At 40.7% G+C, this 72,089-nt stretch overlaps 1 protein-coding gene across 1 annotated transcript; it reads left to right on the top strand.

The window, feature by feature from the left end:
* The first annotated feature begins 21,487 nt into the window (after nucleotides 1-21,487).
* On the top strand, nucleotides 21,488-34,726 carry LOC122119604 (vomeronasal type-2 receptor 116-like). Its single transcript, XM_042693614.1, has 6 exons — nucleotides 21,488-21,690; nucleotides 26,738-27,026; nucleotides 27,407-28,216; nucleotides 30,387-30,614; nucleotides 31,605-31,728; nucleotides 33,807-34,726. The coding sequence occupies exons 1-6, from the start codon at nucleotides 21,488-21,490 to the stop codon at nucleotides 34,724-34,726; spliced, it is 2,574 nt and encodes an 857-aa protein (XP_042549548.1).
* Nucleotides 34,727-72,089: the final 37,363 nt, after the last annotated feature.

Genomic DNA, 72,089 nt, shown 5'->3' on the forward strand with positions numbered 1-72,089 from the left:
TACTCCACTCAGGGTGGAAACTGATGCAAATGGCATTTGGTTCTGCCTCAGCTACTTTCCAAAACCTCCTGAAAGATTCTAATGGAAGCTGTGGTGCTAGCACCAAACAGTGCCTCTAGATTATTCTGGATAATTGGTCCAATCATGACATGCCTGACAAAGGGTTCTAAGAAAAACTGTGACCCAATCTTCTGCCCTGCTCACTATAAGGTTGTATCCCACAGCTGCTGTCGTTCACGAGAATGGAGGAGGGAGGTTGTGGCAGTGTCTTCCTTCTCTGTCCTAAACCAGTTCTAGAGGCACAATCTAAAGGTTGGACCCAAGAGTAGAAACTATAAGCACATCCCCAGCACTGGTCTCAGTGTATGGGGATGGTGCTGAGATTTAACTTTAATTCTCTCCCTCCCTGCAATGTCGGAGGGTTTCTGTCCATAATGAGCTACTAATGCTGTTAATGGGGAGGAAAATGGAGATGGCTTCTTCCCCTTTTTCTCACACATCCTTTCCTGTTGTTTGTTCTACTAGAGAAGTATCCTCCAGTCCACACTCCCTCACTCTCTTCTGTTCATTGTTGGGTGAGGCAATCTTTATGTTATAGCTTCCTTGGCTGCCATCTTGCTCTGCTTCTAGGAATCCCCTTGAATGATGAGATACTCTGAGTCAGCTTAGTGTGCCTCTACCACATCAAATGGATTTTGTACTTCTGTGATTTCTTTACTTTCCTCACAAGGCAAGATTCACTTCTTTGCAGAAGGATGCACCATTGGCAAATGTGTAGCAAGCGAGCACAGACACAAAGCAGACTGCTTTCCAATTTACTCCTAACACAGCAGGCCCTGCCTCTCTGTTCATACTGGCTGAACTCAGGTGACAATCTGCTCCCAATTGGAATTGAATTTCTTAAGATTTTTTCCATATGCACAGCTAATTTAAGGTACTAAATGATTTGGGATGTAAGCTGGGCCTGCTCCTATGTCACGGCACACAGCAGTGTTTTTCACTTATCCATATGGGGCAGAGAGGAAAAGCCAGCTGGCTCATTTCCCCCCCCCCCGCCTCTCTCTCTCTCTCTCTCTCTCTCTCTGTCTCTCTGCAATCTCAGAAGAAAAGTCATCTCATGTATGCTGATCAAAACCTGTTCAGGAACTCTCCCAATTCTAAGAACTTTTCTTAGACTCCAAATTAGAATGCCACCTGGTTGGATCTATACATATTACTGTGTGTAGAAATCAACATTTGATTCAACAAAGTCATGAGATTTGCAGTTAATCATTTGTAATACTTGTATACCTACCCAAATTTTGTGATTTCTGTGCAGGATCAACTTAAAGAAATACCAATTACTTCTCACCCTGGTGCTGGCTGTGGAGGAGATCAACAAGAATCCCCATCTGCTACCCAACATGACTCTGGGGTTTGAGATCTATACTGTGCATTACTCAGGTACTGATCTGTTAGAGGATCCACTCACCTGGCTGTCTGGGAAGAATAAAAACATCCCTAATTACACCTGCAGAAGAGACAGCAAAGCTATAGCGGCACTCACAGGAACCTCAAGCACATTTGTCCCAATAGGGACACTGCTGGACCTCTACAAACTTCCACAGGTGAGGCTGTATACATATATATGTATATATGTATACATATATATATGTATATATATACATATATACATATATATATGTATATATATACATATATATATATACATGTATATATGTATATATATACATATATATATACATATATATATGTATATGTATATATATACATATATATGTATACATATATATGTATATATGTATACATATATATACACATATATATGTATATATGTATACATATATATATACATATATATGTATATATGTATATATATACATATATATACATATATATATACACATGAATATATACATGAATGGATCAAGAAAATGTAATATATATTATAATAATATATATAATATACATTACATATTGTATAATATATATTATATTATACAATATGTAATATATATAATATACATAATATAACCTCAGTACATGACTGGATCAAGAAAATGTAATATATATTTATAATATTATATATAATATATAATATGCATATTATATACATTATATATAACATATATTATATATAATATTATATATTTTATAATTATATATTATATAATATGTATTATATAATATGTTATATATATTATATATTTTATATGATATATAAAAATATTTATATTATATATTTTATATAATATGAATTATGATATACATATAATATATATTATATATATTATTTTATACATATATATATTACATTTTCTTGAAACATTCATGTACTGAGGGGCATCCGGGTTGGATCTATACCTTGGCTATGGTAAATAATGCTGCAATAAATATTGTTGTGCTAGTAGCTTTAGTATGGTCTTCTTTGTGGTCTTTCAGGGGGCAAATACCCAAAAGTGGGATCGCTGCGTCATAGGGAAGCTCTATGTGGAGTCTTTTGAGGAACCTCCATACTACTTTCCAAGGTGGTTAAACAAGTTTACACTCCCACCAATAATGCAGTAGGGTCCCCTTCTGTCCACATCCCCTCCAAGATTTGTTGTTATTAGAATTCTTGATTATAGCCATTCTAACTGGGGTGAGGTGGAAACTTAATGTTGTTTTGATTTGCATTTTCTGGCTAGGGAGGTTGAGTATTTCTTCATGTGTCTATTAGCCATCCTTCTTTCCTCTTCCTAGAAGTTTCTCTGTAAGACTCTTGCCCACTTATTTATTGGGCCGTTGTTTCTTTGAGGATTTGTTGTTGGGGGATTTAATGTTTTAAGTTCAGGTATATTTTAGGTATGAGACCCTTGTCCATTGTATGGCTAGTGAAGATCTTTCTGTATTACTCTTTGAATAGCTTCCTCATGTTCATACAATTCCTGTAATTGTCTGACTGTTCTCAGCTTGCTCACACAATTCCTGTGTTTCTCTTTGACTGTTCTCAGCCTACTCAGGCAATTCCTGTCTTTCTCTTTGACAGTTCTCAGCCAGCTCAGGCAATTCCTGTATTTCTGTTTGACTGTTCTCAACCTGCTAACGCAGTTCCTGTACTAATCTTTGAGTAGCTTCCTCATGCTCACGAGATTCCTGTTAATCTTTGGTTTGCCTCCTCTTGTTCCTTATCATGCTCACACACTGAGTCCTTTGCAGGTTTTCAATCTTTTCATTCACCATGTTTACTAGTAGTGTTTGTAGAGCTTTTTGGAAAATCCTTTCTGGATTATTTATTAAATGTTCTGTCACCTCATTATCATGAGTGGGAGCTGAGATACCCAGACTTGCCATTCTTCTTATGTTTCTCTGGCTTGTTCTGCCTATTTGGTTTGAAACTAACTGCAATTTTGTGCTAGAACACTATTTTAAGGCAAGCATCAACCAGAGTCCTGTAGTTGCACAGTCAAAAAGCTGCAGATACAATCTAGTTCAACAGATACAATCTGTTCAACATCAAATAACTATGGGTAAATGGGCTAAGAACAGCACCGAAGGATTTGGCAGAAATTTATTAGATTTAGGGAGAAATATGAGGAAAAACAGGATTAGAGGGATGTGGAGAGGTAAAAGGAGAATGAATTTAACCAAATCCTAATCTCAGAGAGGGAAATGGATTGGACAGATCATAGGAGAAAGATTAAAAAAAGAAAAACTGGAAACACAAAAATTTAAATTTAAAAATTGAAACCCTTAAAATTATTTAAGTTTAAAGAAATGATATTTGAGAAGAAAAGGATAGGATAAAAGGAAGGGAGGGATAGAAAGGAAACATGAAAAACTAAAAAATAAAACTCTTAAAATTGCTTACTTGAAAATTATAGGGGTTAAAGAGATAATACAGCTGTTAAAGGAGTTAAGCCTAAGAGTTGTGAAATGAGTGATAAATTCCTGGATTAAGTATGTACACAATGAGCAACAAGGTCTAATAACTGATGACAGGTAAATAGTTGGGGTGAGCAGAACAGCAATTAAGTCACAGAAAAAAAGAAAGAAAGAGAGTTAAAAAAATAAAAAGAATTTTTAAAAAGACCAAAAGGTTAAAGGAGATTTTAAGAAAGCACACACACACACACACACACACACACACACACACACACACACAGACACACCTAAAATAAAAATTATGAGAAAAAACGATTAATAGAAAACATTATAAAAATAAAAATTAAAAAAATAGGTAGAAAAAAGAGTTCTTTGATTTTGGGGGATGGGGCGGGGAGGAATTGGAAGATCCTGTATCTTACATGTGTCCATAACCAGTCTCTTAGTAGAATCTGTGGTCTGCTTGTGGTGTTTTGTTTTCCTGTGGCTTGATCGGTTTCATAAGTCAGTTTGTTTGAGCAGGCAGAAAAATACTCTGCTTTATCCAAGATTTTGTGATCATCCTCCCAGGCTAGTTCAGAGGGAAGGAGATCTACTTTGAGTATCACAAAAGAGGGAGCTGGCTGTTTCCTCTAGTTTGGAGATGCTGTGATGAGGCTAGGTTCTGGGTAGGATTGAGGCCTTTCAGCAAACAGTTGCTTTTCCCTGAAGGGCTAGCTCCTGAGACACTCACAGAGCCCAGCCTGGAGCCATTCTCAGGGTTTATGTTTACTGAGTTTCAATTGTTTGTCTAAGCTGCTGTAGGGAGGGACAGCCTCTGGCTCTGTTTACCAGTGAAGAAAGTCACTCTTCTGGGGACAGAGCTGACTCTGCTTGGGCAGCATGACTTTCTCTTCGGTGGAGCTGAGTCTAGCAGGTCAAGTCAGTGTCCTGGGACCTGCTAATGGCTCCCATTGTTTCCTTCCAAGGCCTGTGTTGAAGCTAGCTACTCAGCAAGGCCTTTGTCAGTATCAAATATGGAGATCTCTGGTGGTGGGGGAGGGGTGGCCTTCCCTCTTCTGTTCTCTGAGGAGTGAGGATGTCAGGGTTCTCCTCAAGCCAGAGCCTTGGTTCCTGGGCGGTCTCTGGTCTGTGATCTGCAGGATGAAGATATCTGTTCCTTGTCACTTCTTACTGGTGTTGAGTAGAATCTGCTCACGCACCTCATCTGGAGCCTTTGTCCCCAAATCTCTCTGTTGGTATGTTAGCTACTGCCGCTGCCACCACCGCCACCGCTGTAGCCGCAGCCACAGATACAAGCAAGTGCTCAGATATGTCTCCTGGCCTGGATTTTGCCACTCTGGCCAAACTCTCTGTACTGTAATGGCACACTTGGTGTGATTCTCTAGCCAAGGACTGTTCACTGGAACACTAAAACTGTTTTCTATGTGAGAGCTTGTTTAGCCTCTAGCTTCCCTGCTGACATCTTCCTCTGAATCCTCAACATATTGTCTTTTAAAGGAGGAGTCAGGAGAAGATGGCAGATTAGAAGCACCAACACTTTTTTGGTTGGGTGGGAGGAATAGGTTGTATGTTTTAAACTCTGGGCTTTGGCACAGTCCCTGTGCTCTTCAGCTCAAGGTGAGGGCTCTAACGCTTGAACCTCAGAGCCAAATGTGGTTTTCTAGTGATTTATTGGAGATAAAAGTCTCACAAACTTTCCTTCCCTGGCTGGCTTTGAACTGCAAGCCTCAGATCTCAGCCTCCTGAGTAGCTAGGATTACAGGTGTGAGCCACCTTTATCCAGCTGCACCAACACTTTTGTCCCCATGAATGTGAAGAATCAGAATACACAGGAAAGAAAGTAGAGCTGTGGTTCAAGTGTTAGAAGTTATTGAGCAGAAAAATTCAGGGACAGACCCCCAGCCCACAGTTCAACCCCCAGAAACACCTCAAACACACACACACACACACACACACACACAAGAAAAACAGGAAATTCTATACTGTAGGGAAAAAAATAGAGGAAGAGCATTGGGAATCTCAACAAGAGCAAGGATAAGATCCACATGGTTATCTCAATAGATGCAGAAAAAGCATTTGACAAGATCCAACACCCATATATGATGAAGGCTCTGGAAAATCTAGGAATCCAGGGAACATTCCTCATTACAATAAAGGCTATATATGACAAACCAACATCCAGCATTATAATTAATGGTGAAAAACTAAATCCATTTTTCTTAATTCAGGAATGAGACAAAGATGTCCACTCTCCACTGCTCTTCAATTGAATATTAGAATGCCTAGCTACAGCAATCAGACAAGATGCAAACATACAAGGGATCCAAATAGGGAAAGATGAAGTAAAACTCTCCCTCTTTGGAGATGAAATTATCTTCTATTTAAAGAATCCCAAGGAGGGGGGGGAGAGAGATTTGGTAGAGGGGGGGAGGAGGAAAGGGGAAAGGATAGGAAGGGGAAACAAAGGAGGAGGCTACAATGCTTGATAAGAAATGTACTAATTATCTTGCCCATCTTTACAGTATTTTCACAATAAAAAAAAAGAATCTAACGACTCCAATCCCAATTTACTTGAGCTGACTTAAAACATTTGGCAAAGTAGAAGGGTATATAATTAACCCTCAAAAATCAATGGCTTTTCTGTATGCCAACAATCAGAAAAGCATGGCTGAAATCAGGAAAGCAACTCCATTTGTAATAGACCCACAAAAAATAAAATAACTAGGAATTCACCAAAGAAGTGAAGGATCTCTATGATGAAAACTTTAAAAATCTGAAAAAGGAAATCAAAACAGAACTTAGAATGTGGAAACACCTCCCGGGTTCCTGGATTGGAAGGATCAACATCTGAAAATGGCAATACTGGGGCTGAAGGGGGCTCAGTGGTAGAGCGCTTGCCTTGCATGCATGAGGCCCTGGGATCGATTCCTCAGCAACACATAAGAAAAGAAGAAAAAAGTCGGAAGTGGCGCTGTGGCTCAAGCGGTAGAGCGCTAGCCTTGAGCTGAAGAGCTGAGGGACAGCGCCCAGGCCCAGAATTCAGGCCACAAACCGGACCCTCCCCCCCAAAAAAAGAGAAAATGTCAATACTTCCCAAAGCTATCTACAAATTCAATGTGATACCTATAAATATTCCAACCTCATTCTTCAAAGAGATAGAAGAGGCAATCCAAACATTCATATGGAACAATGAAAGACCCCAAATAGCAAAAATGATCCTTAACAGAAAGAATTGTGCTGGGGGAATGTCAATACAAAATTTCAAACTCTACTACAAAGCCATAGTAATCAAAACAGCTTGGAACGTTCACAACAACAGACTTCAGGACCAATGGAATACAATTGAAAACCCAGAAATGAACCTACAGACATATAGCAATCTAATCTTCAATAAGAGAGCTAAAAAAATAGAAGGGAAGAAAGACAGCCTCTTCAGTAAATGGTGATGGCAAAATTGGTAAACTGCTCATAGAAACCCAAAGGTAAATCCTTATATGTCACCCTGCACCAGAATCAACTCCAAATGGATCAAAAACCTTGGAGTCAAAGCAGACACTCTGAAAATATTACAGGATGGAATAGGAGAAACCCTCGGTCTCCTTGGCTCAGGCCAAAATTTTCTGAATAGAGACCCGGAAACACAACAAATCAGAGAAAGGTTGGACAAATGGGATTGCATGAAATTGCAGAGCTTCTGCATGGCAAAGGATGGCAAAACTACCAAAATCAATAGAAAGCCCACTGATTGGGAGAGGATCTTCACTAGCCACACAACGGACAAAGGTCTCATATCTAAAGTATACCTGGAAATCAAAAAATTAAATCCCCCAACAACAAATCCTCAAAGAAACAACAGCCCAATAAATAAGTGGGCTAAAGACTTAAAGAGAAACTTCTCTGAAGAGGAAAGAAGTATGGCTAATAGACACATGAAGAAATGCTCAACCTCCCGAGCCATAAAAGAAATGCAAATCAAAACAACATTGAGATACCACCTCACCCCAGTTAGAATGGCTACAATCAAGAACTCTAATAACAACAGATGCTGGAGGGTATGTGGACAGAAGGGAACCTTACTGCATTGTTGGTGGGAGTGTAATCTTGTTCAACAACTTTGGAAAGTAGTATGGAGGTTCATCAGAAGACTCCACATAGAGCTCCCCTATGACCCAGCAATCCCACTTGTGGGCATTTACCCAAATGATCACAAACAATACCATATTAAAGTTAACAGTACAACTATGTTTAAGGCAGCATTATTTACCATAGCAAAGACATGGAACCAACCCACATGCCCCTCAGTTGATGAATGGATCAAGAAAATGTGGTATATATACACAATGGAATTCTATGCCTCAATCAGAAAGAATAACATTGCCCCATTTGTTAGGAAATAGAAAGACGTGGAAAAAATTATATTAATTGAATTAAGCCAGGCCCAAAGAAACATAGGTCCCATGTTTTCCATTATGTGCAATAACTAGTAAATGTCTGAGACAAGCAAAAAGGGCAGATAACTTTAAGTTAGGTGAAATGAACCCAAAGATAAGTATTCAAATATTTTTGCTTTCATGCAATTGTTTCTTACATATTTATAAGATTATTTCTTCATTGCTTTGTATGTCCTTCCCCCACGGTATAACCCCTGCTTTTACTGTATTTGATGTTGGTATAATTTGTGGAGAGTAAGGGAAAAAACAAATCATTTAAACAGGGATACAGGTGGAGCCATTGCAACAATGAGATGCACATGTTGCTATGTCAAAAAGGAACTTTACAACTTTAATGGGGAGGGAGGAGGGTTGGGTTGGGGACCTGGGAAAGATGGCAAGGGATGGGGAGGGGAAACGAAGTAGGAGGCTACAATGCTTGAAAAGAAATGTACTCATTATCTTGCCCAGGTAATTGTAAACCCTCCATACATTATTTTCACAATAAAAAAAGAAAAGAAAAAGAAAAACGAACTTTGCAACTTTGCCAATTGAGGGGTGGGGACGAATGGAAGTGGGACAAGGGAAGGGATGGGTAGGGGAAGCAAAGGAGGAGGCTACAATTCTTGATAAAAAATGGAGTCATTATCTTACCTATGTAATTGCAGCCCTTCTGTATGATATTTTCACCAAAAAGAAAGAAAAGAAAAAGAAAGGAAACCATTAAAATGAAAAAAAGAAAGAAATGAGTCATGTTGCTTAAGTTTTGGGGGAGCATTTTCTCAGGAAGATATATTTCCTGCCAGACAAATATTAATTCTTGGGGTAAGATATGCACCTCACAGGAAGGAATGCACCCTGATGTCTCTCTTTGAAGCAAAGATAGTGCTTCTGTATTTCTTTTTTTTAATTTTATTTTTGTGAACATACTGTACAGAGGGGTTACAATTACATGGGCAGGATAATGCGTACATTTCTTATCAAGCATTGCAGCCTCTTCCTTTGTTTACCCTTCACATCCCTTCCCAGCCTGTATGTTTCCTCAATTTCTCCTGCCTCATTTTCCCCTAAAATGACTTTCTTACCTTAATATTAAGGGAAGTGGATGGAATACCTTTAAGCATGAGGGTTTTTTGGTCATGTCTGGTAACCATTTGCCATGCCTCATTTTCCCTGGATTACCTTGCATTTTCCCCTGAAATGACTTTGTTCCCTGAATCATAAAAGATGTAGATGGGTAAAAATCTTCTGTATTAGCTACTAGCTTTTTTAATTACTGTCAATTATTTACCCTGCCACAGTTTTCCGAGGTTATCCTGCCTTACTCCCCTCAAATGACTTTGGTCCCTTAATATTAAAGGACATTGATTGGTGAAAACCTGTTTCTATCACTGCATTAGGCTGAGCAGGGACATTGACAGTTCAAGTCTTGTCCTATCTTATCAATGGGCGACATGGGAAGTTCTGTTGTTGAATTGTCAGTTGGGGACAACTTTAGGAGCATTCTTAACCAAAAACTGGAAAGGAAGTCAAACAAGAAATTCTGAAGCATAATAATCCTCAGAAGCTATATAAGGTGCAGTAGATCAATACACCCTCACCTATTAATGCCATAAATATAAATAACAAATTTCCCCACAAGTCATTCCAGAGAACCATTAAGCAAGGCATTTGTTAAAACTAAGAGCAGAGTCAGACTTAGTATCAATTTGAGTGCGTAGAACCAGAGGGTCTGGGGAGATATTTGAGTTGTGTGGAATATACACACAGCATTTAACCTTTACAGTTCTGCAGGTTCCTCCTTGGGCTGCAGGAATGATAGCTAAAGTCTTCCTGTTCTGCAGGAGAGTTTTTCCCATCCCATTGACTATAAGTATGAGAGTGCTATTTCCAGAAGAGAGAAGTCTTTGAGCTCAATTGCCCAAGAGTGGAAGTTAGTCACAAATAACCTCCCTTGTATAAAATTGGGCCCACTGTCAAAATGGGTTACTTTCCAATTCAGCCCAGGAAATAGTCATTAGAAAAGGTAACTTCTTATACATCCTAAGCATAATGAAGGAGCTTTAACAATTGTTCTGAGACTAAAGAATGCTATTTATAATTGAGTCAACAGAAATTTAAAATTGGAAACTTGATCACACCATTCAGGCAATGTGGTTAACTCTCCTTTTATTAATCTTGAAGAGGAATCTCAAGCCTTTTAGAGGCTTACAGGTAGAGAAGTCCTGTGAGACCTCGTGTCTACATGAATCTGAAACCTGAGATTGGGGATAAAGATATAAAATTTTTATTCTAGAAATGTGTATCCAAGAGGTAACAACAGACAATTTTACAGATGTGGGAATACTGAGAAGAACTGAACAGGGTCACTTCCATTTAGGTAAAAGTTGATCTGAAGAAATTTGAGCATAGAAGGGATTCAAGCCATTTTTGGGTGGGGATTCTTCTTAAAACTATTTATTTTATTGTAAAGATGCTGTACAGAGGGCTTACAGTGACATCAGTAAGGTAATGAGTACATTTCTAGTCCAACATTATTACCCCTCCTTTGTTTTTCTCCTACCATCCCTTCCCTCTCCCACCTCCCTCACTCCTCTCTCCCCCAAATACATAAAGTGCATTTCCAACATAGCGTCTTGTGAATATTATTGTTGCAATGGGTCATCCCGTGTCTTTCCTTCAGAATTTTCTTATTCCCATTTCCCCTCCCCAAATTTGATAAATGTATATACATGATTCAAGGTACTTAAATCAAATACAGTGACAACAGGGATATACCATAGGAGAAAGAACATATATAAGAAACAGAAAATCACATAGTACATTAAAAACAACAACAAAGGAAAACCTCATGTGTCTGTACCTTGGGGTTCATTTTGCTGAGCATCATTTTATATGGTCATATGTACATAACTTTTGAGCTTTTCAGATCATCTGATAAGATTAGCCTAGACATATACCAGAATTACAATTAAGGGAAACCATGGGACCTATATTCCTTTGGGTGTGGCATACTTTACTTAATCTGATTTTTTCCAAGTCTTTCCATTTTCTAGAAAATTGGGCAGTGTCATTCTTCCTGATGGAGGCATAAAATACCAATGTGTGTGTGTGTGTGTGTGTGTGTGTGTGTGTGTGTGTGTGTGTGTGTGTCACATTTTCTTGATCCATTAATCTACTGAGGGGCATCTGGATAGGTTCCATATCTTAGCTGTGGTGAATAATGCTTCTATAAGCATAGTTGTGCTGGTAGTCAAGCCATTTTCCTACAGCAGATCACTACAGCCTGCTTAGCACTCTGGTGTGCAAAAGCATTTCCCTGGTTGACTGGAGATCCTGAACTGTGGTGACCATTACACTGCATATCAGCTTTCTGTGAAGCTTCCCAGATATCTTTGAATGGGGACAAGATCTTAGATCCATGATTAATTGGGGTTTTACAATGCCAAGAAAGAATATTTAGAATGTATATGAATACTGCTTTACATCTGTGTGAACTCTATTAGAGCCAAATGGCCAGATGTCCTATTTTGGGCTTGTGAGAAGAGGCTTTTGATTAACTAACACTCCAGCCTTACCCTCTTTATCAGACCGGCTGAGTATATGTATCTGCTTCCATATCAAAAATTTACTTCCAATCATAGCCTTGAGCAGAGAGTAGAGGCTGCCCTTTGGATAATTTTAAGCTATCCCCAATTTCACAACCACAGCCTTAAAAACAAAATCTTACCTTACATAAAAATAATAGGTAATACATATAAATTCCTGCCCAGTTAGAAGGAAAGCAGATATGGGCATCAAATAGACATACTTTTCAACTATTTTCTTTTGACCTCCCACCTGTGCTTAGTTTTGCAAGGACAAGCACAAAGTGACTCCCTTTAGGATCTGACACCATCCCTCTTATGAATGCAGTTTCCACTGGCATCGGGATGATCACTCATCCCCAGGATCCCTCCAAGCCAGGACAGACTTTTTGTTCCAAGAGATTGTCTTTTTCCTCAGATAATGTCCTTACCGGTAATGGCGATAATGATGATTATGATGATATTATTGTTATTATCATTATCATTATTATAATTATTATTATTATTGTCGGTAGTGGGGCTTAAACTCTGGTCCTGGGCACTGTCCCTGTGCTCTTCAGCTCAAGGCAAGCACTTTACCACTTTACCCACAGCACCACATCCGGTTCTCTAGTGGTTTATTGGAGATTAGAGTCTCTTGGGCTTTTCTGCTCCAACTGACTTTGAACTGTGATCCTTAGATCGCAGTCTCCTGAGTACTTAGAATTAAAGGCATGAGCCACTGACACCCGGCTCTAATTGCTGTTTTTGCAAACTAGGATCTCAAACATTTCTTCATTTACTTCAGATACAGACCTAATCTTCATATATTTCATACACAGACCTACTTCAAGGTACTCAATGACTTGGTGAGGGAACTAGACAAGCTCTATGGCCCAGATATTAGTGCTTCTTATGTATCCACAAATGACAGAGAGGAAAAGTCAGCTCATTCCCTCTCTATCTCAGAATAGCAATCCAGTGTTCATTGATCAAATCCTGGTTCAGGAACTCTCCCAATTTTCATTATCTTCCTAACGATCCAAATTCTAATTCCATCCTCTTTGAAGACAGGCTCCAAACATATTACTGTGTGTACAGAAAACCATTCAATTCAACAAAGTATTGAGATTTCAACTTAATCCTTTGTAATACATGTTTACATACCTGAATCTCTGTGCAGGTTCAACTAAGGAAATGCCAATGAGTTCTGTCCCTGACTCTCGCAGTTGAGGAAATCAATACAATCCCCATCTGCTACCCAACATGACCCCAGGGTTTTGAGATCTATAATTCACATTATGTAGAAACTGATGTGTTAGAGAATCCATTGACCTCGCTGTCTGGGAAAAATCAAAACACCCCTAATTGCACCTGCAGGAGAGACAGCAAAGATTTAGCAGTACTCACAGGAAAATCAAGCACATCTGCCCAATCTTGACACTTCTGGACCTCTACAAACTTCCACAGGTGAGTATGGGAGGGGAGGGCAGATGTAAAGCTAAGTCCACCTTGAACCTGTCCTCAATAGGTTGAAGAAGTGGTGAAAAGAGGTGGTATTATGAGCCTCACATACTGAATGGCCTCAAATGAAAAAATCCCCACATTGGGTGGGCATCCACATTATCTTTGTTGGAAGAGATCAAAGGAGAGTCTATAAGAGAGCAAAGAATGAGCCCAGGCTCTGATCCTGATCTATACAATTCTACAAAAATCTTGGAGCATGAGAGATAATATTACAAGTGGGATAAGCAAGCCAGGCACTGGTGGTTCACGCCTGTAAACCTAGCTACTCAGGAGGCTGAGATCTGAGGATCGCGGCTCAAAGCCAGCCAGGGCAGGAAAGACCATGAGACTCCCCAAGAAACCACTAGAAAACTGGACATGGTGCTGTAGCTCAAGTGGTAGAGCGCTTGCCTTAAGCTTAAGAGCTGAGGGACAGTGCCCAGGCCCAGAGTTCAAGCCCCACAACTGACAAAAAAAGAAGTGGGATAAGCAAACTTTCACTACCACCACTGCAAGCGGTTGTTGGCTACTCATCAGGACTGTGACCCTGACAATGACCATCCTCTTCCAGCTATTGTGATTATTTTTCCCCCTTTAGTTAACCTATTGGTCTTTTGATCCCCTCCTGAATGACCATGGACAGTTCGGTGCTGTCAATCAGATAGTTGCCAAGGATTCAGCTCTAGCCCTGGCCATAGTCTCCTTGATGCTTCAATTTGGCTGGACCTGGGTGGGACTGCTCATAACCTCTCAGAATTGAGAGAGGAGATGGACAGGAATGGAGTCTGTCTTGCCTTTTAGAATATGATCCTGACAAACAGCTCATTAGATTTATCAACTGATCAACCAAGATATCGCCAGATCATGGAATCCTCAACCAATGTGATAATCATTTACGGAGAAATTGAATTGCTACTAAGCTTTATTCTTAAATTGGGGATTTTTTAAATACAGAGAAAGTCTGGGTGATGAACTCACCCTATGATGACATGACCCTTAGCAAAAGATACTTCCTGCTACACTCCTTCCATGCACCTCTCATCTTCTCTCACCACCATAAAGACATTTCTGGATTCACCAATTTTGTCCCAAGAGATAACGATTCCAAGGACTCAGGAGATATTTCTCTTCCTAGGTTATGGATTTGGGTTGTTCACTGCATACTGATTAAATTTGATTATAGAAAATTGGGGCAGTCTTCATCCAATGCCACTGTGGCTTGGTGCAGGGACACACTTTTGATATGGCTGTGTCACAAGAAAGTTATAATATCTACACCACCATGTATGCTGTGGCCCACGCCCTCCACGAGGTGCTTCTTCATCACATAGAAGAGCCACCAGCACACCATGAGCAACAAAGGACATTTCTGTCCTCACAAGTAATGACTTTTATGTTAGGTGATATGTTCCAGGCATAGTGACTTTCTAGAATCTTTCATAGCAGATGGAATTAGGTAGTCTGCCTCCTTTAGTGAAAATACAAGGTACACTTGCCCTGTCATGCTCTCCATGACGTGACTTGAAGAACACAGCATCTGTGATAAGGAAGTGCTATGTCTCCTGTCCTCATCCTCACTTTGTGTGATATAAGCTCTCAACTTTTCAATAGTATAAATCCAAAATATCACTCTGGAGGAAGATGGCTGAGGAGAAGCTGGAGGCTAAATAAGGTCTTTCATAGAAAGCAGTTTTAGTGTTCCAGTGAACAGTCCTAGGCTAGAGAATCATATCAAGTGTACCATCACAGTACAGAGAGTTTGGTCAGACAGGAAAAATCCAGGCAGCGTGGTCAAGAAGACAGATCTGAGCACTTGCCAGTAGTCACAGCGGGGTGGAAGTGGCAATGTTGGAGACAGTTACCCCGCCCACCATCTCAACAGAGACGATCCAGGACAAAGGCGCCAGACACGGTGTGTGAGCAGATTCTATTCACCAGCAGCAAGAACTGACAAGGAGCAGAAATTTTCTTCCTGCTATTCGCAGACCAGGGACAGCCCAGGAATGGAGTCTGGCATGAGTAGAAGCTAGATAACCTCAATCCTTCTCATAGAGCTGCAGTGGGAAGTTAGGTCCTCCCCAACCACTGGAGAATATCTCCATCTTTATTACTGACAAATGCCCTGCAAGAGTAGCTAGCTCCAACTCAGGCCTTGAAAGAAAACCATAGGAGCCATTCAACAGGTCACAGGAACCTGACCTGACTTGCCAGGTTCAGCTCTACTCAGAGAGAGGAAGCTCCACTTTGGGAGCAGTGACTTTCTTCACTGGGTAAACAGAGGCAGAGGTTGCCCCTCTCCACTGCAGCCTAGACAGCAGAAGGGGTAAACCACAAAGAATTGAAACTCAGTAAACATAAACCTTGAAAATGGCTCCAGGCTGGGCTCTATGTGTGTCTTAGGAGTTAGCTCCTCAGGGAAAAGCTACTGATTGCTGATAGGCCTCAACTCTACCCAGAACCTAGCCTCAGCACAGCAACTCCAACTTAGAGGAAACAGACATCTCCAGCTTTTCTGATACTCAAAGTAGAATTCCCTCCCACTGAACAAGACTGGAAGGAGGATTACAAAGTCCTGGGGGAGGCACACCTTCTTTCTGCTTGCTCTAACAAACTTAAGAAACCAATCAAGCCACAGGAAAACCAAACACCACAAGCAGACCAGAGACTCCACCAAGAGACTGGTTACAGACACAGGGGAAATAAAAGATCTCCCCCTCCACCAAAAAAAAAAAATTAAAGAACTCTTTTTTCTACTTAAATTGTTAATTTTTGAAAAAGTTTGTGTTTTACTATTTTTTTTCTTTCATAATTTTTATTTCAGGTGTGTGTGTGTGGAATCTCTTTTAACCATTTAGTCCTTTCTTCTTTCTTTTTTGAGTTATTAATTGCTCTTCTGCTGATCCCCAAATATATACCTGTCATCGATTCTTAGACCTTATCCCTCATTGTGTACATATTTAATCCAGGAATTTATTACTTAATTCACAACCTCTTAGGCTTAACTTCTCTAATACTAGTATTATTTCTTTATAATTATATAATTTTTAAGTATTCCATTTATAAAATTTTTTATTTTTTCATTTTTCCTTCTTATCTCTCTCCTTCTCTCATCCTATCCCTTTCTTCAGCAATAACATTTCTTCATTGTTCCATAATTTTAAGTAAGTCAGTTTTTAAATTTAAATTTTTGTTTTTCTTATTTCTTCTTTTTTTTATCTCTCTCCTTTCATTAAGTCCTATCCATTCCCTCTCTGAGATTAGGATTTGGTTAAATTCACTCTTTCCTTTTACCTCACCACATTCCTCTAATCCTATTTTTCCTCACAATTCTCTCTAAACCTATTTAGGTCTGGTCCTCTGAATCCTTCTTTGATGTCCTTAGCCCATTAATCCATTGTTGTTTGATGATGAATAGATTGTATCTGTTGAACTAGATTGTATCTGCAGCAATTTTAATGTGTAACTACAGAACTCTGGTTGATGCTTGCCTTAAAATAGTGTTCTAGCTCAAAATTGGTATTACTTTCTTACCAAATGGACAGAACAAGCTGGAGAAAGACAAAAAAAATGGCTAGTCTGGGTATCTCAACTCCCACTCATGATAATGAGGTGACAGAACATTTAATGAAAAATCCAGAAGAGAGTTCCCAAAAAGCTCTACAAACACTAACGGTAAACATGATGAATGAAAGGTATGAAAATGTGTAGAGGATTCAGTGTGACCATGATAGGAAGCAAGGTGAGGGCAACCAAAGATTAATATGGGAACTTCATGAGCATGATAAGGTTAACCAAACATTAATATAGGAATCTCATGAGCATGAGGAAGCTAATCAAAGATTACTACAGGAATTGCATGGCAGGCTGAGAACAACCAAAGAGAAAGACAGGAATTACATGAGCAGGCTCAGAACAGTCAAAGAAAAATACACGAATTGTATGAGCATGAAGAAGCTTATCAAAGAGTAAGACAGGAATTGTGTTAGCAGGATGGGAATAGACAAAGATCAATAGAGGTATACATGGAATCCATAAACCGACCGCTTGATGCACCAGGTGAGGCCTGCACCCTAGGTTGGTTGGCCTGGTAGGGGTAGATCTGGAAGCTCCCAGAGGCAGAAGCTGCACTCCTGCACTAACAGGTGGTGAATGGCTCATGGACCAACCAGACTGGGTACTGTGATCTGGAAGTCTCTGCATATGTTCCCAGGAGGATCTGGCAATGTACTGGTAGCTTCCACCAGCCAAAAGGATAGAAGGTAGAAATTTTCTAACTGGCTTTGAGACCATCCAAAGCTAAGAATATTGCCTTGAGTTTTATGGTTTTCTTATTTTTCTTCTCTTATTTTGCCACTTCTTGCCAATATTAACTCATCCAAACTCATATTTGCCTTTTTCCCCACCCCCCAGGATTCCTTTGATAAAACAATGGTGCAGTGTGTATTCAGATTTTCTACTTTCTTATAGATATGGGTCAGATAGATAACTCTGTATGCTCTACATACATATTTTTCCCATTGTGGTTTCTTTTAAAGGACAAAAAAAAGTAGAAATTACGTTTAAATTTTCATGGCTTTGGTTAGATATTTACTTCAATGAAGAACCTATGTTACTCGATTCTTTTTTTTTTTGTCAGTCATAAGGCTTGAACTCTGAGCCTAGGCTCTGTCCCTCAGTTCTTCAGCTTAAGGCAAGCAATCTACCACTTGAGCCACAGCACTCCTAGTTTTCTCAGTGCTTTAGTGGAGATAAGAGTCTCACGAAGTTTTTTGCCAGGGCTGGCTTTGAACCGTGATCCTCAAATCTCAACCTCCTGAGTAGCTAGGATTATGGGTTTGAGCCACTGGCTCTCAGCTATTGCTCAAATCTTTTATTATTATTATTATTGCTCAATTCTTTACACACCAAAAGGCCAATGTATGAGTGTTGTTAACTAAAAGTTGCTTTCCTTTAAATATTACCTGAAGAAAGTTACAAGTGTGATATGTAAAGTGATACAATCAGCTGCATTTTGAAAACACCAAGAGATGGTCTGAGATCCCTCAAGTTTGTTAAGTTTGGACTCCTCATGCAATGTCAGTCTACATGTGATTCTTCTGTTCTCCCTGCTTTAAAACCAAACGGGAAATATCAATTTACAACCAGTTTGTCTAAGGATTACTACTTTACATCTTTAAAAATGTCATTTTGAGATCAAATGTTTTCAAAGAGTTAATTAAACATGTAATTTTTAAAAATTCAGTAAGGAATCCAGGTGCCAGTGATCCACACCTGTAATCCTAGCTACTCAGAAGGTTGAGATCTGAGGATCAGGGTTCAAAGCCAGCCCAGGCATGAAACTCCGTAGGACTCTTATCTCCAATTAACCACCAGAAAACCAAAAGCAGTGCTGTGGCTCAAGGGATAGAGCATTCTCCTTGAGCTGAAAACTGAGGCACAGCACCTAGACCCAGAGTTCAAGTCCCATGACCAAGGGAAGTAGTAAATGAAAGTCTTGAGGAAGTGAATTGCTGAAACAAATTGGTGTCATTTGGATAAAAAATGATTTCAGAAGCAAAAACAGTCTTCAATTTTTTTTGTTGGGTTATGGGGCTTGAACTCTGGGCCTGGGCACTGTCCCCCAGCTCTTCAGCTCAAGGCTAGCACTCTACCACTTCAGTCACAGCACCATTTCCCGTCTTCAATTTTTATACCCACAAAATGTTCAAGTAAGTAGCAGATGAGTACATCTTGAGTTTCATAAAATAGAACTCATTATAAAATAATTAGCTATAAATAAGTTGATTGATTTTCCAGAAAATTAATAATAACAGACACTAATGTGGATATGGCCAAAAGAAATATTATAACACCATTGGTAATATAATATGACAAAAGATATAATTTTATATGCATATTACACACACAGGAATATTGGTGTTTGTTATGTCTATGTTTACATATGGTGAGTGTTTATCATGGCACTACTTAGAAGGTGAGTTGCAGAACCAGGCTCCATTCCAATCAACACATGAATGGAAAAAGTAAATTGAGTCACACAGACACAAGGAGTCTTGAGCATGCAATTATATGTTAGAGTCAGGAATATGGGAGGAAGTTGGAGAACATCGTGTTCAGTTAATCACTCTGGCAAATGCAGCAGTGGTATATACTGGACACCGTGTGAACAATGAAGCATACAACCTGTGGGTGGGACAGGGAGGGAAAAACTGGGTAACATTGTAAAAACAGAAATGTACTCAATACCGGATTTACATAATGGTAACTCCTCTGTACAACACATTTACAATATACACAGACAAACAGACATACAGAAAGAAAGCACTCAGATAGACAGAGGCAACACATTTCCCCAAGATTTCTTTTATTTTTGAAATGTAGGGGGAAGAAGGCATAGAGTACTAGAACAGACATCAATGACAATGAAGTAGAAATTGTTAGCTTCTCCAGCAAGGAAACCTGATACATGGATCAGGCAGAAAAGGCAAATTGCGCACCCTCAGGAGATGGAGGCCCATGGAGATGACAGAGGAAAAGGGGGAAAACAAGAAAATAAAAAGAGAGAGAAAGGGACTTGTGCTGAGCCAGGACCACAGCGGATGTGGAAGTGACCACAGAGTCTGGGGAACTTCTCACTGTGCTAGGGAAGTGTGACCAGGATGGTACAGGAAGTGACCTCCATGGATGAGGAAGTGACCTCAGATTGTGGGGTCCTTTGCTGACTCCCAGTCAGGTGATTGACAGGTGACTACTGGTTTCAGGCAAGTGAAGATGAAGTGGGGAGGGCCTGTTCTCTTGGGCAGACTGAACAAAAATAGTTAGAGTAATAGATAAGGAGAATGGGATAAAAGTTTGTCCTCTGAGCCAGCCACAGCTGGCTCATACCGATAATCCTGGGTCTAGAAGCAACAAAGATTTCTACCTCAGAACCCAAGTCAGGTTGGCCCCAGCACTGATGCTCTTGCAAGGTCTTGCTGGCTACCAACACCAAATAGCATTTGCATCCTTACTTTTCCAATTTACATTTGCCAAGACCTTCCTCATAAATATATGCCGCCAATTCACAGAACCAGCCACCATGGTGAAATCTGTGCAGAGCAGGAACCTATGTTGTGACCGTGGTTTCACTTCTAGTATGAGGAACTAATAGAGAAGACAGGTAGGGAGACATGGACAGAGCTGGCACCACGCAGCTGTCCAAGTGGGAACAAGAATTCCCGGGGCACTCAGGACATGATGGGGACACAGCAGAGCAAGACCCATTCATACACCCACAGCTACCAGGATCCTCAGTGTGTAGGCCTGCTATGTTCCCAGAAAGTCATAGATCATAGAACATCTCTGTCTAACCATGGACTGCCAATATATTGATAGGTGCAGTCTGATGGTCAACAACATGCAAGCACTGAAGTAGTTCAAGATTCAGAGTGCAAAGGTCTAATTGGATAAGTGCATTGACCTTGAAGTATTGATCTGTAATGGTAGAATTCCAGGACACTGTTGGTAACACCTGCAGCAGTAAATAAATATATTGAGCTCTTCTGGATTCTTATGCATGTGCAGTTGGTATAAAAACCTGAATGGGTCATTTCACCAAACTTCTGCGTCTCCCTTTTCCCTAGGTTGTGAGCCTGCCCATCCTCATCTTTGATAGTGCTCCAATAACTTTGACTGCGCCTTTGCTGGCCATGGCGTTCTATGATCATTTGAACTTCACATGGCATCCACTGCTGCCATCCATTCCCATCATCCCTAGTGACCCTTGATTGGTTGTGCTTTTTTTGCTTTCAACTTTTTGCTTTCACACAAGTTTGTGAACAACTCAACAAGAGAGGAATCCATCCCTGGAGTTTCATTATCTACAGTCTTGGATGAAATCATGGTCCTAAGAGTGTGGAGAGGAAGATGGTACACATGTTTTCTAACTTCTGTTTTGACCTTGAATCTGGGCCCCAGATGCAGAGCCAGAGGGCAGAACAGGCTCTGTATTCCTCTAGGACAGTGGAGGCCATCCAGGAAACAAGAAGCCACAAAAACTTAAGATCCATTTAGACACCCACCTGACGCTGCAGGCACAGTCTACATCCAGAATCACAGCTCCATGTCAAATCAGCAACAATGTTCCCTGTGGCTCTGACACTGCTTCTCCTCCAGCATCCTCTCCTGATCACTTTCTCTGAAGATGGCAGACACAATTGCACAGAGAAATCTGTGGCGTGCAGCAGGGGAGATATGGTCATTGCTGGGTTTTACCCCCTCTATTCTTGGGAATTGGTCGTTCAAGGCTGGAATGACCCTACCCTGCAGCAACAGAACATTCAGTAAGTAATTTCTTGGATTTTCTTAAATTTTGAATTTTCTCATTGTGTTACAGTCAGATGTGGGGGAAGTTTGCACACAATCATTGATGTGCTCTGCATCTTCTACACTGCCCTCACTACAACAGCTCTACTTCATTTCAGGTGTTCCCAATGAATATTTTCTTTCTTTGAAGGGTACAGAGGTTTCTGTCTGTCTTCACTCTCCTCCCCTTTCCAGAGATGTCCAGACCACCCCACCATCACTGTGACTCCTCCACTCATCACTGTTACTCAGGGTCACTGGGGTGACCAAGAGTCCATACAAAGACATTAAAGTGCAATGTCCCCATCCATAGGGCAAAGGCCAGGTAATCTTCAATCCATTCTGTTCTTTATACTTCTTAAAACAGGACCAGTGTTTGGACCTCCTTCAGGGCAATGTTTCTTAGGATAGACATGCAGTTTCTGCTTCTGGGGTTATTTCATGTCAGCAAAGCTTTGGAAATGGGGAGCTGTGGGAAGATCAGTAATAAGAGATGCATGACACATTTGATTTTTTCCCCTTAACTAATGCAAGTAAGCTTCTGTCCTGCTATCCATGTCTTGGCCTGTCTCCTATGTCATTCCCAGAAACTGTGTTTCCATTCCTTGTTCTCCAACATTTTTCCAAGCTTATTTATTTTTCCCTGCTCATAACTTCCTAAACTAGATTTGAATGTTTTTTTCATATATATTAACAGTAATGGGTCTTGATCTCAAGGCTTGGATGCTGTCCCTGTGCTATTCAGCTTAAGACAAGTGCTCGATTGCTTGCGGCACAGTGCCATTTCCAATTTTCTAGTGGTCTATTGTTGATAAGAGTCTCATGGACTCTTCTGCCCTGGCTGGCTTTGAACCCTGATCCTCAGATCTCAGCCCCCTGAGTAGACAGGATGACATGCATGAGCAAAGGTGCCTAGCTTTTTCATATGTTTTATACACACTTTCATTCATGCATTTGACCCAGGTGAGCTCACTACTTTCAGATCTATAGAATTCTCTGTGAACTAAGGAAATCATGGATGAATCTTCTCAGACAAGTTGTGTGAAAACACCCTGTATGGGGTTTGTTCAGGAGAGGAATACTTTATTCCATGAGAGATTTATGAGAGATACTGAAGCCAAATTAATGTGGTGAGGAAGTGAGTGAGAAAGATGTGGCTTATGTGTAAAGCCAGCATTAGAAACATACCCCATGGGAGGTGGCAGACATCAGAGCTATCCTCTTCTCTGTCCATTCTCTAATTGAGCTGTGTGTGTGCGTGTGTGTGTGTGTGTGTGTGTGTGTGTGTGTGTGTGTGTGTGTGCATGTTCACACACACTCTGGTACTCAGGCATCATCTCAAGTCCTGATGGCTGTCCCTTGGCATTTTTTCTGTCATGGCTGGCACTCTAACACTTGACCTACAGCTCTGCACCAGTTTCTGTGGAGTTGTTTGCACATAAAATGTGTCACAGACGTTCCTGCCCAAAGTGACTACAAAACATAATTCTCCTATATCATCTTCCTTAGTAGTTATAATTGCAGGCCTGAGCCACCAGTTCCCAATTCATATTTAGTATTACTGACATTCAAGATGTCAAGCCTCAGTTACATTGCACACAATGACATCAGCAAACATCCATGAGAGTAGAGATTCTCTCTATGAGAATTTCCCTAAAATGATTATATTGAATGCTAGGAAAACTCATCGTTCTGGAACATTCTTGATTCATATTGACATGTGATATCATCTGGCCTTTGAAATGTCTCCGAATTATACCAGTCTGACTGGTCTGGCTTTGTGCCTGTCTTTCCAGAAATTCCAGGCAGGCTTCACTGTTCCTGAGTCTGTAGTGACTTCCACAATGTCAACACTAGAGGGAGCTCAAGGCCTATGAGAAGTCAGCTGTGAGGCAATAAACCACTTCAGTACCAGAGAAAACCAAAGGCAATTTTAGTCACAAGTACTCTGTGGTTCTAAAAACCTCATGAGAACCCCAATGACTCATGGGTCCAAATATGCCTTCTCCTGGGTGCACAGGGGGACCATATGCCTCATCCACAGGGAATGGCCTTGTGCATGGATTCTGCCTAGTAATAGAAAGATCTGTGTGCTGGAACAGGCATTAGACACAGCTGTGGCCCCCGAACTCTATTACACCTGGAATACCAAACAGCAGGGTCGCCAAAGCAGATGAAGGTTAATGAAGTTTCCCTCTAAAAGTAGGGACTCTTCTCTTGGGATCCTGGACTCTGATCGCAGAAGAAGAAATTCTAGACAAGTCACAACAGGAAGAAAATGTGGCAGAGCTTTCCTGAGTAAGGAAGCAAACAAACAAGCAAGTAGACAAACAGGAAGCAGAAAGGCAAAGACACAATCTAACTGAGGAGAGACACACAGCTCTTGGGCTGCCAGGGGTATCCAGATGGTAAAGGCAGGACGTCTGACTTCAAAGTTACACAAACATAGGTTTGTCATCTTTGCTCTAATCACTCCTGGTGTTACACTTTCTGAGTTTCTGTATGTTTTGGCCACTCTTTCCAGATGATTATCCTTGAGGGAAGGAAGGTGTGCTGTTGTCTATATTTGGCATAGGATGTTGCATAAGTTTTGGGGGAGTGTTTAGGAGGGAAGGCATTTGCCCTACAAGACAACTGCTAATTCATATGATGAGAAATGCATCTCTCAGGAAGCAATGCAACCTGTTGCCTCTCTTTAAAGTAAAGATAGTTGCCCTGTGTTTCTAAATCACATGTTTCTGAGTTGCCTTCTCTAGGACTCATTTTTTCCTTAATTTATCCACATTCTTTTTGTGCTCAATGACTTTGGTCCCTTAATCTTAAGTTATGTAGATGGATGAATAGCTCTCTGTTTGCTGTGAGCTTCCCATACCTCATTTTTTGCTAATCTATTCTACTCCATTTCCCCTTAAATGACTTCATTCCCTTAGTAAAAAGGGAAGTAGATGGACAAACTTTAAGCTTGAGTTTTTTAATTCCTGGCATGCATTAACCAGTCCTCATTTTCTTTAGTCTATCCTGCTTGAGTACATCATCCTCAGTCTACTGATATCAAGACCAATAAAGTGCTGGGTGAGTACTAAGATTGACTCAGGTTGGATGTGGTAGAGGTGTGCTCATGAGCCAAGATGCCCACAACCATACACAATTAGTTATAGCTGATATAGAATTCAGATTGTCTGGTGGTAGATGACTTTCTCAGGTATTGAGGTGATAACAGAGTCTGCCAGAGGCTGTCCTGGCTATATGGTCATGGCACAGTTCTAGTGCTATTATCTAGCCCACACTAAGCTGTGGGGCAATATCACCATCTTACTTCCCTGTCTTACCTATTATAATTGGGATGGAAAACCATGCAATGCTACAGCACCATGGTAAGGTTTGTAAAGGAAGCCACGGGCCGGGCACGGGTGGCTGATGCCTAGAATTCTTGCTACTTAGGAGGCTGAGATCTGAGGACTTGGGTTCAACGCCAGCCCAGGCAGAAAAGTCTGTGAGACTTTTATCTCCAGTAAAATAAAAGATAGCCAAAAGTGGCACTGTGCCTCAAGTGCTAGAGAGCTAGTCTTAAGCTGAAAATTTTACGGTCAGATCCCAGGCATAGAGTTCAAGCCCCACAACCAACCACAAAAAAAAGTAAGCCACAGGACCATCTTGGTGAACAGCACCATCTACTCAGGCTATCTAGCATCACAAGGATAAGCAAGAAGACAGGTGTCAGCCTACTCCACCCATGGTGGAAACTGATGCAAATGGCATTTGGTTCTGCCTCAGCGACCTTCCAAAACCTCCTGAAAGATTCTAATGGAAGCTGTGGGGCTAGCACCAAACAGTGCCTCTAGTTTATTCTGGATAATTGGTCCAACAATGACATGCCTGACAAAGGGTTCTAAGAAAAACTCTGACCCAATCTTCTGCCCTGCTCACTATAAGGTTGTATCCCATACTTGCTGTCGTTCAAGAGATTGGAGGAGAGAGGTTGTGGCAGTGTCTTCCTTCTCTGTCCTAAACCAGTACCAGAGGCACATTCTAAAGGTCTGGACACAAGAGTAGAAACTATAAGCACATCCCCATCACTGGTCTCAGTGTATAGGGATGGTGCTGAGATTTAACTTTAATTCTCTCCCTCCCTGCAATGTTAGAGGATTTCTGTCCATAATGAGGTATAATGCTATTGATGGGGAGGAACATGGAGATGGCTTCTTCCCCCTTTTCTCACACATCCTTTTCTGTTGTTTGTTCTACTAGAGAAGTATCCTCCAGTCCACACTCCCTGACTCTCATCTGTTCTTTGTTGGGTGAGGCAATCTTCATGTTCTAGCTTCCTGGGCTGCCATATTGCTCTGCTTCAGAGGAATCCCCTTGAATGATGACATTCTCTGAGTCAGCTTAGTGTGCCTCTACCACATCAAATGAATTTTGTACTTCTGTGATTTCTTTACTTTCCTCACAAGGCAAGATTCACGTCTTTGCAGAAGGATGCACCATTGGCAAATGTGTGGCAAGCGAGCACAGACACAAAACAGCCTGCTTTCCTATTTACTCCTAACACAGCAGGCCCTGCCTCTCTGTTCATACTGGTTAAACTCAGGTGGACAATCTGCTCCCAATTGGAATTGTATTTCTTAAGAGTTTTTTCCAAATGCACAGCTAATTTAAGGTACTAAATGATTTGGGATGTGAGCTGGGCCTGCTACTATGTCACTACAGACAGTAGTGTTTTTCACTTATCCATATGGGGGAGAGAGGAGAAGTCAGCTTTCTCATTCCCCCCACTCTCTGTCTCCCTCTCTCTCTCTGCAATCTCAGAAGAATAGTCATCTCATGTATGCTGATCAAGGCCTGTTCAGGAACTCTCCCAATTCTAAGAACTTTTCTTAGACTCCAAATTAGAATGCCACCTGGTTGGATCTATACATATTACTGTGTGTAGAAATCAACATTTGATTCAACAAAGTCATGAGATTTGCAGTTAATCATTTGTAATACTTGTATCCCTACCCAAATTTTGTGATTTCTGTGCAGGATCAACTTAAAGAAATACCAATTGCTTCTCACCCTGGTGCTGGCTGTGGAGGAGATCAACAAGAATCCCCATCTGCTACCCAACATGACTCTGGGGTTTGAGATCTATACTGCACATTACTCAGGTACTGATCTGTTAGAGGATCCACTCACCTGGCTGTCTGGGAAGAATAAAAACATCCCTAATTACACCTGCAGAAGAGACAGCAAAGCTATAGCGGCACTCACAGGAACCTCAAGCACATTCTTCTCAATAGGGACACTGCTGGACCTCTACAAACTTCCACAGGTGAGGCTGGGAGGGGTGGCCAGATGTGAAGCCATATCCACAGTGACTCTGCCCTCAACAGGCTGAAGAGGAAGTGGTATCACAAACCCTTACAAATGCATAATCTCACAGGGAGAAACCTCCAAAAGTGGGTGGGACATACACATTTTCATTACTTCAAATAAAAGGAGGGGTGTTGAGAGGAAAGGATGACCCAAAACTCTGAGCCTTATCTGTACATGTCTACAAAGACTTCAGAACATGGGAGATGACTTTGCAAATGGGATAAGCAAACTTTTGTTCCCACCACTGTACTTCCAGTTGTTGTGTCTTTCACATCAGGACTGAGATTTGCCTATGACCATCCTCTTCCTGATGTTGTTTCCATTTGTTCCTTGTAGTTCACCTTTGGGACTTTTGATCCTCTCCTGAGTGACCATGGAAAGTTTGGTACTGTCTATCAGATGGCTGCCAAGGACTCAGGTCTAGCCCTGGCCATGGTCTCCTTGATGCTTCATTTTAGCTGGAACTGGGTGGGGCTATTCATCACCGAAGAAAACTATGGAATGTGGTTCCTCTCAGAATTGAGGGAAGAGATGGGCAAGAGAAGAGTCTGCTTTGCCTTTGAGTACATGGTACCTTACAGTGTCCTTTCAGATATATCAGCTGATCTATCCATGCAGCGCCAGCTAATGGACTTATCAACCAATGTGATTATCCTTTATGGGGACAGTAAATTTCTACTAGGCTTCATTCTTAAATTTAGGCACTTTTTAATTACAGGCAAAGTCTGGGTCCTGAACTCACCCTATGATGATGTGACTATTGCTAAAAGACATTTTCTGATTGACTCTTTCCATGCACCTCTTATCTTCTCTCACCATCATAGAAACACTGCTGGGTTCACCAATTTTATTCTGACAGAGACCTTCTCCAAGAACTCAGCAAATAACTCCCTTCCCAGGTCATGGATTCAGTCTGTTTATAGCCTACTGATCAAGTCTGACTGCAGAGACTTAGGGCACTGCTCATACAATGCCACACTGCATTGGTTGCTGAGGCACATTTTTGACATGACCATGTCAGATGAGAGTTACAACATCTACAATACTGTGTATGCTGTGGCCCATGCCCTCCACCAGATGTTTCTTCATTACATGGAAGAGCCAAGAGTGCACAATGGGCAACCCAGGACATTTCTCTCTTCACAGGTAATGGCTTTGCTTTTGGGTGCCCTACTCTAGGCATGCAGAACTTCTATATAAGCTTTCATAGCAGATGCAACTAGGTTGTCTGGCACCATTTTGGCAAATACAAGAGAGTCTGTTGTGCTCTCCATGAAGTGACAGTAGAGCTGTGACGACAATGTTCTTGAAGAACCCTGCATCCGTGACAAGGAACTGCTGTGTCTTCTGTCCCCATCCTCACTATGTTTGGAAAAAGCCGTCCCCTTTCCAATAGGATATATTCAAATTTTCCTTGTACCTTTTTAATAATAACAGATTAAGGGTGACTAGTTTTTTTTTATTGTGAAAATACTGTACAGAGGGGTTACAATTACATGGGCAAGATAATGAGTACATTTCTTACCAAGCATTGTAGTCTCCTCCTTTGTTTCCCCTTCCCATTCCTTCCAATTCTCCCCCCGAAATCAGTAACCAGTCTTCCCCCCACCCCAAACCAAAGCTGTGAAGTTCGTTTTTGACATACTGACTTCTACATCCCATTGTTGCAATTGGTCCACCTGTATCCCTATTTAAACGATTTATTTTTCCCCTTTCCCTCCACAATTTATACCCATATCAAATACAGTGAAAGCAGAGGTTATAATGTGGGGGAGGGACATACAAAGCAACAAAGAAATAAACTTATAAATGTGTTAGAATCAATCACATGAAATAAAAAACATTTGAATTCATATCTTAGGGTTCATTTCCCTAACATCACCTTATGTGACCTTTTCTGCTTGACTCAGACATATACTAGATATTGCAATAAGGGAAACAATGGGAACTATGTTTCTTTGGACCTGGCTTGCTTCACTTAATATAAGTTTTTTCCAAGCCTTTCCATTTCCTAACAAATTGGGCAATGTCATTTTTTCTGATGGAGGCATAGAGTTCCATTTTGTACATATAACACTTTTTCTTGATCCATTCATCTACTGAGGGGCATCTGGGTTGGTTCCACATCTTAGCTATAATAAATAATGCTGCTATAATCATAGTCATTCTAGTAGCTTTATTGTGGTCTTGTTTGTAAACATTTGGGTTAATGCCCAAAAGTGGGATTGCTGGATCATAGGGGAGCTCTATGTGGAGTCTTTTGACGAACCTCCATACTACTTTCCAAAATGGTTGAACATGTTCACACTTCCACCAACAATGCAGTAAGGTTCTCTTCTGTCCACATTCTCTCCAGCATCTGTTGTTATTAGAGTTCTTGATTTTAGCCATTCTAACTGGATTGAGGTGGTTATCACAATGTTGTTTTGATTTGCATTTCTTTTAGGGATAGGGAGGTTGAGCATTTCTTCATGTGTCTGTTGGCCATCCCTCTTTCCTCTTCAGAGAAGTTTCTCTTTAAGTCTTTATCCCAATTATTTATTGGGCAGTTGTTTCTTTGAGGATTTGTTGTTGGGGCATTTAATTTTTTGAGTTCCAAGTGTATTTTAGATATGAGACCCTTGTCTATTGTATGGCTAGTGAAGATCGCCTCTAAGAGTGACTAGTTCTTGAAAACCTAATATTGCCTAGACACAAGTGGCTCACACCTGTGGCTCACTCATGACTACAATTAATCACCAAAAAGCCAGAGGGGGAGCAGTGGCTCAATGGACAGACTGATTACTTTGAAAAGAAAAAAAATGTTTGAGTGCCTTAGCTGTGAGGTCACACCACAGGGCAGGCATACACACACACACACACACACACACACACACACACACACACACACACACACACAGAGTGAACTAAGTCTTGCTTAAGGTAATGTTTCATAGTTGTCAAAAATATTCCATGATTCTACTTAGTTTATTATTTACCTATATTTCAGACTGATTCTCTTATCAGAATCACAAAACAAGTGATTGGAATGCACTTTAGAGAGTCTGTTGGGGTCTATCATATGATAATTCATTATTTTGTTGGATGTGGCCAGAGTTTCATTCCCTTGAAATTGAGTTTCTGCATCCTATCCTGGATAGCCAAGTTTTAGAACTTGGTAACACTTTAGTCTGCTGTGGGCCTGCATTTGATACAGTTGGTTGGATTCCTGTGGGGTATGTGAATCAGGGGATGGGAATGAAGAGTAATCCATTGTTCTGGGGTTCTGTGATAACACTGGGAAGCACTTCACCATACTATTATGTGTCCCTTTTAGCTGCATCCCTTTTTGAAGAAGATGCAATTTACCAATCCTGTTGGAGACCAAGTGGTTTTGAAAGAGGAAAGGAAATTAGAAGGAGAGTATGACATTAAGAGCTTTTGGAATTTTCCAGAAGGTCTGGGACAAAAGGTGAAAGTTGGCAAGTTTTCTCCATCTAGGCCACATGGACAACAACTGGTTTTGTTTGAAAATCTGATAGAGTGGCCCGTAGGAATTACCAAGGTGAGTCAATTCTAATTTTGTTACTCTCTCTTTTTAAAAAAATGTATTGTTATTAGGAAGTAGTTGTAGAAGGAGCTTACAATTCCCTAAGTCAGGTTATGATCACAATGCTTGTAGGCAATGTCACCACATCCTTATTTCTCCCCCAGGGTCAGTCATTTCTAACCATAATGGCATGATCTATGTATAAATGAGCAGTAAGCTTATCCTGTTTTAAAGTTTGTTCAATAAAACTATGGCTCAGTGGTGTACATTTCAAAACTTTCTGTTTCTGGAAGTTTCATACTAACTGATTCATGGAGGGAACATGTGAACATATCATGACCAATATGTTGTTCTATGTTTGCATAATGAGTATCATAAATTAAATGACACCTGTGAATCATCATTCCAGCACTGTGACAAAATATCTGAGGGAATCAAATGAGAAGGCAGAAGGGCTTGCTTTGCTTCTGCCTGGAGATTTCAGACCATGGTTGGATAGATTGTTGCTTCTTAGTCTAGTGAGACAGGACGTAATGAAAGGAGCATCTGCCAGTAAAATTCACCCACTTCATGACAGCTAGGAAGCCAAGAGAGATGTGAATGGCCCTGGGTACATCAGCACTTCCACAGCAATTAGCCATGCTTTAGAGTGTGGGTTTGAAATTTCCCTGAGTGATTTTCCTCTCACGCTCTTATTCATCTGTAACCAGATCACCTGAATTCAAGAATAGGATGCAGAATTAACTCCCATTTCCTAATTTCCTAGAACTAACATCCAACACTTCAAGGCTCCATGACTTCCCGATAGTATGAGTGCTGGGTGTTGAGGCCCAACATATTCTTCAGCTCATGTCAGATGAAACTGTAAGAAGGTTCAGTAAATTCATTTGCTGTGTGCATATAAAGATTATGTGTTTTGATTATCAATTCCCCTAAATCACTGGAGTGTCTCAGATGTCAGGTAAAAGGATAAATGGTCACTAACTTTCATCTGAATATTCTCAGACTCCCCGGTCTGTGTGCAGTGAGAGCTGTGGTCCTGGATTCAGGAAGGCTTCTCTGGAGGGAAATGCTACCTGTTGCTTTGATTGCATTCCTTGCCCAGAGAATGAGATTTCTAATGTGACAGGTGAGTCTGTTAGTTAGAGAAATTCCACATCTCTCCTTCCTAACTTTCAGTCCAGGCAAGCCAGTGAAGTGATCTACAGTAACATGGCAAGAACACACATGCACCTTCATGCAGAGTTCCAGGGCTACCATTAACCATACTTCTCCTTAGAAGAAACACCCATTAAGCCCCTCCATTAAGTCTCTGATTGTATTTTCTAATCTATTACAGGCTTCATCTTGAGAATACCCATGTTCCCCTCTCCTCAATCTCATTTTTTGTATTTAAAGAAAATGTTTACCCATGGTTTCCATTATTTGTAATAACTACTATATGACTAGGACAAGCAGAAAAGGTCAAAAGCTTTATATATGACCATATAAGTTGATGTTAAGTGAAATGAACGCCAAGATAGGAACACAAGTGGTTTTTTCTTTCTTTTTTAAAGTATTTATAATGACCATGTGATTTTTTTGTTTCTTTGGTATGTTCCACCCCCATGGTATAACCTCTGTTTTCAATGTATTGGATTCTGGTGCCCTGCATCGTGTATATACATTTTCCTAGTTTGGGGAGGGCGTGTATATACATTTTCCTAGTTTGGGGAGGGCGAGGGAAAAAAACTGCTTAAATAGGGATACAGGTTAACCCATTTTAACTAGGAGACATACAAGACACTATATTGAAAAAGAACTGTACAACTTTGGCATTGTTGGGGGAGTACTTGGGGCGATGGACAAGGCAGAGATGGTAAGGGAAAAACAAAGGAGGAAGCAACAGTGCTAGAGAATAAATGTACACTTTACCTTACTCATGTAAGTGTAACTACTCTGTACAGTATTTTTACAATAAAAAACATAAAAAACAAAAAAGGGGAAACAATACTCGATAACAAAAGTACTCATTTCCTTAATCATGTAACTGTAACCACTTGTACAGTATCTTTAAAATAAAAACATATATTTAGTAAACAAGGGAGAAATGGAGAAAATAAGAGCTAAAGAGGGAAAAAAAAAGAAAATATCAAGGACCAGTTGTTGATCTTTGAAATGATATGCAAATCATCATGGAACTCTGGGTCTAACACATCCTTTCATTTCTGATTGCCTATTGCTCCTCATTTCTAATTAAATTTTATTTTCTATTTAGCTTGCACTAGTATTACAAGGGGCTTTGTTATGATCACTCCATGTCTGACACTGGCACTAGGCTGACTAGCAATTCTTCAAATATAAAAGATTCAGAAGTAGTTTATCATCTGCATTTCATTTCTCTTCTCCCTCCTCCAGCTGATCTTTCCCAGACTTTATCTTATCAGTGGAGGAGCACTGTTCTTGACACAGATCAAATGCTCAAGAAGTTTTTGTTTGGTGTAATGAGGAGATTGAGGTTTGGATTAGGCCCTCTTGTAAAAAGTGAAGTGGTTGGGCTGATTCTCTATTCTCCATTGTGTCTTGAATGAGTAGCAGAGAGCCAGAGTTGTATGACCTGTCAAGAATGCAGCACATAATTCTGGTAATTATATATTACACCTGTAATCCAAGAGATTCAGGCAGTTGAGATTTGAGGAGGGAGCTTCGAAGTAATGATGTACAGGAAACTCAGTAAGATTCTTTCTCACCATTAAGCACCCAAAAAGCTGTAATTGGAGCTGTGGCTCAAGTGGTAGAGTGGTAGTTTTGAGCATGAATACTCTGGAAAACATCCCATGGCCAGAGTTCAAGCACTGGAGGAAAGAAAGACAGATGGAAGGAAAGAAGGAGCTAGAGAAGGAAGAAGTCAAGGAGGGAGGGAGCGATGGAGGGAGAGAGGAAAGGAAAGAAGGAAGGAAGGAAAGAAAGAAAAAGAAGGAAAGGAAGGAAGGAACGAAGAAAGAAAGAGAAAAACAAAAACGGAAAGGGAGGAGGGAAAGAAGAAGAAATGTGAGAGAGAGATTTGATGTGAAAGCATTTTGATATAGAGAATTACTCTATTGGTACTGAACTCAATACAGGTCAACTGGTGAATCAGGGAAAATGAGCTAGCTACTTGAATGAAGGGGGTTGACAGGAAAGACAAATACTGAACACAAACTAATAGTGATTCTCACACCTCACCAGACATGGAGCAGTGTGTCAGATGTGCAGATCATCAGTTTGCCAACATCCAGAGGAATCACTGCCTGAGGAAAACTGAGGGCTTCCTGGCTTATGAAGACCCCTTGGGTATGGCTCTGGCTTGCACAGCTCTTTGCTGCTCTGCACTCACAGCTGCTGTTCTTGGGGTGTTTATCAAGCACCAAGACACCCCCATTGTCAAGGCCAATAACTGGGCCCTCAGCTACATCCTGCTCGTCTCCCTCATCTGCTGCTTCCTCTGCTCCTTACTCTTCCTTGGCCGTCCCCACACAGCCTCCTGCATCCTGCAGCACACCACATTCGCAGTGGTCTTCACTGTGGCTGTCTCCACAGTCCTGGCCAAGACCATCACTGTGGTTCTGGCCTTCACGCTCACTGCTCCAGGGGGAAGCACGAGGCAGTGGCTGCTCTTCTGGGTTCCTAACCTCCTCATCCCCATCTGCACTCTCATCCAGGTGACCCTCTGTGGCCTCTGGCTGAAAATCTCGCCTCCCTTTGTGGACAAAGATGCACAATCTGAACATGGCTACATCATCATCCTGTGCAACATGGGCTCTCTCACTGCCTTCTACTGTGTCCTGGGATACCTTGGCTCTCTGGCCCTGGCCAGCTTCACTGTGGCTTTTCTGGCCAGAAACCTGCCTGACACCTTCAATGAGGCCAAGTTCCTGACCTTCAGCATGCTGGTGTTCTGCAGTGTGTGGCTTACCTTCCTGCCTGTCTACCACAGCACCAAGGGGAAGGCCATGGTGGCCGTGGAGGTCTTCTCCATTTTGGCCTCCAGTGCAGGTCTCCTAGGCTGCATCTTTGCCCCCAAGTGCTACATCATCCTCATAAGACCTGAGAGAAATTCTTTCTCCAGGTTCAGGGAGAGATCAGGTTCTGGAAGAAACAAACCTTAAGATAAACATAGATGTTGCATAGAATGTTTAGAGGCTCTGAGACCAATCTGTATCACATCTTAGTTTAATGTGAGGACTTCTTTGAACAAACAAGTTACTCTTATTCATTTCTCTGGTTATGTTAGAGACATAGCACATTCCCAACAAGACCTCCTAAATTTGCATTCTAACTTGGATATTTTATGATTCCTCCAGTGTAATTTGTCCTTTATACTATCATACTTCCTAATGAGTACATTATCTACTGTGCTTTTTCCTTTCTCTTTCCTGTCTCAATTATTCTTCCTACCTATCCTATATCACTGCTTGAATATCACTATATTGCTAAGCTACTAGTATAGGAAGTTATGTTGTTGAACATTTCCATGCTTTTATTATGGTAACTCAACTCCCTTCTCTGACCTAGCTGAATATTTCTGTTCACATATTTTCTATTTTGCTATATAACTGAGTGTATTTCTCATTCTCTCATTCTCTCTTCTTTCTTTAAGAATTTAAGAGCACGATGTTAATCTGTTGCAGTTTCCAACAGGAATCTATGAATGTATTTTTTGGCGAAGAATTGTGAGTGCACCAAAATAACTACAGTTGTCCAAATGAGTAGCTGCAGCAATCGTTTGCTTATTGGTCATTATTTCTTATTGAAATCTAAAAATACAGAGTACAGATTTGGCCAAGCAGAGCCTTGTCATCCCAGTCCTTAAGAATCCTCAATATTAATGGATGGAGAAATAGAATCATTTATAAGAAGAGAAAAAGCTCCCCAAGGGAGGACAAAAGCATCACATAGGCTCAGACTTCAAAACTCTCAATGATCTTTACAATTCTATGAGAACAAGAATGATTCAGAAGAGTCCCTAAGAAATCAAAGTGTTGAGGAGCTTGAAGTAGGAATATTGTCAGGCCACCACCACATTGTACAGCCAGGAGGAGTCCAATGGATAAACAAGCACATGTCTCTGAGTCCAGAGATCTTGATGTCATTCAATGCTGTAGCTGTGGCTCAGTGGAGTGACGTCAGCCACACATGCATGATAGAGATACACATAGTGCTGTCTCTAATTCTGCTGGACCATGGATGGAAATCATAAAAGTGTCTGCACAGAGACAGAAATGTCTGGAAGGGAAACAGATTATCCCACTTACAATGACTCAAAGAAGAGAGTGCTCACTGTTCTGTATAGGTGCTGGTTTTCAGTGGTCCATTGGAGAAAAGTGTTTCATGGAATTCCCTGCCTGGGATGGCTTTGAACTGCAATCCTCAGATCTCAGCATCCTGAGTAACTTGGATCCAAGACATGAGGCACCAGCACCCTGCCATTGATGCTGTCTTGATAACTGAGGTCCAGGCCTTCAATATGATTGTGATAGTCCTTCTGCAGTACTCAGAAAGAGTTTAGAATAATACAGGTATTGTAGTTTGGGGAAGACCTTAACAGGATCAGAGCCAGTACTGTATAGGTAGAAAGAAAAAAAATTTTGGTTACCCATTCTGGTAACAAAATACAACTATAAGGACGTATAAAATATAGGGAACTGAAGCATTCACACAAGTGGTGAAATAATTTTTACTGCGCTGTCCTACCATCTGGCTACCCAAAACCATTATGTTGATATTTATGAGTATGAGGTGGTATTTCCAAGACTCTTCATGTATCAAATACATCAGTACTTACTGGTTAGAGATCTTCTGTCTTTAGACACAAGGGGTAAAGAACCAAGGATCCTCTTCAAGCCTGGTGCATAGGGAAAGCTCAGCCTCCATCCTCAGGACTGACAGACTAGGAGCGGGCTAGTGCCAGCCTCTGTTCCAGAGGATCGCAGCTGTCCAAGAGATGCTCAAGTGAAGGTGGGAAAGGATGGACTCATCATTGACCTTAGGAAAATCAATCTTCAGAGCTCACAATTAGCCAACTTGTGCATCTTATTGGACCAAATCACTAAGGACTTCCAAACAGAAATGGAAGAAGTGAAAAGAGATGAATAGCCACACTCGATTATTGGAGGAAATCTCGTTACCTATGCTGGCAAAAGGTAGTATGTCCTTTCTTCCATTGTTTCATTTTCTGCTTATTTTTTTAAGGTCCAGTGATGTTCAATCTCCATTTGTCATAAATGTGTTTTACATTGAGATATGACAAAGTAAACAAGATCTAAGAAATAAAGGACCTCTTCTTACTTTTCATATAACTTCTACTTCCCTCTATGTTCTTGACCCCATATATGCTGCATAGGCATGCACATCTGAGGGAAGCCAGGAGGAGGGCAAAGAAGTGGAGGAAAATGGGTGAAAAAAATACAGCAGAGGGCCCATCAGCGGCACTAGTCATTGATGAAAGGGAGGGAATGAGAGAGAAAGAGGAAACAGCTGATAGTGAGCAAAAGGAAAGAAATGAACATATCACCCAATTTGGAGGAAACAGTTTTATTGTAGAGTTCATAAGCTTTGTAGATCAAGACGATGACAAGATGCATTGTGAAGATTTAAATGTTTTAGTGACTTTAGCTAAGTATCATTATGCCACAATAGTGTGAAATTTATCTAATTACATAATGTTAATAAAAAAAAGTATTACTCTTAAAATATGGACTAAAGCCTTGTTTATTAAATTTTCACCTTCTTGTGGAAATCTATTATTAAATTCATTTTGAATTTCTATATTAGAAATGTAATTTTTTGCGAGCCAGAAACCAGTGGCTCTCTTAGAAGGCTTGGATCTGAGGATTACAGTTCAAAATTAGACTGGACAGAAAAGTCTATGTGACTTCATCTCTACTTTACAAGTAAAAATATGGGACTTGGGGTATTTGTCAAATGCTAAAATGCCACATGTGTATTACAATGCCAAGAGAGGGAGCATGAGGTCCTGACTTCCAAGGCTGATATACACACACACACACACACACACACAGAGAGAGAGAGAGAGAGAGAGAGAGAGAGAGAGAGAGAGAGAGAGAGAGAGATGTTTTTCATATTGAAAACATAAATTCCTATTTAATTCCCTTTACTTTTGCTACCCAACTCCAATAAACGTCAATCCTGCATTTAAATTTTTTAAAGAAAAAGCAAATGGTGTCATTACTCACGAGGGTCTGTGGATGCCATAGTGAGCAGTGCCAATGATGGTAAAGGCTCAACAAAAACACGGAGAAAAGAAAAGGTGAAGACAGACAGACAGACAGACAGACCGAACAGCCAATATATTAAAGCCACACAATCAGTAAATGAAAATCATCCCAAACTCTGAGAGCAAAAGAAAAGAGAAGCATACGCGTGGCAGGTGAGACACCTCAACCCAGAGAGTGGCCAGAATAGCAGCAATAGACTATGGATCCCACCCGTGCCCCCTGAGCTTGTTGCTCAGGACCTGCCCCGTGTTGTTGTTGCGGAATCTGCGCCCAGACACGGGCAAGGCCCTGCGGTAATCCAAAACCACATGCAATCCCTCATGCTCAAGGCCCAGGTCTCCTTCCTATGATGCTCACTGCCCCATTCCCCAGGGCATGCTGAGAGTATCCTTCCCCTTCTAGAGCAGGACCCTGAGCCTCATCTTCCCCTAGAGGTGCCAAACCATGCTCAGGAGCTGGGCAGCTCAGACATGCTGCTTGCCCTGTCTGGGGACCGCTTGATACACGCGGTGAGGCTTGTGCCCTAGGTTGGTTGGCCTGGTAAGGGTGGATCAGGAAGCTCCCAGAGGCAGAAGCCAGACTCCTGCTCTAACAGGTGGTGAATGGCTCATGAAACAACTAGACTGGGATACTGTGATCCGGAAGTCTCTTGGCAATGCACAGGTAGCTTCCACCAGCCAAAGGGATAGGAGGTAGATATTCTCCAACTGGCTGTGAGAACAGCCAATGGTAAGAATATTGGCTTGTGTTTTACAGTTTTCTTATTTTCTTCTCCTATTTTGCAACTTCTTGTCAAAACTAACCCATCCAAACTCATATTTGCCTTCCTTTTACCCATAGGATTCCTTTGATAAAACAATCGTGGAGTGTGTGTTCAGATTTTCTATTTTCTCATAGACATCTTTCAGATAGATAATGTGCATAATGTGCAATTTAATTTGCATACATATTTTTCCCGTTGTGGTTTCCTTTAAAGGACAAAGAAAAAATAGCAATTAATTTAAGTTTTCCTGGCTTTGGTTAGATATTTACTTCAATGTAAAACCTAATTTATGTTACTCAATTCTTTTTTTGTTGTTGGTCACAGTGCTTAAAATCTGAGCCTAGGCTCGGTCCCTCTGTTCTTCAGCTCAAGGCAGGCACTTACCACTTGAGCCACAGCACCATTCTCAGTTTTTCTGAGTGATTTATTGGAGACAAGGACCTCACAAGCTCTCTTTCAACCATCGTCATATTTCAGCCTCCTGAGTAGCTAGGATTACGTTTTTGAGCCACCAGCTCCCAGCTATTGCTCAATTCATTTTTTATTATTGTTGCTCGTTTCTCAGGGAAGAGAGGAGGGAAGGCCACCGCTCCTCCACCCCACCGGAGTTCTCCATCTTTGATAATGACAAAGGCCTGGCTGAGCAGCTAGCTTCAACACAGGCCTTGGAAGGAAACAATTGGAGCCATTAGCAGGTCCCAGAACACTGACCTGACCTGCCAGGCTCAGCTCCACCCAGGGGAAAGTCACCCAGCCCAGGCAGAAGTCGCTCCACCCCCCAGAGTGACTTTCTTCACTGAGTAAACAGAGCCAGGGGATGCACCTCCCTACAGCAGCCTAGACAAGCAATTGAAACTCAGTAAATATAAACCATGAGAATGGCTCCAGGCTGGGCTCAGTGAGTTTCTCTGTGAGTTTTCCACTCAGGGAAAAGCTAGTTTGCTCAAAGGCTTCAACCCTACCCAGAACCTAGGCTCAACACAGCATCTCCAAAATAGAGGAAACAGACACCTCCCTCTTTTGTGATACTCAAAGCAGATCTCTCTTCCACTGAACTAGGCTGAGAGGAGGATCACACAATCCAGGGTAAAGTAGAGTATTTTTCTGTCTGCTCAAACAAACTGACTTAAGAAACCAATCAAGCCGCAGGAACAAAAAACACCACAAGCAGACCAGAGATTCCACCAAGAGACTGGTTACAGACACAGGGGAGATACAGGATCTTCTCATTACACCCCTCCCCCCCAAAAAAGCAGGAACTCTTTCTTGAACCTTATATTAAATTTTTAATTGCTAAAAAATAAACAATATTTTTAATATCTTTTTTCCCTCTTATAATTTTAATTTTAGGTATATATGTATGTGTGACTGTGCTTTTTTAAATCTCTTTTGACATTTTGGTCCTTTTTTTCTTCATATATTCTTTTGTTTTCTCTTTCTTTTTTCCGTGACTTAATTGCTGTTCTGGTCATCCTCAGATATATACCTATCATCAATTATTAGACCTTATCCCCCATTGTGTACATATTTAATCCAGAAATTTATTACTCAATTCAATACTTCTTAACCTTAAATTCTTTAATAGCAGTATTATCTCTTTTAACCTATATAATTTTATAAGAATTTTTATTGTTTACTTTTTCATGTCTCCTTTCTATCCCTCCACTCCTCTCATTCTATCCCTTTTTTCTCACAATTTCACTTAGATAATTTTTAACTTTCACTTTTTAAATTGACATTTTTGTTTTTCCAGTTTCTCTTGTCTCAAAACAGGTGCAAAGATCAACTAGATTTAACAGACATCTACCAAATATTTCGCCCAGCAACATCAGAATACACATTTTTCTCAGCAGCACATGGAACATTTTCCAAAATAGACCACATTTTAGATCACAAAGCAAACTTGTCCAAATTCAGAAACATTGAAGTTATACCTTGCATTCTCTCAGACCACAAGGGAATAAAATAAAAACTCAACAGTAACACATGGAAGCTGTACAACACACTGTTGAATTATGAGTGGGTCATGGAAGTGATTAGAAAGGAAATACAAATGTTCATGATATTCAACAATAATGAATACACAAATTAACAGCTGCTCTGGGACACAGGAAAGGCAGTACTCAGAGGCAAGTTTATAGCTCTGAGTCCCTACATCAACAAATTGAAGAGATCTGAAACTGACAATTTCAAAAGACACCTAAACCTCCTTGAAAAAGAGCAGCAAGATAAACCCCAATCCAGTAGACAGAAAGAAATAATTAAAATTAAATCAGAATTCAACGATTTAGAATTTTAAAACCATAGAAAGAATCAACACAACAAAGAGTTGGTTCTTTGAAAAAATTAACAAAATTGACAAATCCTTAGCAAATCTTATCAGAAAAAGAAGAGAACACACCCAAATAAATAAACTCGGGCATGAGAATGGAAACCACCACAGAAAAAAACAAGATTCAGAACCTTATAATGGATACTTCTCAAAACTTTATGCTAATAAGTTTGAGAACTTAGCAGAAATGGTCCTTTTCCTAGCAAATATCGACATGCCGAAACTAAACCAAAACAAATTAAACCATCCTAAAAGGCCCATATCAAGCATTGAAATGGAAACAGCAATAAGAGACTTCCCATCTAAGAAAAGACCAGGACCAGATGGATTTAGAGAGGAATTCTACAAGGCCTTCAAAGCAGAGTTCACACCAATACTCCTCCAACTCTTCAATGAAATTTAAAGAGAAAGTTCACTACCGAACAAATTCAAAAAAATTTTGACCAATAGACTTCAACAATTCATCCAAAAAATCGTACACCACGATCAAACAGAATTCATTCAGGGATACAAAGTTGATTAATATAATTCATCACATCAACAAGAGCAAGGATAAGAACCACATGATTATCTCAATAGGTGCAGAAAAGGCATTTGAGAAGATCCAACACCACTTTATGATGAAGATTCTGGAAAAATTAGGAATCCTGGGAACAGTCCTCCACAATACAATAAAGTCTGTACATGACAAACTTACAGCCAGCATTATACTTAATGGTGGAAAACTAAAGCCATTTTATCTTAGCTCAGGAATGAGATAAGGATGTCTACTCTCTCCACTTCTCTTCAATTTAGTATTAGAATGCCTAGCTACAGCAATAAGACAAGATGCAAACATAAAAGGAATCCAAATAGGGAAAGATGAAGTCAAACTCTCCCTCTTTGCAGATGACATGGTTTTGTATTTAAAGAAATACCTAGACTCCACTCCCAAATTACTGAAGCTGATTCAAAACTTTGGGAAAGTAGAAGGGTATAAAAATTAGCCCTCAAAAAATCAATGGCTTCTCTGTATTCCAACAATGAGAAAAGCATACATGAAATCAGGAAAGCAACTCTATTAGTAATAGCCACACAAAATATAAAATACCAAGGAATTAACTTCACCAAAGAAGAGAAGGACCTTTATGATGAAAAATTTGAAAAACCTGAAAAAGGAAATCAAAACAGAACTTAGAAAGTGGAAAAACCTCTCATGCTCCTGGATTGGAAGGATCAACATAGTGAAAATCGCAATACTTCCTAAGGCTATCTACAAATTCAATGCGATACCTATCAATATTCCAACTTCATTTGTCAAGGAAATAGAAGAGGCAATCCAAACATTCATATGGAATAATAAAGACCCCGAATAGCAAAAACTATTCTCAACAGAAAGAACAGTGCTGGAGGAATATCAATACTAAATTTCAAACTCTACTGCACAGTAATAATATCAAAACAACTTGGTACTGACACAAGAACAGACCTCAGGACCAATGGAACAGAATTGAAAACCCAGACATGAACCTACAGACACATAGCCATGTATTCTTCAATAATGGAACTAAAAATAGAAGGGAAGAAAGACAGCCTCTTCAGTAAATGGTGCTGGCAAAATTGGTAGAAAACTAAAGCTAGATCCTTATATATCACCCTGCACCAGAATCAACTCCAAATGGATCAAAGACCTTGGATCCAAAGCAGACACTCTGAAAACATTTGCATGGAATCGGAGAAACCTTAGGTCTCCTTGGCACAGGCCAAAATTTTCTTTTTTTTTTTTTATTAGAAATATTCGTTCTTTTTTATTGTGAAAATACTGTACAGAGGGATTACAATTAGATGGGCAATATAATGAGTACATTTCTTTTTTTTATTTTTTATTTTTAATTTTATTTTATTGTATTTGAGAACATACTGTACAGAGGGGTTACAATTACATGGGCAGGAAAATGCATACATTTCTTACCAAGCATTGCAGCCTCCTCCTTTGTTTACCCTTCACCTCCCTTCCCATCCTCCCCCCTCCCCCCCACCCAATCATACCCCCCCTCCCCCGCTCCACTGACATTGTAAAGCTGGTTTTGACATGACATTTTGTACTTCTCATTGTTGCAACCGGTCCACCTGAATCCTTAAACGACTTGTTTGTCCCCATCTCCTCCACATGTTATACTGACATCAAATATAGTGAAAGCGGGGGTTACACTGTGGGGGAGGGACATACAAAGCAACAAAGAAATAATCTTATAAATGCGTTAGAAACACATGCATGAAAGAAACAAAAACATTAAAATACATATTTGAGGGTTCGTTTTCCTAACATCACATTCTCTGACTTTTTCCGCTTGACTCATACCTATACTAGATATTGCAAATAAGGGAAACCATGGGACCTATGTTTCTTTGGGCCTGGCTTACTTCACTTAATATAATTTTTTCCAAGCCTTTCCATTTCCTAACAAATGGGGCAATGTCATTCTTTCTGATGGAGGCATAGAATTCCATTGTGTATATATACCACATCTTCTTGATCCATTCATCTACTGAGGGGCATCTGGGTTGGTTCCATATCTTAGCTATGGTAAATAATGCTGCAATAAATATAGTTGTGCTGATAGCTTTAGTGTGGCCTTGTTTGTGATCATTTGGGTAAATGCCCAAAAGTGGGATTGCTGGGTCTTTGGGGAGCTCTATGGGGAGTCTTTTGAGGAACCTCCATACTGCTTTCCAAAGTGGTTGAACAAGTTTACATTCCCACCAACAATGAAGTAAGGTTCCTTTCTGTCCACATCCCTTCCAGCATCTGTTGTTGTTAGAGTTCTTGATTTTTGCCGTTCTAACAGGAGTGAGGTGATATCTCAATGTTGTTTTGATTTGCATTTCTTTTATGGCTAGGGATGTTGAACATTTCTTCATGTGTCTATTGGCCATCCTTTCTTCTTCAGAGAAGCTTCTCTTTAAGTCTTTCGCCCACTTACTTATTGGGCAGTTGTTTCTTTGAGGATTTGTTGTTGGGTGGTTTAATTTTTTGAGTTCCAAGTATATTTTAGATATGAGACCCTTGTCTGTTGTATGGCTAGTAAAGATCTTCTCCCAATCCGTGGGCTTTCTATTCATCTTGCTAGCTATGTCATTTGCCCTGCAGAAGCTCTGCAACCTTATACAATCCCATTTGTCCAACCTTTCTTTGATTTGTTGTGTTTCCGGGTCTCTATTCAGAAAATTTCGGCCTGAGCCGAGGAGACCCAGGGTTTCTCCTATTCCATCTTGTAATGTTTTCAGAGTGTCTGCTTTGACTTCAAGGTCTTTGGTCCATTTGAAGTTGATTCTGGTGCAAGGTGATATAGAAGGATCTAGCTTTAGTTTTCTACGTGTAGTTAACCAGTTTTGTCAGCACCATTTACTGAAGAGGCTGTCTGTCTTCCATTCTATTGTTTTAGCTCCCTTATCGAAGATTAGATGGCTATAGGTCTGTGGGTTCATTTCTGGGTTTTCAATTCTATTCCATTGGTCCTGAGGTCTGTTCTTATGCCAATACCAAGCTGTTTTGATTAATATGGCTTTATAGTAGTGTGTGAAATTTGGTACTGATATTCCTCCAACAGTGTTCTTTCCGTTGAGGAGCATTTTTGCTATTCGCGGTCTTTTATTGTTCCATATGAATTTTTGGATTGCCTCTTCTATTTCCTTGAAGAATGAGGGTGGAATTTTGATAGGTATTGCGTTGAATTTGTAGATAGCCTTGGGAAGTATTGCCATTTTCACAATGTTAATCTTTCCAATCCAGGAGCATGGGAGGTTTTGCCATTTTTTAAGTTCTGTGTTGATTTCCTTTTTCAAGATTTTAAAGTTTTCATCATAGAGGTCCTTCACTTCTTTAGTTAAGTTAATTCCTAGGTATTTTATTTTTTGTGGGGCTATTACAAATGGAGTTGCTTTCCTAATTTCAGCCACACTTTTCTCATTGTTGGCATACAGAAAAGCCATTGATTTTTGGGGGTTAATTTTATAACCTGCTACTTTGCCAAAGTTTTGAATCAGCTTGAGTAATTTGGGAGTGGAGTCTATGGGATTCTTTAAATACAAGATCATGTCATCTGCAAAGAGGGAGAGTTTTATTTCTTCTTTCCCTATTTGGATCCCCTTTATGTCTGCATCTTGTCTTATTGCTGTAGCTAGGCATTCTAATACTAGATTGAAGAGAAGTGGAGAGAGTGGGCATCCTTGTCTTGTTCCTGAGTTAAGAGGAAATGGCTTTAGTTTTTCACCATTGAGTATAATGCTGGCTGTAGGTTTGTCATATACAGCCTTTATTGTATTGAGGAATGTTCCATGGATTCCTAATTTTTCCAAAACCTTCATCAGGAAGGGGTGTTGGATCTTGTCGAATGCTTTTTCTGCGTCTATTGAGATAACCATGTGGTTCTTATTCTTGCTCCTGTTGATGTGATGAATAATATTAATTGATTTGCGTATATTGAACCAGCTTTGCATCCCTGAAATGAATCCTGTTTGATCGTGGTGTATGATTTTTTGGATGAATTGTTGAAGTCGGTTGGCCAAAATTTTGTTGAGAAGTTTTGCATCAATGTTCATCAAAGAAATGGGTCTATAGTTCTCTTTCTTTGATGAGTCCCTGCCTGGTTTTGGGATGAGGGTTATGATGGCTTCATAGAATATGTTCGGTAGTGAGCTTTCTCTTTCAATTTCATTGAAGAGTTGGAGGAGAATTGGTGTGAGCTCTGCTTTGAAGGCCTTGTAAAATTCCGCTGTAAAACCATCTGGTCCTGGACTTTTCTGAGCTGGGAGGTCTATTATTGCTGTTTCTATTTCAATGCTTGATATGGGCCTGTTAAGATAGTTTACCTCATCTTGGTTTAGTTTTGGCATGTCAATATTTGCTAAGAAGGGGTCCATTTCTGTCAAGTTCTCAAACTTATTAGCATACAGTTTTGAGAATTATTCCCTTATAATGTTCTGAATCTTGGTTGTTTCCGTGGTGATATTTCCATTCTCATCTCTGAGTTTATTAATTTGGGTGTGTTCTCTTCTTTTTCTGATAAGATTTGCTAAGGGTCTGTCAATTTTGTTAAGTTTTTCGAAGAACCAACTCTTTGTTTTGTTGATTCTTTCTATAGTTTTTTTGGATTCTAATTCATTTAATTCTGATTTAATTTTGATTATTTCTTTCCGTCTATTGGATTGGGGTTTATCTTGCTGCTCTTTTTCAAGGAGGTTTAGATGCGTCATTAAATTGCTACTTTTTGATCTCTCCAATTTGTTGATGTAGGAGCTCAGAGCTATAAACTTGCCTCTGAGTTCTGCCTTTGCTGTGTCCCAGAGGAGCTGGTATTTTGTGTGTTCATTTTTGTTGAATAGCATGAACATTTGAATTTCCTTTCTAATCTCTTCCATGACCCACTCATGATTCAGCAGTGTGTTGTTCAGCCTCCATGTGATACCGGACTTTCTTTGGTGGCTTTTGGTGTTGAGTTCTAATTTTATTCCCTTGTGGTCAGAGAGAATGCAAGGTATAACTTCAATGTTTCTGAATTTAGACAAGTTTGCTTTTTGGCCTAAAATATGGTCTATTTTAGAAAATGTTCCATGTGCTGCTGAGAAAAATGTGTATTCTGATGCTGCTGGGTGAAATGTTCGGTAAATGTCTGTTAAGTCTTGTTGATCTATGCAGCTGTTTAGATCTGTGGTTTCTCTGTTGAGTTTTTGCCGAGTTGATATATCTAGTGGGGAGAGTGGTGTGTTAAAATCCCCAACAATTAATGTCTTTGGATCTATATGGAATTTGAGGGAAAGTAGTGTTTCTTTGATAAATTTGCCTGCTCCATTGTTTGGTGAATAGATATTTAGAATTGTAATATCCTCCTGAAGGAGAGATCCTTTAATTAGTATGTAGTGACCTTCTTTATCTCTTTTCACGAATTTTGATTTGAAGTCTATTTTATCTGATATTAGGATTGCAACTCCCGCCTGTTTATGCTGTCCGTTTGCTTGGTAGATTTTGTTCCAGCCTTTAACATTGAAAATGTGTTTGTTTTTACGGGCAAGATGTGACTCCTGCAGGCAGCAGATAGAAGGGTCTTGTTTTTTAATCCAACTAGACAGTCTATGTCGCTTAATTGGAGAGTTCAGTCCGTTAACATTAAGAGATAGGACTGAGAGGTATTTGGGAGTTCCTGCCATGTTATCTACCTTCTTGGGGGCTGCGAAAACTGGGTTCTTCCTATGGTTCTTGGATTCTCAGTTTGGGTGCAGTTTCTTGGCCTTTATTGCGGTCTTGTTGGTTTTCTATGTGCAGGACATCTTTAAGAAACTTTTGTAGGACTCATTTGGTGGAGATGTATTGTTTCAATTTTTCTTTGCTATGGAAGGTTTTTATTTGCCCTTCAGTTATGAAGGAGAGTTTAGCTGGGTACAGTATTCTTGGTTGATAGTTGTTTGTTTTTAGGGCATGGCATACATCATTCCAGGCTCTTCTTGCTTTGATTGTGTCTGCTGAGAAATCTGAGGTGATTCTAATTGGTTTCCCTTTATAGGTGATTACCCTTTTCTCCTTGACAGCTTTAAGGATCTTTTCCTTGTTCTGAGTTGATCCTGTGTGGATTATAATGTGGCGGTGGGATGTCCTATTCTGGTCTGGTCTATTTGGGGTTCTAAAGGCTTCTTGTATCTGAATAGGCCTATCTTTTTGCATGTTTGGGAAGTTCTCTGCTAGGATCCTTTTAAACAAATTTCCTAGACCATTAACTTCTGTTTCTAGGTGCTCCTCTACACCCATTATCCTTAGATTAGGCCTTCTGATGGTGTCTTCCAGGTGTTGTATAGATCTATCATATTTCTTGGACTTGTCTTGGATGGTTGTATGTTCTTTCTCTATAATATCTAGGCTGTCTTCAATCCCTGAGATTCGATCTTCTGCATGGTCTAACCTGCTGTCAAGACTCTCTACTTTGTTTTTTATCTCTTTTCCTTCTAGTTGGTCAGCTTTGATGGCTTCAAGTTCTTTGTTGAAGCTCTGTTTTAGGTCTTGTATGGATTTCTTTACTTCCTTAATTTGGTGTTCAGTGTTTGTCCTCACATCACTTAGTTGATTGGTTATGGTTTCTTTGGGCTCCCATTCCTTCTGTTGGGTTCCATTCAGCATTCCCTTTGTGGTCTCCCTGACTTCCTTCAGCTCTTTGTTAATGGATTCCATGAATGCCTTTAGTGATCTTTGTGTGTTCTCTACCTGGTCTCTCAATTCCTGTATTACTCTTTGATTAGCTTCCTCCCTTCATGGGATTCCTGCAGATCTCTTTGAGTGTACTCAGCCTGCTCACGCCATTCCTCCCTTTCTCTTTGAGTATTCTCAAGTTGTTCACGCAAATCCTGTATCAGTTTTTGAGTAGCTTCCTCACGCTTATGATATTCCTGTATAAACTTCTGGGATGCCTCCTCTCTCTCCCTGTCACGCTCATACAGAGCCCTTTGTACATTGTCAAGCTTTTCATTTATCATGTTTGCCAGCAGTGTTTGTAGAGCTGTTTGGGAACTCTCCTCTGGATTATTCATTATCTTTTCTAACCCCTGATTATCAAGATTGGGAATTGAGATACCCGAATTTGCCATTTTTCTTGTGTTTTTCCGGCTTACTCTGCCCATTTGAGATGAAGATAGCACCAGTTTTGTGCTAGAACACTATCTTAAGGCAACCATCAACCAAAATTTGCATTTGTACAGTCAATAGTCTACAGATACAATCTAGTTCAACAGATACATCTATTCGACATCAAACAACTATATGTTAAAGGACTTCGAACCGCAGAGAAGAATTTGGAAAACCAGAAATTATTAGGGTTAGGGAGAGATGTGGGTAAAAAATAGGAATAGATTGGTGTGGGGAGGCACAGGGAGAGTTAACTATGTCCTAATCACAATGCAGGAAATAGGTTGGGTAGGATGCAAGTAGAGAGAGAGAGAAAAAGAAGAAAGGGAAAGGGGAATGAAAAGAGACCAGAAAAAAAAATAGAAACGTAAAAATTAATGTTATTTTAGAGATTAAAAGACCATCTATTTATAGAGGAATATGAATATGTTGAGAGAAAGGGAGGGACATAGAGGAGATGTGAAAAACTTTAAAAAAATGCTTAAAATATTATATAGGTATAAAGAGGTAGTACTGCTGTTAATGAATTTAAGTCTCAGAGGTTTTGAATTGAGTAAAAAGTTTGTGGATTAAGTGTGTACACAATGGGGGGTAGGGTCTACTGGTTAACTACGGGTTTATCTGAGGATGTGCAGGACAAGAGTTAAGTCACATAAAGAAGAACAAAAGAGGAAAAGGTGGAAAGGATAGGAAAGTGAGAAGAAAAGATCAGAAGTTCAGTAGAGCTAGACAAAAAAGAAAAAGATAATTAAGAATGAAAGAAAAAGAGAAAGAAGACAAGAAAAGAAAGGAAAACACACATTCACGTATTCCTAAATTAAAAATTATAAGAGGAGAAAAGAAAAAAATAAAGTTAATGGAAAACAATTATTTTTTCAGAAGAGGCAAAAATTAAAGATTAATAAAAGTTTTAGAAAAGCAAAAAAAATTTTTTTATATATATAAGGTAACAAAAAATGAAAAAAAAACAAAACAGAAAAAAAGAAAAGAAGAAGAAGAAAAAAAAAGTTCTTTGATTTTTTGGGGGGGGGGAGGGGTGGGAAGAGTCCTGTATCTCCCTCTTGTCTGTAACCAGAGTCTGGTTGGAGTCTCTGGTCGGCTTGAGGTCCTGTGGCTTGATTGGTTTCTTTAGTCAGTTTGTTGGAACAGGCAGAAAAATGCTCTGCTTTACCCAAGATTTTGAGATCCCCCTCCCAGGTTAGTTTACTGGGAGGCTGATCTGCTTTGAGAATCACAAAAGAGGGGGATGCAGTGATGAGGCTAGGTTCTGGGTAGAGTTGAGGCCTTTCAACAAACAGTAGCTTTTCCCTGGGGCTATTTTGTGAAAAAAACTCACAGCACCCAGCCTGGAGCCATTCTCAGGGTTTCTGTTTTTCAATTGATTGTGGTGGCTGCTAGAGGGAGGGTCAGCCTCTGGCTCTGGTTACCCGGTGAGGAGAGCCACTCCAATGGCTGGCGCCTGAGCTGGGTGACTTTTCCCTGGATGGAACTGAGTCTGTGAGGTCACTTCGCCGTTGAGTTCTTGTGACCTGCTAAATGACTAGTTTTATTCCAAGGCCTGAGCTGGAGCTAGCCGCTCCTCCGAGCTTTCTCGGTATCCAAGATGGAGATCACCGGTGCTGGGGGGGGAGGGGTGGCCTTCCCTCCTCTGCTCCCTGATAAGGAGTGAGGAAGTGGGGCTTCTACTCACGCGGAGTCTTGGATCCCCGGTCGTCTCTGGTCTGCAAAGTGCAGGATGAAATTGTCAGCTCCTTGTCGGTTCTTGCTGGTGTTGAATAGAATCCTCTTGCCCGCTGCATCTGGCTCCTTTGTCCCGGACTCTCTGTGTGAGCGCTCAGGTATGGCCGCGGCTGCGGTCGCCGCTGCGACCCTGCCGCCGCAGCAGCAGCTGCTGGCAGGCGCTCAGATGTGTCTGCTTGGCTTCCCCTCTCTTGACTAACTCTCTGTCCTGTGATGGCACACTTGGTGTGATTCTCTGGCTTGGGACTGTTCACTGGAATTCTGAAACTGTTTTCTATGCAAGAGCTTGTTCAGATTCCAGCTTCTCCTCCGCCATCTTCCCGGAACCTCCAAAATTTTCTTAATAGAGACCCAGAAACACAACAAATCAAAGAAAGGTTGGACAAATGGGATTGCATGAAATTGCTGAGGTTCTGCATGGCAAAGGACATAGCTAGAAAGATCAATAGAAAGCCCAAGGATTGGGAGAAGATCATAACTAGCCACACAACGGACAAGAGTCTCATATCTAAAATGTTCCTGGAACTCAAAAAATTAAATCCCCAACAACAAATCCTCAAAGAAACAACTGCCCAATAAATAAGTGGGCTAAGAACTTAAAGAGAAACTTCTCTGAAGAGGAAAGAAAGATGGCCAAAAGACACATGAAGACATGTTCAACCACCCTAGCCATAAAAGAAATGCAAATCAAAACAACATTGAGATACCAACTCACCCCAGTTAGAATGGCTATAATCAAGAACTCTAATAACAACAGATGATGAAGGGGATGTGGACAGAAGGGCAGTTTACTGCATTGTTGGTGGGAGTGTAAACTTGTTCAACTACTTTGGAAAGTAGTATGGAGGTTCCTCATAAGACTCCATATAGAGCTCCTCTATGACTCAGAAATCCCTCTTTTGGGCATTTACCCAAATGATCACAAACAAGACCATACTAAAGCTACCAACATAAGTATGATTATTGCAGCATTATTTACCATAGCTAAGATATGGAACCAATCCAGATGCCCCTCATTAGATGAATGGATCAAGAACATGTGGTATACATACACACTGGAATTCTATTCCTCCAACAGAAAGAATGGCATTGCCCCCTTTGTTAGGAAATGGGAAGACTTGGAAAAATTATATTAAGCGAAGTAAGACAGGCCCAAAGAGACATAGGTCCCAAGGTTTCCCTTCTTTGTAATAACTAGTACATGTCTGAGACAAACAGAAACTGTCAGACAAGTTGATGTTAGGCGAAATTAACCCCGAGATAAGGATTCAATTTTTTTTCTTTCTTGCGATTGTTTCCAACATATTTATAAGATGATTTCTTTGTTACTTTGCATATACCTCCCCCATGGTATAACCCTGCTTTCACTGTATTTTATGTTGGTATAATTTGTGGAGGGTAAAGGAAAAACCAAATTGCTTAGAGTTGAAGGTGGACGCATTACAACAATGAGATGTTCAAGACGTTATGTTGAAAAACGAAATTTGCAACTTCGGCAGTGGAGTGGGGGGTGGAGAGGGGAAGGGATGGGAAGGGGAAACAAAGGAGGAGGCAACAATGCTTGAAAAGAAATGTACTCACTATCTTTCCCATGTAATTGTAAACCCTCTGTATGGTATTCTCACAATAAAAAAGAAAGAAAGAAGGAAAGAAAGAAAGGAAAGAAGGAAGAAGACAAAATAAGAAAGAAGAAGACAGGAAAGAAGAAAGGAAGGAAGGAAGGAAGGAAGGAAGGAAGGAAGGAAGGAAGGAAGGAAGGAAGGAAGGAAGGAAGGAAGGAAGGAAGGAAGGAAGGGAGGGAGGGAGGAATGTAGCAGCTTACCCAAGTAATTGTAACCCTTCTGTATGGTATTTTCACAGTAAAAAAGTTTTAAAATAAAAAATATGGAAAAATGAGATAAAATATAAGAAAGAAAAGAAATTTAATAATAGCAGACGCTATTGAAGATGTTGCCAAAAGTAATGTTATAACATCGTTGGTAACATAATATGACAAAAGATATAATATTATATGCACATTACATACACACAAATATTGGTGTTTGTTATGTTTATGTTTATGTATGATGAGTGTTTATCATGAAACTACTTAGAAGCTGAGTTTCAGAACCAGACTCCATTCCAATCAACACATAAATGGAAAAAGTGAATTGAGTAATACAGACATAATGGTGTCTTGAGCATGCAATTATATGTTTGAGTCAGAAATAGGGGAGAAAGTGGAGATCATCGTGTTCAGTTAATCACCCTGACAAATGCAGCAGTAGTATATATTAGACACCATGTGAAAAATGAAGCATACAACTTGTGAATGGGGAAGAGAGGGAAAAACTGGGTAACATTATAAAAACATAAATGTACTCATTTCCTGACTTACATAATGGTAACACCTCTGCACAACACATTTACAATACACACACACACAGAGAGAGAGACAGACAGATAGAGAGAGATGAATAACACCCAACACAGATCCCCAAGTTTTGTCTCATTTTTGAAATGTAGGGAGAAGAAGGCTTAGAGTACTAGAGTAGATATCAATGACAATGAAGTAGAAATTGTTAGCTTCACCAGCAAGGAAACCTGATACATGGTTCAGGCAGAAAAGGCAAACTGCCTACATGCAGGAGATGGAAGAGCATGGAAAAGACAGAGGAAAAGGAAAAAGAGAAAGAGAGAGAAGGGGACTTGTGCTGAGCCAGGACCACAGCAATGTGGAAATGACCACAGAGTCTGGGGAACTTCTCACTGTCCTATGGAGGCGTGACCAGGGTGGTTCAGGAAGTGACCTCCGTGGATGAAGAAGTGACCTCAGAGTGTGTGGTCCTTTACTGAATCACAGTCAGGTGACTGACAGCTGATTAATGGTTTCAGGCAAGTGAAGAGGAAGTGGGGAGGGCCTGTTCTCTTGGGCAGATTTAACAGAAATAGAGTAATAGATGAAGAGAACAGGATAAATGTTTCTCTTCTGAGCCAGCCACAGGTGGCTCATACTGGTAATCCTGGGTATAGAAGCAACAAAGATTTTTACCTCAGAACCCAAGTCAGGCTAGGCCCCAGCACTGATGCTCTTGCAAGGTCTTGCTGGCTACCAACACCAAATAGCATTTGCATCCTTACTTCTCCAACTTACATTTGCCAAGACCTTCCTCATAAATATATGCAGCCAGTTCACCAGACCAACCACCATGGTGAAGAACTCTGGGCAAAGCAGGACCCTATGTTGTGACCTTGGTTTCACATCTATTATGAGGAACTAATAGAGAAGACAGGTAGGGAGACATGGACAGAGCTGGCACCACACAGTTGTACAAGTGGGAACAAGAATTACCAAAGCACTCTGGAAATGTTGGGGACACAGCAGAGCAAGACCCATCCATACACCCACAGCTACCAGGATCCTCAGTGGGCAAGCCTACTATGTTCCCAGAAAGTTACAGATCATAGAACATCTCTGTCTAACAGTGGACCACCACAATATATTGATAGGTACAGTCTGATGGTCAACGACATGCAAGCACTGAAGAAGTTCAAGGTTCAGAGTGCAAATATCCAATTGGATATCTGCATTGACCTTGAAGTATTGATCTGTAATAGTTGAATTCAGGGAGACTGTTGGTAACACCAGCGGCAGTAAATAAATGCCTTGACCACTTCTGGATACTTATGCATGTGCAGATGGTATGGAAAGCTGAATGGTTCATTTCAGCAAACTTCTGTGGCTCACTTGGCCCTGGATTGTGAGGCTGCTCATCCTTATGTTTGACAGTGCTCCAATAACTCTGATTGGGCCTTTTCTGGGCATGGCACTCTATGACCATTTGACCTTCACATGGCATCTTCTGGTGTCATCCATTCCCCTCATCCCTAGTGACCCTTGATTGGTTGTGCTTTTTCTGTTCAACTTTTTGCTTTCAAACAAATTTGTGAACAACTCAACAAGAAAGGAATCCATTCCTGGAGTTTCATTATCTACAGTCTTGGATGAAATCACAGTCCTGAGGGAGTGGAGAGGAAGATTGTACACATGTTTTCTAACTTCTGTTTTGACTTTGAAGCCGGACCCCAGATGCAGAGCCAGAGGGCAGAATGGGCTCTGTATTCCTCTAGGACATTAGAGGCCATCCAGGTAACAAGAAGCCACAAAAACTGAAGATCCATTTAGACACCTGCGTGACACAGAAATCACAGTCTGCATCCAGAATCACAGCTCCAGGTCAAAGCAGCAACAATGTTCCCTGTGGCTCTGACACTGCTTCTCCCGCATCCACACCAGGTCAGTTCCTCTGAAGACAGCAGATGGATTTGCACAGAGAAATCTGTGGCATGCAGCAGGGGAGATGTGGTCATTGCTGGATTTTACCCCCTCTATTCTTGGGAATTGTTCGTTCCAAGCTTGAATGACCCTACCCTGCAGCAACAGAACATTCAGTAAGTGATTTCTTGGCTTTCCTTAAATTGTGAATTTTCTCTTTGGGTTACAGTCAGAGGTGGGGGAAGTTTGGACATAATCACTGATGTCCTCTGCATCTTCTACATTTCCCTCACTACAACAGCTCTACTTCATTTCAGATTTTCCTGATGAATATTATTCTTTCATCCAAGGGTAAAGAGTTTTCTGTATGTATTCCATTCCACTCCCCTTTCCAGAGATATCCCGACCACTCCACCATCACTGTGATTTCTCCACTCATCACTGTTACTCAGGGTCACTGGGGTGACCAAGAGTCCATACAAAGACACTAAAGAGCAATGTCCCCATCCATAGTGCAAAGGCCAGGGAATCTTCAATCAATTCTGTACTTTACACTTTTCGAAACAAGACCAATGTTTGGACCTCCTTCATAGCAACCTTTGTTAGGGTAGACATGCAATTTCTGCTTCTGGGGTTATTTCATGTCAGCAAAGCTCTGGGAATCGGTAGACGCTGGACAAATCAGTAATAAGAGATTCAAGACATGTTTGATTTTTTCCCCTTAACTAATGTAAGTAAACGTCTGCCCTGATGTCCATGTCTTGGCCTGTGTCCCATGTCATTCCCAGAAGCTCTGCTTCCATTCCTTGTTCTCCAACATCTTTCCAGGCTTATTCATTTTTCTATGCTCATAACTTCCCAAACTAGATTTGAATTTTTTTCATATATATTGTCAGTAATGGGGCTTCAACTCTGGGCTTCGATGCTGCCCCTGTGCTATCCAGCAAGTGCTCTACTGCTTGCGCCACAATGCCACTTCCAATTTTTTGGTGGTTTATTAGACATAAGAGTCTCATGAACTGTTCTGCCTTTGATGGCTTTGAACCCTGATCCTCAGATTCCAGCCTCCTGAGTAACTAGAATGACAGGCGTGATTAAAGGTGCCGGACTTTTTCATGTTTTATACACACTTTCATTCATGCATTTGACCCAAAGAGCTCACTACTTTCTGATCTACATAATTCTCTGTAAACTAGAGAAGTCATGGATGAATCTTCTCAGACAAGTTGTGTGGAAACATCCTGTTTGAGGTTGGTTTAGGACAGGAATACTTTACTAAATAAGAGGTATGTGAGGGATATTGAAGCCAACTGAAACTGATGAGGAAGTTAGTGAGAAAGATGGGGCTCATGTGTAAATCCAGCATTAGAAACATACCCCATGGGAGGTGGGAGATGTCAGAGCTATCCTCTTCTCCATCCATTCTCTAATTGGGCTGTGTGTGTGTGTGTGTGTGTGTGTGTGTGTGTGTGCATGTTCACACATACTCTGATACTCGGGTGTCATCTCAAGTCCTGATGGCTGTCCCTTAGCATTTTTTCTCTCATGGCTGGCACTCTACCGCTTGACGCAGAGCTCTGCACCATTTTCTGTTGAGTTGCTTGCACATAAGACTGTCACAGACATTCCTGGCCAAAGTGACTACAAAACATAATTCTTCTATATCTGCCTCCATAGTAGTTATAATTACAGGCCTTAGCCACCAGTTCCCAATTCATATTTAGTATTACCGACATTCTAGCTGTCAAGCCTGAGAGTTAAATTGTACACAGGGACATCAGCAAACATCCATGAGAGTGAGATTCTATGAGAATTTCCCCAAAATGATTACAATGAATTCTAGGAGAACTCATTGTTCTGGAACATTCTTGATTCATATTGGCATGTGGTACCATCTGGCCTTTGAAATGTCTCGGATTTACACCAGTGGTCTGGCTTTGTGCCTGTCTTTCCAGAAATTCCAGGCAGGCGGAGTTCCGGGAAGATGGCGGAAGAGAAGCTGGAATCTGAACAAGCTCTTGCATAGAAAACAGTTTCAGAGTTCCAGTGAACAGTCCCAAGCCAGAGAATCACACCAAGTGTGCCATCACAGGACAGAGAGTTAGTCAAGAGAGGGGAAGCCAAGCAGACACATCTGAGCGCCTGGCAGCAGCTGCTGCTGCAGCGGCAGGGAAGCATCGGCGACCACCGCCCCGGGGGCATACCTGAGACACAGTCCAGGACGAAGGAGCCAGACGCAGCGGACGAGCGGATTCTACTCAACACCAGCAAGAACCGACAAGGAGCAGACAACTTCATCCTGCACTTTGCAGACCAGAGACGACCCAGGATCCAAGACTCAGCGTGAGTAGAAGCCCGAATTCCTCACTCCTTCTCAGGGAGCAAAGGAGGGAAGGCAACCCCTCCCCCCCAGCACCGGTGATCTCCATCTTGGATACCAACAAAGCTCGGAGGAGCGGCTAGCTCCAGCTCAGGCCTTGGAATAAAACGAGTCATTTAGCAGGTCACAAGAACTTAACGGCGAAGTGACCTCACAGACTCAGTTCCATCCAGGGAAAAGTCACCCAGCTCAGGCGCCAGCCATTGGAGTGGCTCTCCTCACCGGGTAACCAGAGCCAGAGGCTGACCCTCCCTCTAGCAGCCACCACAATCAATTGAAAAACAGAAACCCTGAGAATGGCTTCAGGCTGGGTGCTGTGAGTTTTTTTCACAAAATAGCCCCAGGGAAAAGCTACTGTTTGTTGAAAGGCCTCAACTCTACCCAGAACCTAGCCTCATCACTGCATCCCCCTCTTTTGTGATTCTCAAAGCAGATCAGCCTCCCAGTAAACTAACCTGGGAGGGGGATCTCAAAATCTTGGGTAAAGCAGAGCATTTTTCTGCCTGTTCCAACAAACTGACTTAAGAAACCAATCAAGCCACAGGACCTCAAGCCGACCAGAGACTCCAACCAGACTCTGGTTACAAACAAAAGGGAGATACAGGACTTTTCCCACCCCTCCCCCCCCCCAAAAAAAATCAAAGAACTTTTTTTTTTTTTTTTTATTGTAAAGCTACTATACAGAGGGTTACAGTTACATGAGTGAGGTTATGAGTACACTTCCTCTTGAACATTGTTACCCCCTCTATTGTTTTCCCCCTACCATCCCCTCCCTCCCTCCCTTCCCCGAGGTTCTTTTTTTTTTTTTTTGATTGTGATTAAATGATTACATAATTTCAAAGTCACAAGTTCATTATAACTTCCCTGGAGCAAATTGTCTACCACAGTCTGTAATATATAACAGTGTTCACATGTTATATACCATATTTGTGATCAGCAGCATGGGGATATTTAGTAGTGGTTCAACCAGATGAGCGGGAGTTCTTTGTTTCTTAAGTCCTGTTAGTTTTATCGTATCACCTAACCTTTTGGATTTAGCATCCACTTATCAGGGACACCATGTACCGTTTGTCTCTTCGTTCTTGGCTTACCTCGCTCAACATGATTCCTTCTAGCTCCATCCATTTCCCTGCAAATGCCATTATTTTGTCATTTCTAATGGCTGCATAATATTCCATTGTGTATAGGTACCACAATTTTTGGATCCATTCATCTGTGGTGGGGCATCTAGGTTGTTTCCATATCCTGGCTATTGTGAACAGTGCTGCAATAAACATGGAGGTGCACGTGTCCTTGTATATTGGTTCCTGTTGTTCAGGGTAGATGCCTAGAAGTGGTATGACTGGGTCGTAAGGGAGGTCAATCTTTAGCTTTCTAAGGACCCTCCAGACTGCTTTCCAAAGTGGTTGTATAAGTGTACATTCCCACCAGCAGTGTAACAGGGTTCCTCTTTCTCCACATCCCCTCCAGCATTTGTCGTTGGCTGATTTGTGGATGTGGGACATTCTGACTGGGGTAAGGTGGTATCTCAGGGTTGTCTTTATTTGCATTTCCTTCACCACCAGGGATGATGAACATTTCCTCATGTGTTTCTTTGCCATTTTTATTTCTTCATTTGAGAAGTCCCTCTTTAGTTCCCTTGCCCATTTAGTAATTGGTTTGTTAGGTTTGGGAGGGATTAGTTTCTTGAGTTCCCTGTATATACAGGATGTTAACCCCTTGTCTGATATATTGCTGGTAAATATTTTTTCCCAATTAGTTGGTTGTCTTTCTAGCTTAGTTGCGATAGATTTAGCTGTGCAGAAGCTTTTTATTTTAAGGTAGTCCCATTTGTCGAGTCTCTCTCCAACTTGTTGTGACCCTGGGACTCTGTTCAGGAAGTTCCTTCCTGTGCCTATTAGTTCAAGTGTCTCTCCTACTCTGTCCTGTAGTAGTTTCAGAGATTCAGGTTTAATGTTAAGGTCTTTAATCCATTTTGAGTTGATGTTGGTGCATGGTGATAGGCTGGGGTCCACTTTTAGTTTTCTGCATGTGGCTGCCCAGTTTTCCCAGCACCAGCGGTTGAAAAGGCTGTGTTTCTTCCATTGTATGTCTTTGGCTCCTTTGTCGAATATCAGCTGGCTGTAGGCCTGTGGATTTATATCTGGATCTTCTATTCTGTTCCATTGGTCTTCGGGTCTGTTTTTGTGCCAGTACCATGCTGTCTTTGTGATTATAGCTCTGTAGTAGAGTTTGAAGTTCGGCATGGATAGCCCTCCCATATTGTCTTTATCCCCTAGAATTGTTTTGGCTATTCTAGGTCTTTTGTTGTTTCATATAAATTTTTGGACTGTTTTCTGTATTTCAGTGATGTACGTCATTGGGATTTTAATAGGAATTGCATTGAATTTGTATATTAGTTTTGGAAGTATCACCATCTTTACTATATTAAGTCGGCCTATCCAGGAGCATGGGAGGTCTTTCCATTTCCTAGTGTCTTCTGCAATTTCTTTCTTTAACTTTTTATAGTTCTCATTAAATAGTTCTTTTACATCTTTGGTTAGGTTAATTCCTAAATATTTTATTTTTTGGGAGGTTATTGTGAATGGGGTTGCTCCCTTTATTTCCCTCTCTTCCTGTGCGTTATCAGTGTATAGGAAGGCAACTGATTTTTGTGGGTTTATTTTGTATCCTGCTATTTTGCCGAAGTGACATGATTTCTAAAAGTTTGGGGATGGAGTTTTTGGGATCGTGGAGGTATAGTATCATGTCGTCTGCAAAAAGGGATAGTTTCACTTCTTCTTTCCCTATGCGGATCCCTTTAATGTCTTTTTCTTGCCTTATTGCCCTGGCTAAGGGTTCTAGGACTATGTTGAAGAGGAGTGGAGACAGTGGACATCCTTGCCTTGTTCCTGTTTTTAGGAGGATTGGTTGTAGCTTTTCCCCATTAAGTATAATATTGGCTATTGGTCTGTCATAAATGGCTTTTATTGTTTTTAGAAATGTTCCTTCTATTCCTATTTTCTCCAGAGCTTTTAGCATGAATGAATGTTGAATTTTATCAAAGGCCTTTTCTGCATCTGTGGCGATAATCATGTGATTCTTGACCTTGGCTCTGTTGATATGCTGGATTACATTTATTGACTTACATATGTTAAACCATCCCTGTGTCTCTGGGATGAAGCCTACCTGATCATAGTGTATTATTTTTTTTATGTGTTTCTGGATTCTGTTAGCTAGAATCTTGTTAAGGATCTTTGCATCTGTGTTCATCAAGGAGATTGGCCTGTAATTCTCCTTTTTGGTTGGGTCTTTGCCTGGTTTGGGGATGAGTGTGATATTGGCTTCGTAGAATGAGTTTGGGATAGCTCCCTCCTTCTCTGTTTCTCGGAAGAGCTTGAGGAGTATGGGTATTAGTTCTTCTTTAAAGGTCTTATAGAATTCTGCTGTGAATCCATCTGGTCCTGGGCTTTTTTTGTTGGAAGACTTTTGATAGCTTCCTGTATCTCATTATAGGATATTGGCTTATTTAATTGGTTAACTTCTTCTTTGCTCAGTTTGGGTAACTTGTATTTCTCTAAAAATGCATCCATTTCCGCCAGATTTTCTTCCTTTAGAGAGTATAGCTTTTGAAAGTAGTCTGTTAGAATTGTTTGGATATCTTGGGTACGTGTTGTGATGTTTCCCGTGGCATCCCTAATCCTATTAATATGGGTTTCCTCTCTTCTTTTTTTAATTAATCTTGCCAACGGGCCATCAATTTTGTTTATTTTTTCAAAGAACCAGCTTTTTGTTTGGTTTATTTTGGTTATAGTTTTCTGATTTTCTAATTGGTTAATCTCTGCTCTCAATTTGGTTATCTGGCTTCGTCTAGTAGCTTTAGGTCCCATTTTTTCTTGTTTTTCTAGCTGTTTTAGTTGCAACATGAGATTATTTACTTGGTCTGTCTCCATTCTCTTGATGTGGGCACTGAGGGCAATAAATTTGCCCCTCAGGACTGCTTTTGCTGTGTCCCACAAGTTTCGTTGTGAGGTGTTTTCATTTTCATTGAGTTGTAGGAAATGCTTTATTTCTTCTCTGATCTCTTCTGTTACCCAGGCCTTGTTAAGGAGTGTGCTGTTCAATTTCCATGTATTAGAGAAATTTCTGCAGTATGCTTTGTTATTGAGAGCTAGCTTGATTCCACTGTGGTCAGATAGGATACAGGGGATTATGTCGATCCCTTTGTATTTGCTTAAGTTCCTTGAATGAACTATGATATGGTCTATTTTGGAGAAAGTTCCATGAGCTGCTGAGAAGAATGTGTACTGTGTTGTTTTAGGGTGAAATACTCGGTAGATGTCAGTTAATTCCGCTTGAAGTATGGCCTCACTTAATTCGGTAGCTTCTTTGCCAATCCTCTGGTTGGTAGACCTGTCCTTTGGTGAGAGTGGCGTGTTAAAGTCTCCTAGTATTATCGTATTGGGATCTATTTTATTCTGTAAGTTTGAGAGCATTTGTTTAACATATCTGGGTGCACCGATATTTGGGGCATATAAGTTGATGATGGTTATATCCTCCTCTTGGATTGTTCCCTTTATTAATATGTAGTGTCCGTCCTTGTCTTTCTGTACTGATTTTAATGAAAAGTTTATTTTGTCAGATATCAGGATAGCTACGCCTGCTTTCTTATTGGGGGCATTTGATTGGTAGATCCTTTTCCACCCCTTCACTCTGAGTTTGTTTGTATGTTTGGCTGAGAGGTGGGTCTCCTCAAGGCAACAGATGGATGGGTCTTGTTTTCTGATCCAGTCCTCCGTTCGTTTTCTTTTAATTGGCGAAGTCAGCCCATTTATATTAAGAGAAAGTATAGAGAGATGCATTGTTGTCCCTGCCATTCCGTTTTCCTAAGTTTTTCTTCTTTCCTTTCCTCCTGTGCTTGCTCAGTTAGACTTTGAGTAATGCCTGTTTGGGGCAGGTCCCAGTTCCTGGTTGCTTTCTTCAGGTTGTGTCCCCCCTCTTAGAATTCTTTGTAATGCTGGCTTAATGTTTATGTATTCATTTAGTTTTTCTTTGCTATTAAAAGTTTTCAGTTCTCCATCGAATGTGAATGCTAGCTTTGCCGGGTACATCAGTCTGGGTTGGCAGTTATTGGCTCTCAGGGCTCGTATGGTGCTTTCCCAGGCTTTTCTTGCATTCATTGTTTGTGTGGAGAGATCTGCAGTGATTCTAATTTTTTTCCCGTTGTAGTATAGCTCCTTCTTCATTTTTGCTGCATGCAGGATTGTTTCCTTATTATTCAGATCCATCATTGTTACTACAATGTGCCTAGAAGTGTTTCTCCTGGGATCTTGCTTGTTGGGTGTTCGATAAGCTTTTGTGATGTAGTTAAGATGGTCGTTTTTGAGGTGGGGAAAATTTTCATTGACTATCTTGTTAAATAGGTGTTGCATTCCCTTGCTCTGGAATTCCTCACCTTCGTCCACTCCGATTATGCGAAGGTTAAATTTTTTAGCATTATCTGCTTGCTCTTGAATTTCCCTTTGGTTTAATTTGAGTGATTTTTCCATATCTGTCACTTTTTGGTCCAGTTGGTGTATTCTGTCTTCTGTATCTGACACTCTACCTTCCATTTCATTCACTCTGTTGACCGTGGCTTCTATTGTGGTTTGCATGGTGGAAATGGATCCCTTTATGGATTCAATGTTGGTTCTCAGAGTACTGATCTCACCTCTCAGTGAGGTGAGATCAGTATGCATTACCTCTAATTTGGCGTTTATCTCACTTCTTACTGAGGTTTGTGCCGCTTCTATTTTTGCATCCAACTTTTGTTTGATGTCCTGTATATCTTTTGATAGTTCATCCTTGTGCTCTTTCAATTTCTGATCCATTTCTCGCTTTATTTCTTGAGTCATTGCCTCCAGCAACCCTTGGATGTAGTTTTTGTCTTCCATTCCTGCTTTGCTCCCACTGGGGCTCTCCCCTGCGTGGCTGCTGGCTTTTGAGGTGAGCTTGCTGTCCTGGATAGTGGTAAACCTTGTGATTTTTCTCTGTGATTTTCGCATGGGGGTTCAGGAGACTGCTCTTCAATCTTGTTTTGGTGTGTCTGTCTTTGCTTGGTTGCTGATTCTGTATTGGTAGAGAGAGTCTGTGCCTGATCTGGATTCTGTTGGGAGCCTATTTCCAGCTGCTATTCTGACTTACTTAGGATTCTCAGCTCTCTGCTGTAGCAATTCCCGCCTTTGGAAGGGTTGAGCAGCCTAGACTGCTTGTGTTTGCTCCTGCGGGTGCTCTTGGGAAGATCAGATGCTCTGGATGCACTCTCCCAAATACTGGAGTCTGCTATGGGCTCCTGATGTGTTTATGTTTGTTTGTTTTGGGCTGGTTGTGGGCTTGAACTCTAGGTTTGGGTGCTGTCCCTCAGCTCTTCAGCTCAAGGCTGGCACCCTACCATTGGAGTCACAGCCCCAATTCTGACCCTTTTTGCTTTGTTCAGGTGCCGGTCCCCAGGCCTGGTTCCGGCCCCAGCCTGGAGCGCGCTCGTTAGGCCTGTGCTAATGTGTATACCACCTAGGTTATGCAGCCTGGAGGACACAGTTCAAATTTCTTCTACTGTTGGTAGTCTTGACCCAGGGGCGCTGTTCCTGGCTTGAGCATTTAAGCTCCCTTCCAGTGGCGCTCTTGCTCTGGCCTGGCCAGCAGAGTGTGCTCCACCGGCTGGTGGAGCTCTCGAACAGTTCCCAGTTTTAGTGGGTCCTGTGGTCCGGGTGTTGGGGTAGGGAGTCTAGGTCAGGGTCTGGGGATTCCCTCCAGCTCTGGTCTCCCTTGAGGGATTCACTGTCCCCTGTTGGGTAATCACCCTGTAGGTCGTCAGTTGTTGTTGCAATCCGAGTTCAGTTGGGGTGGTTGCGGGCTGGGTTGGGCGGCCCCCCGCCGGGTAGTTGCGATCGCGATTGGGCGGGTGGTCTGCGGACAGGTCCCTTTGTCGCGCTGCTGGTGCCGGGCGGCTTTGGCGGGTGGAGCCTCTCCACTCCGGTGGAGAGTGAGGGGTGGGGGTGGGATCCTCGTGGAGACTCCAGGCTGGTAGGTTTCTCTGTTCCTGGCGATCCGCTGTTCTGCAATCCGGTACCTGGTGATCTGCAAGCAGCCCCTGTGTCTCGGTGGCTCCGGCAGCCCCTGCCGGGCCGGCTGGCCGGCGGCTTGGCGCACTGCCGCGCGGCCAGTAAAGGTTGGGGGAGGGGTCTTCGCTCTTCTCTGTTCTGAAATTCTTCTTTTCCTCTCTTTCTTTTTTTCTTATTTTCCACCTCTGGTTTTTCTCTGAGTGTTCGTCTTTTTGTTGTTGTCGGTCTCTTGGGGAGATTAAACGTTGGAACTCGAACTCTCTTTTTGGTTGGAGAGAGCTGTGGCGTTTCCCTACTGCCGCGTCGCCATCTTGGTCTCTCTCAAAGAACTTTTTTTTTTCTTCTTCTTCTTCTTTTCTTTATTTCTTTTTTTGTTTTGTTTTTTTTTCGTTTTTTGTTACCTTATATATATAAAAAAAAAATTTTTTCCTTTTCTAAAACTTTTATTAATCTTTAATTTTTGCCTCTTCTGAAAAAATAATAGTTTTCCAGTAACTTTTTTTTTTCTCTCCTCTTATAATTTTCATTTTAGGAATACGTGAATGTGTGTTTTCCTTTCTTTTCTTGTCTTCTTTCTCTTTTTCTTTCATTCTTAATTATCTTTTTGTTTTTTGTCTAGCTCTACTGAACTTCTGATCTTTTCTTCTCACTTTCCTATCCTTTCCACCTTTTCCTCTTTTGTTCTTCTTTATGTGACTTAACTCTTGTCCTGCACATCCTCAGATAAACCCGTAGTTAACCAGTAGACCCTATCCCCCATTGTGTACACACTTAATCCACAAACTTATAACTCAATTCAAAACCTCTGAGACTTAAATTCATTAACAGCAGTACTACCTCTTTATACCTATATAATATTTTAAGCATTTTTTTAAAGTTTTTCACATCTTCTCTATGTCCCTCCCTTTCTCTCAACATATTCACATTCCTCTCTAAATAGATGGTCTTTTAATATCTATAATAACATTAATTTTTACGTTTCTATTTTTTTTTCTGGTCTCTTTTCATTCCCCTTTCCCTTTCTTCTTTTTCTCTCTCTCTCTACTTGCATCCTACCCAACCTATTTCCTGCATTGTGATTAGGACATAGTTAACTCTCCCTGTGCCTCCCCACACCAATCTATTCCTATTTTTTACCCACATCTCTCCCTAACCCTAATAATTTCTGGTTTTCCAAATTCTTCTCTGCGGTTCGAAGTCCTTTAACATATAGTTGTTTGATGTCGAATAGATGTATCTGTTGAACTAGATTGTATCTGTAGACTATTGACTGTACAAATGCAAACTTTGGTTGATGGTTGCCTTAAGATAGTGTTCTAGCACAAAACTGGTGCTATCTTCATCTCAAATGGGCAGAGTAAGCCGGAAAAACACAAGAAAAATGGCAAATTCGGGAATCTCAATTCCCAATCTTGATAATCAGGGGTTAGAACAGATAATGAATAATCCAGAGCAGAGTTCCCAAATAGCTCTACAAACACTGCTGGCAAACATGATAAACGAGAAGTTTGACAACATACAAAGGACTCTGTATGAGCATGATAGGGAGAGAGAGGAGGCATCCCAGAAGTTTATACAGGAATATCATAAGCGTGAGGAAGCTACTCAAAAACTGATACAGGATTTGCGTGAACAACTTGAGAATACTCAAAGAGAAAGGGAAGAATGGCATGAGCAGGCTGAGAACAATCAAAGAGATCTGCAGGAATCCCACGAACGGGAGGAAGCTAATCAAAGAGTAATACAGGAATTGAGAGACCAGGTAGAGAACACACAAATATCACTAAAGGCATTCATGGAATCCATTAACAAAGAGCTGAAGGAAGTCAGGGAGACCACAAAGGGAATGCTGAATGGAACCCAACAGAAGGAATGGGAGTCCAAAGAAACCATAACCAATCAACTAAGTGATTTGAGGACAAACACTGAACACCAAATTAAGGAAGTAAAGAAATTCATACAAGACCTAAAACAGAGCTTCAACAAAGAACTTGAAGCCATCAAAGCTGACCAACTAGAAGGAAAAGAGATAAAAAACAAAGTAGAGAGTCTTGACAGCAGGTTAGACCATGCAGAAGATCGAATCTCAGGGATTGAAGACAGCCTAGATATTATACAGAAAGAACATACAACCATCCAAGACAAGTCCAAGAAATATGATAGATCTATCCAACACCTGGAAGACACCATCAGAAGGCCTAAGCTAAGGATAATGCGTGTAGAGGAGCACCTAGAAGCAGAAGTTAATGGTCTAGGAAATTCGTTTAACAGGATCCTAGCAGAGAACTTCCCAAACATGAAAAAGATAGGCCTGTCCAGATACAAGAAGCCTTTAGAACCCCAAATAGACCAGACCAGATAGGACATCCCACCGCCACATTATAATCCACACAGGATCAACTCAGAACAAGGAAAAGATCCTTAAAGCTGTCAAGGAGAAAAGGGTAATCACCTATAAAGGAAAACCAATTAGAATCACCTCAGATTTCTCAGCAGAGACAATCAAAGAAAGAAGAGCCTGGAATGATGTATGCCATGCCCTAAAAACAAACAACTATCAACCAAGAATACTGTACCCAGCTAAACTCTCCTTCACAACTGAAGGCCAAATAAAAACCTTCCATAGCAAAGAAAAATTGAAACAATACATCTCCACCAAACCAGCCCTACAAAAGATTCTTAAAGATGTCCTACACATAGAAAACCAACAAGACCCAATGAAGCCCAAGAAACTGCACCCAAACTGAGAATCCAAGAACCATAGGAAGAACCCAGTTTTCGCAGCCCCCAAGAAGGTAGATAACATGGCAGGAACTCCCAAATACCTCTCAGTCCTATCTCTTAATGTTAACGGACTGAACTCTCCAATTAAGCGTCATAGAATGTCTAGTTGGATTAAAAAACAAGACCCTTCTATGTGCTGCCTGCAGGAGTCACATCTTGCCCGTAAAAACAAACACATTTTCAATGTTAAAGGCTGGAACAAAATCTACCAAGCAAACGGCCCCCATAAACAGGCGGGAGTTGCAATCCTAATATCAGATAAAATAGACTTCAAATTAAAATCCGTGAGAAGAGATAAAGAAGGTCACTACATACTAATTAAGGGATCTCTCCTTCAGGAGGATATTACAATTCTAAATATCTATTCGCCAAACAATGGAACACCCAAATTTATCAAAGAAACACTATTTTCCCTCAAATCCCATATAGATCCAAAGACATTAATTGTTGGGGATTTTAACACACCACTCTCCCCACTAGATAGACCAACTCGGCAAAAACTCAACAGAGAAACCGCATCTAAACAGATCCAAACAGCCGCATAGATCAACTAGACTTAACAGACATCTACCGAACATTTCACCCAGCAGCATCAGAATATACGTTTTTCTCAGAAGCACATGGAACGTTTTCTAAAATAGACCACATTTTAGGCCACAAAGCAAACTTGTCTAAATTCAGAAACATTGAAGTTATACCTTGCATTCTCTCTGACCACAAGGGAATAAAATTAGAACTCAACACCAAAAGCCACCAAAGAAAGTCCGGTATCACATGGAGGCTGAACAACACACTGCTGAATCATGAGTGGGTCATGGAAGAGATTAGAAAGGAAATTCAAATGTTCATGCTATTCAACAAAAATGAACACACAAAATACAGCTCCTCTGGGACACAGCAAAGGCAGTACTCAGAGGCAAGTTTATAGCTCTGAGCTCCTACATCAACAAATTGGAGAGATCAAAAAGTAGCAATTTAATGACGCATCTAAACCTCCTTGAAAAAGAGCAGCAAGATAAACCCCAATCCAGTAGACGGAAAGAAATAATCAAAATTAAATCAGAATTAAATGAATTAGAATCCAAAAAAACTATAGAAAGAATCAACAAAACAAAGAGTTGGTTCTTCGAAAAACTTAACAAAATTGACAGACCCTTAGCAAATCTTATCAGAAAAAGAAGAGAACACACCCAAATTAATAAACTCAGAGATGAGAATGGAAACATCACCACGGAAACAACCAAGATTCAGAACATTATAAGGGAATACTTCTCAAAACTTTATGCTAATAAGTTTGAGAACTTGACAGAAATGGACCTCTTCCTAGCAAATATTGACATGCCAAATCTAAACCAAGATGAGGTAAACTATCTTAACAGGCCCATATCAAGCATTGAAATAGAAACAGCAATAAGAGACCTCCCAGCTCAGAAAAGTCCAGGACCGGATGGTTTTACAGCGGAATTTTACAAGGCCTTCAAAGCAGAGCTCACACCAATTCTCCTCCAACTCTTCAATGAAATTGAAAGAGAAAGCTCACTACCGAACACATTCTATGAAGCCATCTTAACCCTCATCCCAAAACCAGGCAGGAACTCATCAAAGAAAGAGAACTATAGACCCATTTCTTTGATGAACATTGATGCAAAACTTCTCAACAAAATTTTGGCCAACCGACTTCAACAATTCATCCAAAAAATCATACACCACGATCAAACAGGAGTCATTTCAGGGATGCAAAGCTAGTTCAATATACGCAAATCAATTAATATTATTTATCACATCAACAGGAGTAAAAATAAGAACCACATGGTTATCTCAATAGATGCAGAAAAAGCATTCGACAAGATCCAACACCCCTTCCTGATGAAGGTTTTGGAAAAATTAGGAATCCATGGAACATTCCTCAATACAATAAAGGCTGTATATGACAAACCTACAGCCAGCATTATACTCAATGGTGAAAAACTAAAGCCATTTCCTCTTAACTCAGGAACAAGACAAGGATGCCGACTCTCTCCACTTCTCTTCAATCTAGTATTAGAATGCCTAGCTACAGCAATAAGACAAGATGCAGACATAAAGGGGATCTAAATAGGGAAAGAAGAAATAAAACTCTCCCTCTTTGCAGATGACATGATCTTGTATTTAAAGAATCCCATAGACTCCACTCCCAAATTACTCAAGCTGATTCAAAACTTTGGCAACGTAGCAGGTTATAAAATTAACCCCCCAAAATCAATGGCTTTTCTGTATGCCAACAATGAGAAAAGTGTGGCTGAAATTAGGAAAGCAACTCCATTTGTAATAGCCCCACAAAAAATAAAATACCTAGGAATTAACTTAACTAAAGAAGTGAAGGACCTCTATGATGAAAACTTTAAAATCTTGAAAAAGAAAATCAACACAGAACTTAAAAAATGGCAAAACCTCCCATGCTCCTGGATTGGAAAGATTAACATTGTGAAAATGGCAATACTTCCCAAGGCTATCTACAAATTCAACGCAATACCTATCAAAATTCCACCCTCATTCTTCAAGGAAATAGAAGAGGCAATCCAAAAATTCATATGGAACAATAAAAGACCGCGAATAGCAAAAATGCTCCTCAACGGAAACAACACTGCTGGAGGAATATCAATACCAAATTTCAAACTCTACTATAAAGCCATAGTAATCAAAACAGCTTGGTATTGGCATAGGAACAGACCTCAGGCCCAATGGAATAGAATTGAAAACCCAGAAATGAACCCACAGACCTATAGCCATCTAATCTTCGATAAGGGAGCTAAAACAATAGAATAGAAGACAGACAGCCTCTTCAGTAAATGGTGCTGGCAAAACTGGTTAACTACATGTAGAAAACTAAAGCTAGATCCTTCTATATCACCCTGCACCAGAATCAACTCCAAATGGATCAAAGACCTTGAAGTCAAAGCAGACACTCTGAAAACATTACAGGATGGAATAGGAGAAACCCTGGGTCTCCTTGGCTCAGGCCGAAATTTTCTGAATAGAGACCCGGAAACACAACAAATCAAAGAAAGGTTGGACAAATGGGATTGCATAAGGTTGCATAGCTTCTGCAGGGCAAATGACATAGCTACCAAGATCAATAGAAAGCCCACGGATTGGGAGAAGATCTTTACTAGCCATACAACGGACAAGGGTCTCATATCTAAAATGTACTTGGAACTCAAAAAATTAAACCCCCCAACAACAAATCCTCAAAGAAACAACTGCCCAATAAGTAAGTGGGCGAAAGACTTAAAGAGAAGCTTCTCTGAAGAAGAAAGAAGGATGGCCAATAGACACATGAAGAAATGTTCAACATCCCTAGCCAAAAAAGAAATGCAAATCAAAACAACATTGAGATATCACCTCACTCCCGTTAGAACAGCAAAAATCAAGAACTCTAACAACAACAGATGGTGGAGAGGATGTGGACAGAAAGGAACCTTACTTCATTGTTGGTGGGAATGTAAGCTTGTTCAACCACTTTGGAAAGCAGTATGAAGGTTCCTCAAAAGACTTCACATAAAACTCCCCTATGACCCAGCAATCCCACTTTTGGGCATTTACCCTAATGTTTACAAAAAAGACCGCACTAAAACTACCAGCACAACTATGTTTATTGCAGCATTATTTACCATAGCTAAGATATGGAACCAACCCAGATGCCCCTCAGTAGATGAATGGATCAAGAAAATGTGGTATATATACACAATGGAATTCTATGCCTCCATCAGAAAGAATGACATTGCCCCATTTGTTAGGAAATGGAAAGACTTGGAAAAAATTATATTAAGTGAAGTAAGCCAGGCCCAAAGAAACATAGGTCCCATGGTTTCCCTTATTTGCAATATCTAGTATAGGTATGAGTCAAGCAGAAAAAGTCAGAGAATGTGATGTTAGGAAAACGAACCCTCAAATATGTATTTTAATGTTTTTGTTTCTTTCATGCATGTGTTTCTAACGCATTTATAAGATTATTTCTTTGTTGCTTTGTATGTCCCTCCCCCACAGTGTAACCCCCGCTTTCACTATATTTGATGTCAGTATAACATGTGGAGGAGACGGGGACAAACAAGTCATTTAAGGATTCAAGTGGACCTGTTGTAACAATGAGAAGTACAAAATGTCATGTCAAAACCAGTTTTACAATGTCGGTGTGTGGGGGGGAGGGGGGGTATGATTGGGTGGGGGGGGAGGGGGGAGGCTGGGAAGGGAGGTGAAGGGTAAACAAAGGAGGAGGCTGCAATGCTTGGTAAGAAATGTATGCGTTATCCTGCCCATGTAATTGTAACCCCTCTGTACAGTATGTTCTCAAATAAAAGAAAATTAAAAAAAAAAAAATTTCCAGGCAGGCTTCAGTGTTCTTGAGTCTGTAGCGACTTCCACAATGGCACCACTACAGGGAGCGCAGGCCTTGAGGGAAGTCAGCTGTGAGGTGATAAACCACTTCAGTACCAGAGAAAACCAAAGGCAATTTTGGTGACAAATACTCTGTGGTTCTAAAAACTTCTAGAAAACTTAATTGAGTCGTGGGTCCAAGTATGCCTAGTCCTGTTTCCACAGGGGCCCATATGCCTCGTCCACAGGGAATGGCCTTGTGAGTGGATTCTGCCTAGCAGTGGCAAGATCTGTGTGCCTTAGTCACAGCTGTGGAAACCAGAACTCTATTACACCTGGAATATCAAACAGCAAGGTCACCAAAACAGATGAAGGTTAATGAAGTTTCCCTCTAAAAGTAGGGACTCTTCACTTGGGATCCTGGACTTTGATCACAGAAAAAAATTCTAGACATGTCACAACAGTAAGAAAATGTGGCAGAGCTTTACTGAGTAAGGGAGCAAACAAGCAATCAGGTAGACAAACAGGAAGCAGAAAGGCAAAGACACACTCTAACTGAGGAGAGACACACAGCTCTTAGGCTGCCAGGGGTACTCATATGGTAACGGTGGGAGGACTGACTTCAAAGTTATGCAAACATAAGTGTCTCACTTTCATTCTAATCACTGCTGGTGTTACACTTTCTGAGTTTCTGTATGTTTTGGACATTCTTTCCAGATAATTATCCTTGAGGGAAGGTGTGCTGTTGTCTATATTTGGGGTAGGATGTTGCTAAAGTTTGGGGGAGCATCTTGGAGGAAGGCATACATACAACATGATAACTGTTAATTCATATGATGAGAAATGTGTCTCTCAGGAAGTAATGCAACCTGTCATCTCTCTTTGAAGTAAAGATAGTAG

The sequence above is a fragment of the Dipodomys spectabilis genome, unplaced genomic scaffold (genome assembly GCF_019054845.1).
Source record: "Dipodomys spectabilis isolate Male_0828 unplaced genomic scaffold, ASM1905484v1 ptg000173l, whole genome shotgun sequence".
In the NCBI taxonomy this organism is placed as follows: Eukaryota; Metazoa; Chordata; class Mammalia; order Rodentia; family Heteromyidae; genus Dipodomys; species Dipodomys spectabilis.

Coding starts and splice junctions, on each gene's coding strand:
- LOC122119604 (XM_042693614.1), top strand. CDS start 21,488: ATGTTCCCTGTGGCTCTGACACTGCTTCTCCTCCAGCATCCTCTCCTG. Junction 21,691..26,737: donor CTGCAGCAACAGAACATTCA/GTAAGTAATTTC, acceptor ATTTCTGTGCAG/GATCAACTTAAAGAAATACC. Junction 28,217..30,386: donor GGACATTTCTCTCTTCACAG/GTAATGGCTTTG, acceptor TGTCCCTTTTAG/CTGCATCCCTTTTTGAAGAA.